Source organism: Physella acuta, unplaced genomic scaffold, assembly GCF_028476545.2.
Source record: "Physella acuta isolate Inbredline_101_S28 unplaced genomic scaffold, ASM2847654v3 ptg000720l, whole genome shotgun sequence".
NCBI classification, from domain to species: Eukaryota; Metazoa; Mollusca; class Gastropoda; family Physidae; genus Physella; species Physella acuta.
In genome coordinates, this window is record NW_026732238.1 from 118,560 (window position 1) to 190,648 (window position 72,089).

Sequence of the window (72,089 nt, forward strand, 5' to 3'; positions counted from 1 at the left end):
AAAAGACATAATTTATAAAAGATCAAAACGACAACCACTGAAATCTATCCTGAATAAACTCAGCATAAATGTACATAACAGGACAACTGTTATATATCTTGACATAATTAGCTACACAATTACATGAATACATGAATAGTTTTTAATGATTGCATGTTTATCACTACGCAAAAAAATTAACGTTTCGGTTATTCATTGCCATTTAAAAATACGGATATCAGATCGTTTATTTGTCATATACACACTACCACACAGACACACTCATATATATATATATATATATATATATATATATATATATATATATATATATATATATATATATATATATATATATATATATATATATATATATATATGTGTGTGTGTGATGTTGTTGTGTCAATTTCAAATATATTGGTAGTCGCTGCAAATCAGGACAAAGTGAAAACATTAAACAGGGATATGCTTTTATTAATTTTCTTGATAAAATTGAAGCGAGGAAATAACCCGTATCTTTTAATAAATGAAGATTGTTAACTGATAATTAATTTGTATTCCATTTAATATGCAAATATATATATATATATATGTATATGTATATATATATATATATATATATATATATATATATATATATATATATATATAATAAATTATCTCAGACAAAATATCTCACAGCAAACTTTTAATAGTGTATTGAATTATTTCAGTTGATCTGAACATTTTTTTGTTGACTGTCATATGGTTTTGTTTACTTTTTTCTACGCATAATAATTGTGAATGAAATGAATTTGTTAAACCTAACAAACAAATGTGAATGGGTCTTCAGGTTCATTAAGTAAAACTATGGTTTATATGCATCATCAACACAAAATAAAATTTACATTTCTATGCACATCGTTATGATCACACCTTTCCAATACTATGCGATCATGCATTGTGTGAACTCTTGCTCGAGATGTTCTAATTTGAGACATGTTCTTGGCTGAGACATACTTAATCAACATTTTCTAACAGTTTGCAAATCACGGTTGTGACATGCGTATATATTTGCGTTTGTATCCGTGTTTGTGTTTTGTTTACGTTTATATTTTCTTTTGTGTTTGCGTTTGCTTTTGTTTTTGTTTTTGCGTTTGTTTTGTGTTTTCGTTTGTGTTTGTGTTTGCTTTTGTTTCATTTAGCGTTATGTTTGCGTTTCTTTTTGTGTTTGTATTTTAAGTTTTGTTATTTGTGGTTAGTGTTATGTTTAAAGTGAGATTTGGGTTTAGGGTTTTCTTTTTCTTTTGTCAAACGTCCTTGCCGGGTAATACTGCTTAAAGGGGTAAGCTACCGTTTAAAAAAAAGGTTAATACTCTTTAGCAAACAATTGTTACTCTATAGAATTTCCACTAAACAAAATGGTGATGAAAATCTTGGTAACCATGACAACGGCTGCCATCTAGAACTAACCGTTCGTAGGATTTCCACCATTCATAAAATATTATATTTTATGCCCAATGAACAATGAATTCATAATCTTCTATCATATTTTGGAGTACTCAGCCAAAAATGTTAAGTGCTTATCTTTAAACAGATTTATAATAATTTTTTTTAAAATTTGGGTCCGTTAAAAACACCTGGTTTAATGCCCCAAAATTCCCCAAAATTCAGTTTTTTTGGCTGGAAGATGACAGGTAAGTAATCGACCTGATACTTAGTCAGGAAAAACAGTCCAGCTATAAAATAGAATTGCAATTAAAGAAAAAAAATGCTTGACGTTTAAAAATAGTAAAATTTAAGCTGTTGACGGCTTTATTTGCCAACCTAACTATAGAATATAATCATAACTGCGTTCCAGTACTTGTATTTCAGTTTCAAGTTTCGATTTCTGAAAAAAAATATGTATTTTCTCTCTAGTTAAATTATTCTGGCAGCAAAACTTCGATCCCCAAATCCCCGATACTTTTTCTAAAGCCACTTACAAAAGTAAACTTCGTCAGCCTCGAGTTGATATTATATTAGGTTACTTACCGGTGTATTTCCTTCTATCTTCTAAGGTCCGGCTCTTCATTTCACGCTTACTTTCAGCAGGCAGTTGACAAAACAATCGCAGCACGGTAAATAAGAAACTTCTTTCATTCATTCCAACTCAAAGCCATATTAAACTTAATATCAATATCTGTACTCCACCCCCACCCCCTTCCCCTTCCCTCATTTTTCGCCACACTAAACAAAAACCAGCCTCTCAACTACTCCTATCCAACGTTCAGTGTTTCTTCTAGGCATGCACCCGCTCCTCCCCGAAGAGAGTCTACCTACCCCCCCCCCCCACGAGCGAAATGGAATTTATGTAACAAATATGTACTTTTAACAGTCTCCGCCATCCGCTCCCCCCTCCCGGAAATTTAAGTCCCCCTCTCCCAGAAAATTTCAAGTGCCCCCAATCCGGAGAAAAAGTTTTGGAAGAAACACTGCCAATGTTCCCTCCTCAACGCTTCCTCACACGACTCATGAGCACGCTGCCAATGCTCTATTATAAGATTCACAATCAAAATAACATTGAAAATGACATCCACGTTGAAAATAATACTTATCACATCCATACCAAAGACGCTGATTCAACAAAAATATGTTTGCAATATACTTTATTATTTATATAATTATCATATTACTAAGCTTAATTTTCAGTTTGAATTTTTTTTTTAAATTAATTAATTAAAAAGCAACACATGCACAGTACAGATTACGTCTACACTAATTAGACTAGTCAATAAAATTTTAATTAATTAGTCAGTCCAGTCACATAACGTTTTAGAAGATCTTTTATTTAGATGACACGAAATGTTATATCGCTTTCCTCAGCAGGAAGCCAGAGAAAGTGTTGATCACGTGATGCTCTTCTCCGTACAGACTACCACAGTTGGAAGCTTCAACAAAGACCTCATCACCAGCCTCCAACAGCAACACTGCGGAGTTGGCTGATAAGAAAACAGATTTATGGAATCATTCTTTACATTCTAGATATTAACAAAAGACACACTTTCAAATTTGATTTCAAAAAAAAATTTTCCTATCAAATTTTGAAGCTTATTACCCAGTTATTGTTAAACACACCGTACTCAATCCATTGCCGAATATTTTGTGGAGGATTCGTTTTCGATTTGGGGTCGTCCATAACTAACGTAACGCTTTTTTAACGACTTTTACCTTCCCCTCTCCTCCGTCGCATATCGTCACAAAAGCCTGATCCCCCGCCCCTAAAATGATGTCGCACATCAGCCTACAACCCCCCCCCCACCCTCTCTAAATCGTAGTTGAATTTTTCCTAAATTATCGATATTTTTTCCAAAATCTTCTCTGAAATCTAAAAAAAGATTATTTTAATCCACGAGCTGACCCGCGACGTAGCATACGTCATCATTTAGTTGTTTTATTTTCTGCTTATCAGCAATGCATAATTTGTTTGTAAATTCAACACCACCCCCTCCTGCCTTCCCTCCCCCTCCACGTCCCTGTCCAGTGAAAGCAGCCAGTTACAGACAAAGAAAAGATCAATCAGAAATTGTTACCTCCCCTTCGTTTCAAATCGTTTAATACCAAATTATCTGCCCATAGTAGCCGTCACTAACCCGGCTCTACGATTGTAAACATTCTTCGTAAACCAGATTGGTGGGGTTGGGGGTGGTAGCGAAATGCCTGGAGAGTGGGGGAGTAACGGCGTGCGTCTACGTCTTGCCCTGCATGGTCCCCATGAAGAGAAATATATATATATATATAGATTCCTATTACAATTTAATAAAACAGTTTTCTAAAACGCGAAATAACGGCTAAAATTCGTTTTCTAACATTGCTTTTTTTTTTAATAATGCAGAAGTGTGACGTCACACCATCTGAACCCCCACCCCTCTCCCTCATCATACACCGTCACAAAATTACGGACCCGCCCTCCTCCCTTCGAGTGTGACGTCATTTATGGACGAACCCTTTTGAAAAAAACTGATGTCTACTTACCAGCGAGGGACAACTCTTGGTTTGTGTTGCTGTACAGGGACACAACTTTCGTTTTGTTTTTAACAAGAGACAAACTCAGTTCTTTCCCTTTATTAGCAGCGCCGTAGATTTGGAAGAAATATAACCCAGCCTGTATGAAAAAAAATTGCAGATTGTGAGGTGCATAACTGAAACGAGCATAACGAAGAATAAAAATGACAATCGTGCTAAAATTTTAGAAAAATTACGGACATACCGAAAACCGATTCACTAAAAAAAAAACGTAATAATTGACTATGGGGATTTTGATATCTTATATGTTGTTATATTTTTGTTTATTTGTGCGTTTTTGTGTAAGTGTGTGGGAATCAGTTAGCATTTTTTTTTACAAATCTTGTTTTCTTTCTTTCTTTATATTATGCTGTGTTAAAAAAAATATAAGCATAAATACAAATTTAAAAAAAATGTATTGTGTTTAAAATTAGTGTTTGGTTGTATTTCTCTTCTAATGAATACAAATGCGATTCGCATTGCATGGTCTGCATTATTGGCTGATTTTTAAATTAATGATTATGTCCTAGAAATCAAAAACTACTTCAATTTTCAAAATGCAACGTGCGAGTTAATTATGATAACTTGTATCTATTATGGGGTACAGCATGGCCTAGTGGTAGAGAGCTAGACCCGAAAGTCTCGAGTTAGAATCAGGGTTTAAGTCAGTAGGCCGCCACTAAGTCCACCCAACTATGATGGGTACCTAATTAACTTTAGGAAAAGCAAAGGCGGCTGGGCATAGTGCTGACAACACTATCCCTTCAAATGCTCATGTCCCTGAAACAGATGTACTCTACTTCATCTGTCCCCGTGTGTCTTGGGAACTGGCGGGAAAAGATGATGATGAGTGTATCATAATCATGTTAAATAGTTTTGTTAAAATTCATATTAATCACTTACTATGTTGCATCTAAAAACACCATTTGTGTTGTTATAGTTGTCTCCGATATTAGATACAACTTCATTATAAACAACGACATCTTTCAACAGAACATCCAATTGTTTTGATAACCCAACTGTAAACGCGACTTTTTCTGACTGTTCGAATTTGTCATTTGGTTTCTCTGCATTAACCACAGTCGGTCGAGGTGAATTCAAGTCTGGCAACATAAAAATGTATTCTATGAAGAAACGACATTGACACTTTGAATTACCAACACTGTCATAGCGTAGATAGATAGAATTAGACTAGACGAGTTGAGGTTACTAACGACGGTGCGAACTTGACGGTAGACGATTTGGTGCGAGAATATTGTGCGCGTGTTCAATAAAATATTTGTGGCGTGAGTGTGACGTGAGCATGACGCGACAATGTACCGATGACGTAAGGGAAGTTAGTTGAGGGTTAGATATAGTAGAAGACGGGCGTATTCTTTGATATTGTGCAAATGATCTATGAGTGTGTGTTAATAAAGTTCATGTTATTCCATTCAATAAAATATTTATGGCGTGAGTGTGACGTGAGCATGACGCGACATATACCGATGATGTAAGGACGCAGCAGTAGTTAGTTGGGGGTTAGCTATAGTAGATGACGGACGTATTTTGATATTGTGTAAACGATCTATAAGTGTGTGATAATAAAGTTAATGTTTTTTCATAAACGAAGTTGTTGACATTGTTAATTAGTGTCTGCGGAAAATAAGAGTGATTCCCGTCCTCCTTCACAAGTGTAGTAGTTGCAGTGATAATAGCAGAATATAGATACATAGACCAGAACGTATAGAGTTTATACTTATAAACCCCCCATCACACTACTCACCTTGAACTGTACAGTTAAATCTCTGACCACACGACATTAGGCCTACTTACCATAAACTGATCAGTTAAATCTCTGATCACAAGACAGTAGGTCTACTCACCATGTACTGGTCAGTTAAATCTCTGACCACAAGATAGTACCTACCATGTGCGGGGTCATCAGTTTGAGGACACGTGGTTTTGGTACATTCAGGTGGTGAAGATGACCAGGTGCCATCCTCCAGGCATGTCAGTTGGTCAGTGCCGGTCAGTATGTAGCCTGTGTTACATGTGTAGTTTACCGTAGCTTTGAAAATAAGCTCAACAGATCTGAAAGTATCACGTTTTAACCACATTGATCCTTCATTAACACATTTTGACTTCATTTAACAGTATAAAGTCAATATTTATTTTGCTCAATAAGGTGTTACTGGGATACTTATAAAAACACAAACAATTTTATAAACCAGAAAAAAAAATGGTAGACAGAGGTAAATAAAATGTAAAACAAAGAAAAACACAATATAACAACACATTAAATAGTACAAAAATGAACAAAATGTTAAAAAATTAAAATAGAATTTTACGAACAGATAAAATGTAAACAACGTACGAGGTAAATGACCCAAACAAAATGTCTTGTGGGGTCGGGCAGGAACGTGGGACACATTCAGGTGGATCTGGCACCCATTGACCTGATGCCATGCACGTAATTTCCTGCGCCCCTCTTAATTCAAAGCCCCGATCACAAGCGAACCTGGCTGTGCTCAGGTAGGTCATGGCTGTGTAAACTACCTGGCCGTTCAATACTGCTGTTAAATTTCCACAAACAACGGGACTGCACACTGGGTGCGTGTCACTCCACTGACCATTTTCTTGGCAGACTCTTCGCTCCGGGCCTGTGAGGGTGTAGCCCTGGTTACACTGGTACAGCACGTAATTCTTAAAAACGTACGTATCTCCGCTGATGATCCCATTAGGGATCTCTGCAGGGGCGCCACAGTCAACCTCTGTACACCTGAATCGCGTGCTGCTCCAATCTTTTGTCAACTCACATTTGATTTGAGCAGAAGGTACTGAAGACTTGAAGCCAGGTAAACAGGTGTAGTTAACAACAGCACCGTACGTTCTATCCGTGCCTACGCTGACAGCATTTGTTATGAGTGGAGGGTCTGGGCATGTGATGGATAAGCACACAGGCAGCACAGTATCCCAGTTGCCGGTAGGCAAGCAACTGATGCTTGATATACCAGCTCTGAACTCAAATCCTGTGTCACATTGGTATCTGAAAAACATGGCTGGGTTAGATAAACACCAAACAATAAAATAATTTTAAATACTTTTTTGAATTTTTTTTTGCTTAAACATTGCAGATAGTTTGTGACAAAAATTACAATTTTAGAGGCTTTTAAAACAAATGTAGAGATGTATGTGCATAACCCATCTATAGCTTTAACAAACTCCTAATATTATGTTTGGGATTAGGTCAGTAAAACACAGACACTATATGTTTAGGATTAGATAAAATAGCACACAGACACATTTTTTTTAAAGTTTGAATTTTTAAGAGAATAAACCATGTTTACATGTGACCATATGCTAACACTGCGTCTACAAAAATATTTAAATAGTGTGGAGATCTTCAAACCTGACACTATCCCCTATGTAATACTGTGTGTATGTTGTTAGTATTTCTCCATTCTCTATGGTAGGTGGGTTGCTGCATGTTATTTGGTCACAAGATGGAATACTTCTGTCCCAGGTCCCATCTTTCTGACAGACCACTGCGTTATGTCTGGTCTGTAGGTTATTGCCTGCAACACAATTTATAGGGATTATATCAGTGATCTAGTTGGTAGGGTATTGCCTTCAACACAATTTATAGAGATTATATCAGTGATCTAGTCGGTAGGGTATTGCCTGCAACACAATTTATAGAGATTATATCAGTGATCTAGTCGGTAGGGTATTGCCTGCAACACAATTTATAGGGATTATATCAGTGATCTAGTCGGTAGGGTATTGCCTGCAACACAATTTATAGGGATTATATCAGTGATCTAGTCGGTAGGGTATTGCCTGCAACACAATTTATAGGGATTATATCAGTGCTCTGGTCTGTAGGGTATTGCCTGCAATACAATTTATACGGATTACAACGGTAAGGCTTGAAACAATTTATAGCACAAATAGCCACAATCAAGTTATTAGTAAGACATCTTTAAAATAGAACAGCAGAAGATTTTAAAATATTTATATACTTTACTGGTATTCTAGAACACCCCCGTCGTATTCTAGAACACTACCATAAGATTAACTTCCAGAAGAATAAAAAGACAGAAAGACAAACAGCCAGCCCAGCTCTAGGCAAGAGAGTTCATTTATTTAGTTCTAATTACAAATGCTACTTACCAGGTTTGCAAGTGAAGCGAACGGTGGTTCCTTGTTTGACTTCCTCGTCTTGTACAGATGGTATTGTGTTCGCTGACACCTGCGGAAGTGTGCATGTCATCGCTGGAAAGAAAATACATGGTGCCTTTGTTTTTGTAGATCAGTTTTAAATCTATATCTAGTTAAATTTTTTAGATTAATTTAATCACAAAATGGAATAAAATTTAAAAAATCCCACAAAAACATAAACTGTAAATAATACAGCAACTTACGAACACATTTAGGCTTTTCTTCAAAATCCCATTCTTCAGATTCAGTGCACACAGAGGCATTTATGCCACTGAGCTTGTAGCCGTAGTTGCATTCAAACATTACTTTTTTGCCAACAGTGTAATCTCTGCCTTTAACAGTTCCAAATTTTATGTTGCCCGGTGAACCACAATTAATTACTGAAAGTACACAAGACAATTTTTAAAAAAATTCTAGATAAAATATATGACTGTATAGATTTATCACAGATTGACACATATCAGAAATACTTAATTTTCTTATTAATCAATCTATTATCACGAAATAACTTTTAAATTGTGTGAGTTAAAAGCGGCTATTGCTTAGAAAATTTACCTGAGCAGATTGGTGTAATCTGGTCATAGCGGCCCATTGAAAGACACTTTGGAGTTTCTGTGCGATCCAAGCTATATCCTCTGTTGCAGGCATACACAGCTATTGCGCCAGCCTTTGTGTCATTGAAGGTTACTTCTCCATGGAGTGGATTCACTGGAGTTGGGCATTCTGGAAAAAAGAAAATGAAAATATTCAGAGCAAAATGTTGAAAGGTTACATTAGAAACAACCCCCCCCCCCCCAAAAAAAAAACAAACAACAACAACAGCTAAGTGGTTGATAGGATAGTTTTTGTGTGTGCCTTTTACAGTAAAGAGTGCTCAATTAAACGTAATTTTCTTTTTATTTATATGTGAATTTCACCAACAATACATATAGAGTGTTAGACTGATTACAGCTATAAGCTTACGAAGGAAATATGTGTAGTGTGGAATTTTTATCACCTTACTTCTAACCCTTACCCTTAGAAAATGTGGAAGGGCTGAAGCTAAAGTGATCCTTTACAAAATGTGGATGGACTGATATTGGAGAGACCTTAAATTTAACCCTTACCTTTACAAAATGTGGATGGACTGATGCTGATGTCCCCTTTGAAAGCATCCTTCACAGAGGACCAAGCTAAAACATTGCCTTCAAACTTCTCACAGCTGTAGATGAGCTTGTGGACTTCTTGAAGGCTAAGTACTCCATCCCACACATTGAACTGTGTCAGAGAGCCAACAAAAGTCTCACTGGAGCTGAACTGCCCACCCATCACATCCTGCTCTTGTCCAATTATAAACGAACCATTGCCTGCAGAAAATAAGACTTTAGCTACATTTCTTTTTCAAACAATTCAAAGGTTAAGATAGTTGTTTAAATCCCCCCCCCCATATAAACCAAATTATAGTAGGCCCATATGTTACATAACGTGTTGACACATAATAGTGAATTTTATTTTAGGAAAACAAGGATAAGGAAATGAAAACAAAAATTTTTAGTAGATAATTTTCCTCAAATGGATAAATTGAGATCATCATTAAAACAGCGATAAAATTTCACAAAAATGTCTACAAACCTGGGATAGGTTTAGAGGGGGATAAGTCATAGGCCTGGTCTCTCAAAACTCCATCAACGTATAACAACCAGTCTCCCTTGTTGCTCGACCACATCAGTGCCACATGATGCCAGAGACCATCATTCAGCTTCAAGCCAATGGATACTGTTTCATCATTCACAAAGTGTTGTAAACTGAAAACAAAATTCTTTTAGAATTTAGAAAGTGCCAAAGGGAACATTTTCATCATTCACTAAAATTTGTAAAAACAAAATTCTTATAAAATATTTTTTTTTTAAAAATAAAGATATTTCCCTGGTTCAGTAATTTGTTACCAATATTTTTAAATATTGAGTCATGATTGATTATTTTCATCCTTACTTTGAATAGTCTGTGAGTGTCAAGGCATTAGGCACACCTTTTACAGCATAAGAAAATGGAGTTCCCTGGTTAAATTCATCCGTGGTTTGCATCCAAAATGCAACTGTTACATCAGTTAACGGCTTATCAATGACAAACTTGGCATAGTCGTTGATTGTGGGTGTAGCAAAGTCCATTTGGAAGTTGGTATCAAGTTCTAAATTATTTTAAACAACTTTAGTATTATTATCATGTGGGTATGTAAATCAATCTATTATAATTGTTTTTATTTGAAACATGGCTGTTGCGAAACATAAAGGCAAGCTCACGCTTACCATTCACTCGCACTCTAACCTTCACTCCCATTTCTACCCTTCACTCCTAGCTACCCTTCACTCCCACTCTAATCTTTCTCCACTCTACCTTTCACTCCCACTCTACCCTTCACTCCCACTCTGCCCTTCACTCTCACTCTGCCCTTCACTCCCACTCTGCCCTTCACTCTCACTCTACCCTTCACTCCCACTCTACCCTTCACTCCCACTCTACCCTTCACTCTCACTCTACCTTTCACTCCCACTCTACCCTTCACTCCCACTCTACCCTTCACTCCCACTCTGCCCTTCACTCTCACTCTACCCTTCACTCCCACTCTACCCTTCACTCCCACTCTACCCTTCACTCTCACTCTACCTTTCACTCCCACTCTACCCTTCACTCCCACTCTACCCTTCACTCCCACTCTGCCCTTCACTCTCACTCTACCCTTCACTCCCAATCTACCCTTCACTCCCACTCTACCCTTCACTCTCACTCTACCCTTCACTCCCACTCTACCCTTCACTCTCACTCTACCCTTCACTCCCACTCTACCCTTCACTCCCACTCTACCCTTTACTCCACTCTACCCTTCACTCCACTCTACCCTTCACTCCACTCTACCCTTTACTCCACTCTACCCTTCACTCCCACTCTACCCTTCACTCCACTCTACCCTTTACTCCCACTCTACCCTTCACTCCCACTCTACCCTTCACTCCACTCTACCCTTCACTCCCACTCTACCCTTTACTCCAACTCTACCCTTCACTCCAAGTCTTCCCATCACTCCAAGTCTACCCTTCACTCCACTCTACCCTTCACTCCCACTCTACCCTTTACTCCCACTCTACCCTTTACTCCCACTCTACCCTTCACTCTCACTCTACCTTTCACTTCAAGTCTACCCTTCACTCCAAGTCTACCCTTCACTTCAAGTCTACCCTTTACTCCCAATGAGGACCCTATCAGCACATGAAGAACATATTGTAATGCTCTTGCTGACATTAAATGTAACGTTTTTCTTCTCTTCTGTTTCTTGCTCTCACTTTGAGACGATCAAAAATGATTAAGAATAAGTCGTCTTATGTAAATCTTTATTTGACTCTTTCTTAACCGGGAGTTGTCTGTGTATCGCGCATCTAACAAGACTATAGGGCCGTCGTTTCTCCATCCCTTCTAAGGCTCAACTGCCAGTTAATACACCCCACCCGCGAGCGTCTCGGATGCCACCTTGCTCTCGGCACTAATTCTATCGCTTACCTGTGTAAATGTACCCTGGTTTTGTGCTAACATACCTCAAATAACTCAATATAAAAACTTAACGCGATCTCCTTAAATTCTATTAAACTTTTCATCTGAAACCAAAGACAATAGCCTTTACAAGGATACAAATTATAAAAAAGCAGCAATTAGTTGTTCTCAAATAATAATACTTCAAAAATGCTAATAATGTAAAAATATCATCAAATACACCTAATTAAAGTAGATTTCCATAATATTGGCTAGGTCCTAACTAAAAATAAGATATTCTAATTAAAGATCTAGCTTGGTCTAATATTTCTTCCCATTTTCATACTATATCAACAAATATTTATTAAGATATAGAATTTTTCTTCTTGTCCTATTAAGCACAGTTGATTCATACCTAACACATTCACTACAATATCAGAAGAGGTTAAGTACTCTACCAGCACATTAAGAACACATCTCAAGAGACAGAGGATCCTACCAGCACATGAAAAAACTTACTTATAGCTAGTGGGCAGGTCTTGGCATGTGGCGCCATTTCTACAGGGTGAAAGTGTGCATGAGTCTATATCCACCTCACAGCTTTCCCCAGCATAGTCTGCAGTACAGGCACACTTGAACCCTGTGGTTGTGCTGGTGCAGGTTCCACCATTCATGCAGGGGGTTCCAGAACAGTGGTCAATTCTAGTGCTGCAAGTTTTTCCTATGTTAAAAACAAAGTTGTAAAAAACAGTGGTCGATTTTAGTGCTGCAAGTTTTTCCTGTGTTAAAAACAAGGTTGTAAAAAACAGTGGTCAATTCTAGTGCTGCAAGTTTTTTTTTTAAACAAACTTGTAAATTATGTTGCGTATGTCAGAAAATCAAGATTAATTAAAACTTCGGATAAGCTAATATAGGCCTACACCAAGAAAAATGTGGAATTTAAAAAAAAAATTGAAGAGATTTTTAACTGGAGTAGGACAACTAGGGTGGGGGCAGCTGCAGGTGAATGAATTAATCCCATCAAGACAAAAACCATTGTTCTCACATGAATTACTATTACATTCATCTATGTAAACCTCACACTTTTTACCAGGATAAATTATCAATTCAAAAACATTACCTCTATACAAAACTATGAGATAAAAATTGCTATCATTAGAATTTTATGAAGACCTACCAGCAAATCCTTCATTACATAAGCATCTGTATGAGTCCTGATAAATTTCGCATGTCCCTCCATTACTACAAGGCTGGTCAGCGCAAAAGTTTATTTCATTTTCACAGTTTTTGCCTTGTTTTTTAAAATGGAAAAATGTAATATTCTTCAGTATCTTGGGACATGTGTCCACTAACCAGTCTGTCATTTGTTCTTGTTCATTGACCTGTCTTCCCACTGTTGACCACTGGCCTGTCCATCATAAGTTTTGTTCACTGACCTGTCCGTCATATTTTTTGTCCACTGGTCAGTCTTCCCTCAGTTGTCCACTGACTAGTCTGTCATTACTGTTGGTGTCAACTGATCAATATCACCACTGTTGTCCACTGACCAGTCTGTCACCACTGTTGTCCACTGACCAGTCTGTCACCACTGTTGTCCACTGACCAGTCTGTCACCACTGTTGTCCACTGACCAGTCTCTGAACCCAGTTGTCCACTGACCAGTCTGTCACCACTGTTGTGCACTGACCAGTCAGTCACCACTGTTGTCCACTGACCAGTCTGTCACCACTGTTGTCCACTGACCAGTCTGTCACCACTGTTGTCCACTGACCAGTCTGTCACCACTGTTGTCCACTGACCAGTCTGTCACCACTGTTGTCCACTGTCAAGTCTCACCCTTATTGTCCACTGATCAGTCTCACCACTGTTGTCCACTGACCAGTCTCTGAACCCAGTTGTCCACTGACCAGTCTGTCACCACTGTTGTCCACTGACCAGTCTGTCACCACTGTTGTCCACTGACCAGTCTCTGAACCCAGTTGTCCACTGACCAGTCTGTCACCACTGTTGTGCACTGACCAGTCAGTCACCACTGTTGTCCACTGACCATTCTGTCACCACTGTTGTCCACTGACCAGTCTGTCACCACTGTTGTCCACTGACCAGTCTGTCACCACTGTTGTCCACTGACCAGTCTGTCACCACTGTTGTCCACTGTCAAGTCTCACCCTTATTGTCCACTGATCAGTCTCACCACTGTTGTCCACTGACCAGTCTCTGAACCCAGTTGTCCACTGACCAGTCTCACCATTGTTGTCTACTGACCAGTCTGTCACCACTGTTGTCCACTGACCAGTCTCTGACCACTGTTGTCCACTGACCAGTCTGTCACCACTGTTGTCCACTGACCAGTCTGTCACCACTGTTGTCCACTGACCAGTCTCTGAACCCAGTTGGCCACTGACCAGTCTCACCTCTGTTGTCCACTGACCAGTCTCACCACTGTTGTCCACTGACCAATATGTCACCATTGTTGTCCACTGATTAGTCTGTCACCACAGTTGTCCACTGACCAGTGTATCACCACTGTTGTCTTCTGACCAGTCTGTCACCACTGTTGTCCACTGACCAGTCTGTCACCTCTGTAGCCACTGACCAATTAGTCACTAATGATTAAATTATACAACTGTACTACTTTAAAAAATCTGGAAATATTTGTTAATGTTAACTGTTTTTAAGTGATTACAATTTTGTTTAAGATGCAATGGAAATCGGATGGTAAATGTTTGTATGAAAAATAAAATGTATAAAAAATATAATGACATTGTAAAAACTGTAAAATAAATAGCTGTGAATAAATTTAACATATAAGCTTTATTAAGAATGTATTTAAATATCTTGTCAGCAGCATGAGTAAATACATCAGATGGATCAACTAGTGTTTCAAAGTGAGAAATGTACCAGCAAAGCCTCTAGGACAGACACACTTGTAAAGAAATCCTCTTGTGGGCTCGCAAGTACCCCCGTTTTCACATGGATCTGTCATACATAAGTTAAACGGCACATTGTTCTGACGTTGCTGTCTTCCTTTTTTAACTGGCTCATGGTTATAAGTTGACCAGTCATCTGCTTGAAGTTCAGAGGCTGTAGAATAAAAGATACCCTCATACAAAACGTAAAACTTGTGTGAGACCCAATGTCTCTTGTAATCACTTTAATCAGACTTTTGTATGAAGCAATTGTTAGGGGTGCTACAGAGAAAGGCAGTCAGACGACAGAGGCAGATTTTTTAAAGAATTCATAAATGTAAAATGTCTTAACAACAAAGGCCAGGCTACCCTTTTTCTAAATAACTTCATACTAGTACTATATAAATTCAGATGCGGTTTTTTTTTCGAAATCGGAAATAGCAAAAATCACTACTTCCGGTCAGCAGAAATTACTCAAAATTTGTCAGAAGGCAGACAATTAGATGTTTTACATACGTGTGAAATTTCTTTATCTACCTGAAACAGTACTCAAGTTATAGGATTTTGAAAAATTGAAAGTAGAAAAAGTTCCACTTCCGATTATCGGAACACGCTCAAAATTTGATACACATCTACTATTTTGATATTATATTTAAATATGAAACTACATCAACCTAGCTGTAACTGTACTCTAGTTATCGTGTTTACAAACATAGACACACACACACACATACACACTCAGACATACGGACAATATTGCAAAACTATGTTTTTTGCACGTTTACAAGACTTTCTCTTTTCTTGTTACATAGAAGAAAAAAACGTGCTTTTTTTCTGTTCCAAACTTCTATTCTATCACCCGATTCCACCGAAAATGCTAACCTGATTCATTTATGTTACATGATATTTTTTGGGAGCTGACTGTGACTTTTTATCACTTGCTTTTCTATAAAATTTTAATGTGTTGGCCTTTAAAATTTTGAATGTAATTTTTGAATACACACTGACTTTTTTAAAAAGTAAATCTAAAAGTCTATATTATTCATTGCTGGAATAGAATCCAACATTAAATATATTTTCCACAAGGCCAAAATCACCAGAGATGATAGAATTTTAAAATGTCAAAGAATGTAATGTAAAACTGTATTTTGAAATGTGAGTTTGAGTTTCTAAACATATTGTGAAATAAAATTTGAAATGTTTGTATTAAGATATTTTTTGTCTATTAAATTGTTCCTCCTTTATAATTCTTTTTTCCACACAAGTGTTTTAATTTCAAACAAAGTGGTAAATAGATCTTTAACAAACTTTTGTCGTCTCGCTGAATTGGTTTGAACAAATCTACTAAATATGTCCATAGAAATGTTCCCAGTCTAAGACGCTCAGTAGCGTAGGCACGGGGGGGGGGGAAGAGAGATTAGGGGGTTACAACCCCCCCCCCCCCATGGACCACTCTGTAAAAAAATATTTTACTGTCAAAATACCACTTTTACTCATTTAAACCTATTTCTGAATCAGTATATATATATATATATATATATATATATATATATATATATATATATATATGTATAGTTGTATATGTATGTTTAGAAAAGTCATCTAAAAACTGACGCTATGTTCACTATGAGTTGGTTATCCCCCCCCCCCCACCTCACCACAATTGTGTTGAGCGACATAAATGTCACACCTAGGTATACACTGGGTAGGATAATTCGCCTAAAGTGGCTAGACAGTGGTGATAGTGGTGAATGAAGTTGACCCCCCCCCCTCCCCAAACCACCGCAAACTGATCTGTTAAGTACATTTTGGAAAACGCGTAATTAGGTACCAAAGTACCATGCCGACATAATCATAGCTTTTGAAACTCTGTAAATATTGTTTTTGCAATTACCAGTAAAGAAGTGTTTGATCAAAACAGTGATCTAATCCACACCATATCATTATGTTCAAAAATGATCTTTATAGAACATAAAAAACTGTAGCTAATTCTTAAAAGAGTGATCGGAACTACAAGATCAATTGTTTACTTATTTTTCAGCTATTATTTAAAATGTTCCACCTCTGTAAGTAGTTTTTCTTATAAATAGAGAAGTTTGATTTTATACCAACTCTCATTTCAAAAACTTTCATTCTGCTGTAATATTTTAGCATTTATGATAACAATATATTTAATTTTGATTGTAGACAACATATATTTAAAAAAAAAAATAGTGTTAAGCTAGTTTGTTACATACTAAAGTAATTATTGATCTGTTTTAACATTTACAATTACATTTGTAAAATTATACATAGTTGTATTAATAGAGTGATTATTAAGAGAGTGATTATTTTCCCTAGTGCAGCATTCTGTATCCTTCTCAGCTGGGTAGCTTGCACCTGCGCCACCATGCAAGAAAGTTGTCTTTTTCCGTGTGAAATCCATATGTAGACCTTAATAGAAACTCCACATTGTTTGGTGACTAAATTGGAGGAGAGACTGAAGACTTTAATGCCATCCTTCACAAATGTTACTTGTTCGTGCTACACCATCGCCAATCGTGTGTATTTTATTCCAATTTTAAAAATTAATCCTTACCATATATGGACAAAGCGCTTGTAATCAAACGCAACACAAACACAACACAAACACAACACAAACACAACACAACACAAACACAACACAAACACAACACAAACACAACACAAACACAGCACAAACACAACACAAACACAACACAAACACAACACAAACACAACACAAACACAACACAAACACAACACAACACAACACAACACAACACAACACAACACAACACAAACACAACACAACACAACACAACACAAACACAACACAACACAACACAAATACAACACAAACACAACACAAACACAACACAAACACAACACAAACACAACACATACACAAACACAACACAAACACAACACAAACACAACACAAACACAACACAAACACAACACAAACACAACACAAACACAAAACAAACACAACGCAAACACAACGCAACACCAACACAACACAAACACAAACACAAAACAAACACAAACATAAACACAAACACAAACACAACACAACACAATACAACACAACATAATACAATACAATACAATACAACACAAACACAACACAAACACAACATAAAAACAACACAACCACAACACAAACACAACATAAACACAAACACAACATAAACACAACACAAACACAAGACATACACAACACAAACACAACACAAACACAACGCAAACACAACACAAAACAAACACAACACAAACACAAACACAAACACAAACACAAACACAAACATAAACATAAACACAACACAAACACAGCACAAACACAAACACAAACATAAACATAAACACAAACACAACACAAACACAACACAAACACAGCACAAACACAACACAAACACAACAAAAACACAAACACAACACAAACACAACACAAACACAAACACAACACAACACAAACACAACACAATTGCAACACAAACACAACACAAACATAACCCCACGATCCATCCACTATGACTCATCACCAATTATAGACGCAAGAGTTGGGTTTGCTGTGTGCGAATAAATATTGGTTTTAAAATAAATAATAATTGCATGAATGATGACGCAAATAAAGAAATGGACGTTTTTGGGTTTTGGATAGAAACTTGTTGCTGTGGATTTTCGGGTATGAGTTAGGGCTTGTCTTGATCTTCTTGGTGTATAGAAGTTCGACTTGTGTGGCTAGTTTGGGAGACTTAGATCGTCCAAGGATCTGACATTAACAGAAAAATTTTGAATGTGCACTAACAAAAAGTGTAATAATATAAGTGAATATACTCTAAATTAAATACAAGCATCTTGTCAAGTGATTTATACGTGTTGGTGTACCCTCACAAGCTTAACAGACACCATTCTCCATTTACCGCACCCCACCTCAACAGACACATATTCCACACAACACAGTCTGAGTAGACCAAACCCCACACCACCAAACTTAATACAAGTAGATGTTGTAAAAAGAGGCCCCTGGTCTATATATATTTACCTAGTGTACAGACAACTTGCAGGACAACAGCCAACAAGATACATACACGTACCTTCATTGTGTTAATCCACAACGTAATGATTCGAATATAACCTGATAAAATAATGAGTTTTTTTTTTGTTAAGTTGGACTTGAATAATCTTTAAAAACATCATTCAGAGATGTATACTAATAAAATATGTGTACATTTTATAATTTTATATTACAATTTAAAATTGAAATAACAAATAACGATTTTGTATGAATTCTAATCGAGAACTAGCAGTACACAATATATATATATATATATATATATATATATATATATATATATATATATATATATATATATATATATATATATATATATATATATATATATATATATATAAAGCTCATGGTTGCTAAATCGAAACTCCAAAATCAAACAACTGTTTTTTCTTGGTTTTACAAAGGCTAAAGAAGCAAATCCGAAAAGAAAAGCCGGCTGAAATCGGAGTCAACGGCCTATATGGCACTTAACAAGTTGACACGTAATACTTAACTGTGTTGGAGGGAATCCCTCCCAACATAAAAATTAAAAACAAAAAAAAGAATATGGAATGTCTCTACCTGTTGGGTGATGTAGTGCAAGAACAATAACTGATGAGGCGGTTTTGCCGAGGAGGTCAAGCTCTGCGTTTCCTAGAAGTCGACTGGGCATGTATCAATAGGATTTTGCAACAAATATCTCTCGCTCACAGCCGCTCATTAAAAAAAAGGAACAGGATTTAACAATTGCCGCAGTTATTTTTTTTTTCACATCCCGGTCATATCAACCATTGGATGAATTAACGACTGTTCCACAGTTAGACGTGGCGGTTTACTCATATGCTAAATACGAACGCGTGTTTAGATGAAATTACACGTATATCGTCCAATGTCTGAAGTGTCCCAAAAATAACTCAGCTCTACGTGGTAAAGTGGGTGGGGTGAGGCGAGTGACTGAAATAACTATTACACTTAATGTATTGTGTTAAACAAAAGTACGGGACAATAGCTCGTTAGAAGACAGAAATGATGGAGTTTGCAATGGTCTTGTCGGCAATTGTTTAGCCGATAAACAAAAAAGGCAAAGGTTAACGAGCTCAATAAAGATCACCGGACTTTTCTTTTTTGGTCAATTTAAGGGTAGGCCTAACATATAACTTACCAAATATGTGATCAAGAAACGACGTTACGCTGATGTTTTTACCATTTTTTAACCCACGTTTGCTATAACCACACTATTGTCACACACAAAAAACAGGCAACCCCCACCCCTCAACAAAATGACGTCAAACTTCAGCCACTCCTCTGTTATCTTAAAATTTCAGCAGCCGTTAATACATAAAAATCCCAGCAAATCCAGATCAAGATCCCTGTTTAATAATACGAAATGGTCTCAGATTTAGTTTGAGAAATTTCCTTTTGTTATCTCAAACTCTGATTTTACAACTGAATTACTCTTTTCCGTTTCCCTGGCCAGATATCATCTCGGAAGTCTGATGCCCCCCCCCCCCCTCACCCTTCCCCCAGCGTAATTTAAAAAACGAATCCTACAATGAACGATAGGTTAACTTTTTTAACAAAGATTAAGCATCCAAAAAACCTATATGATACACATGATATATATATATATATATATATATATATATATATATATATATATATATATATATATATATATATATATATATATATATATATATATATATATATATATATATATATATATCAGTCGACATCACTACTCTTGTTTACCATGTAGGTTAATTGCTCTAAGACAGATAGTATCTCCATGACTTGTGAGTACCTCCAAACGTGGTAGACAATTATTGAAAATGGCGTTTACTTAAATATTCTAATTAGATCAACACGCAAAACTAGGCCAGTTTCTACGTCCAAGCCCAGAAAGCGAAAATTGACCATGAGTGACCACATCCATGTGTAAGACTGTATGGTAAAAACAGAAATGTAGCAGTTCATTTTATAAACACGAGCTGACCCGCGATTAGCATACGCCGCTATTTAGTTTAATTCCAATTTTTACAAGCTTTTATTTAACTCACTTCCTCGTATGTCGTCATTCTGTTTATCTAGATCGAAACGGCCGAGCCCATCGTGATTGCAGGCACTTATAACTGACGGTTCGTAATTGGTACGTGGGTCAAGACATGAAGACAATGCATCATGGCATTCAATTTGACTTAATTGGTAACCTGATTAATTTTTTTATGAATCAAATAAAAATTTGAATAAATTAGTAGGGGGTCATTCATAAATGACGTCAAACTCGTAGGGGGGAGGGGGGTGGTCAGTAATTTTGTGACGGAGTGTGATTAGGGGGAGTTCAGATGGTGCGACATCACACTTTTGCATTATAAAAAGGCAATGTTAGAAAACGAATTTTAGGCGTTATTTCGCGTCTTAGAAAACTGTTTTAATAAATTGTAATAGGAATTGATTAAAATACTCTACTTTGACAGAGTTCAGACACTATTGATGTTTAAAAATTCAACTGCAATTTTCGATGGAGGTTGGAGGCTGAGGTGTGACGTCATTTTAGGGGGGGGGGGGGGGTCTGGCTTTTTGCGACGACGTGTGACGGAGGGAAGGGGCAGGTAAAAAACGTCACAAAAAGCGTGACGTCATTTATGTATGACCCCTAGGCAGTCCTAACCAACTGCTCATCACGCGTCATCACGTTCAATAGCGCGCCATCACGTTCAATAGCTGCGAAATGGTTTTTAGTCATGAAACTATTGTAAATAAAAAGATGTAAAGTACTAAAAATAATTTCATAAAAAACGTTTTAATAACAAGCTTTTATGTAATAATACACTAAAAAGGAGAAAATACTATTTAAATAACTATAAAGAAAAGCGTGGGTCTCTTCCTAAATATTAGTTAAGGCATCCAATAGATACTAAAGTGAACCACGCTTTTCTTAATATTTATTTAAATAGTAGTCTATAATTTATTTTCTCCTTTTTAGTGCATTACCAGACTACCCGTTATCTAGTTAGATAACTGTGTGTTTCGAGGGTAATCCAAAAAATGACATCACTTTTGTCACTTATCTTCACAAAATAACCAGACCCCACATTCAAGAAGAGGTGAATTGAAAAAAAAAATTAACATTGACATGATATATCTAGAACCTGTGCCACCCGCATGGAAGCCAATTACACTATCACCTTAGCTATCTAGGGTCGTGACGTCATAACACTAAAACATACATTAAAAAATTCAATATTCTAAATTAAAAAAAAAAACTAAGAGATTTGAAAATGTATATGTGATTCTGACATCGGATAAATGTTTTAGCAATGATTTTAAACTAAATGGTAGATAGTGTGTAGCTTGACGATTTAACGAGTTAGTGTATTCTTTAACTCTATATCTTTTGCGAATTAAACCAGATCTAGGCGATATATTGTGTTGATGTCTCCAACACTCACCTGGAATAGCGGAGGGGGGGGGAGGGGTAACGAGGCTGTTATTTCAGATGTAACAACCAGGATGTATATTAATGATCATTGCACGAATGCACACACTTAAGCACATAACTTAAAGTATTCAGAAGTTTTTTTTTTTTTTTTTTTTTTTTTTTTTTTTTTTTTTAAATTTTGAATACAGACTTTTTGTTTTGGCAAGACCAAAATGGCACGTAAGCGTATTTCTGATTTGGTATAGTGGAAGAGCAAAAGCTTGTAGTTTGTTACGGGGTTGTGGTTTGTTACAAAAAGTAATGTTAAAACGAACTTTTTTTTCGCATTTTCGATACCTGTTTAAAAATATTGTAATAGAAATAATGAAAATACTTTATCTTGACAAACTTCAGTCAAGAGTTTAGAAAAAAGTCGATGTTTTAAGAAATATTCAACTGCCATTTGTAATTGTAACATTTGAAGTATATAATTATATATAACAATTTGAAATTATAGCATTTCACAGAAAAATATACCACTGATAAATTTCACACTTTCTATCCCTTCCGTCCCTTCGTCACACACCATTACCTAGCTAGAACACTTCAGAGTCTGACGTCATATACCAACATCTACTTAACCAGCTCGAATCCGAGTCTAAATGAGTATGGGTATATAACTCATTTAATGGAAAGTAAAGGCTGCTCGGCAAAGTGCTGACCACAAATTCCCGTCATCAAAAACATGAACTTTACTTTATTTGTCCAATGGGTTGCTAGATCGGTAGTGAATGGGTATAGAGGAATAAATGGGCGTGAATGTTGTTTATACTTTGCACCCTGTCCAGTTTCTCTCTGTTCAATCCTCGTTCTGTGAGTTGGGACAACAGGTTTGTTCCTGCTTTCTGTAAGGGCAGCTGTGGGAGAACGTGTGTGATTGCCACAGTTTAATCCAGTTTTCTCACAAGGATAGAGGTTATTTATGTACTGTTACATAGCCACTGTTTGTGTACTAGCGTATGTGTTTATATTTACAATATCCCGCGTTTTGTGGATTGTGTATATAGTATTAAACTATATTTGCATTAATGAGCCTTTTGTTTCATTAAGTCGTGGTTTTAACCGTTTTCTGTTGCTTGTCTTATATGTTGCGCTACACAGTGGATCACCCGTAAAGGTGTGTCCGTGAGTTCACAGAAGTCTGAAGAGGATTATTTTGCTTCATCTTATTTTGCTTTATATTTAAATGCGTTTTTACAAACGTAAAATATTCAAAATAATAACTGTTTCGCTATATTAATTTTACTAATTGTTTGTATTTTCTTATATAATTTCACAATATAGTTGTACGATACGCTATACTTTGACTAGAATTATTTCGGCTTGTCTTTATGGAATCTGCTTCAGTTAAAAACTAAAAAAGTTAAGCCGTGCATAAGTTGATGTACCATTTCAAACCTCAGCGTGGTCAACACAAGAACCTGGAATTTGAACTCCGGAACTCGGCTCTGCCTTCCCGTGGGCAGAATTTAGTGCTATTATAAAGAAGCACATCTCACAGTGTTGGTACCAGTCATAGAAACAGGCCAATATTGATTACAATACATTTTTAAAAATGTGTATTATTTTTATCGTTAATAAATTATACATGTTTAAAAATATAAGTATTATTTATTTAATGTGTTAAAATTTTAGAAAATATAAACAAGCTATTTACTGTCAAACTTAACATTGCTAAATAATAATCTCTAAAAATATAGAGGGAATTTTAAATTTTGTTAAAATTTTTAAAATATATACCAGGTATTCATTGTCAAACTTAACATTCCAAAATAATAATCAATAAAGAAAATTGTGATTAACAAATTAATGTTATTAGTTTACAAAAATTAAAATACTGTTTGTTGAATGAGATGAGAGTAGGTAGTTGCCTCATATTTTAACATTTAAATTACATGATTGTATTTGTTTTTTTTTAATCACAAGGGCTAGGTTGTAATATAAAAAACCACCCTGTTAGTCCAGAATTTCTGTATACAGGCCTTCTTCGTTGTCGTTGTCTTGAACAGCGTTTTGTTCTGGAAGAGAAAGATGTTTACCATTCTTATACAATAAAACGAGATAAAAATACATATCCGTATTCAGACATGATATAATACCGGTAGTATGACCATACACTTGTAATCAGAGTTGGTTTCAGGTAGCCCCCGTCCCACCCCACCCAAACTCTCCCCCCCCCCTCCCGACGCCTTCATGGCCGCCGCCACCCAAGACGAAATAGAAACAATATATACTTTATGTGGAAAATAAATACATTACCCAGTGTCCTCCACCCTTGAAATTTTAGAACGCTTTCCTCGGCGAGAAAGTTTCAAAGAAAAACAGGCTATGATCTAAAGACATTTTTAGAAACAAACATCCATACCTCATTGGTTTTTACCAAAAGTTTAAGTCTCACCATGCATGCCCTGATATCCATGTCCCATTGACCATGGCCCAATAACCATGATCCATTTATAATAACTCAACATCAAGACTCACGTATATCACTGACCATATGTTACTGACTATGTGTTACTGACCTTAAGTCACTGGTAACATGCTACTGACCCTTTTCTAGAGACCTAGTAATCATCACTCAATATATATGTTTTTAAGACCATTCATTTCTTAACAAAAAATATATTTACGATATCTATTAAGTGCTTCTTTTACAATCACCTTGATTGATTACAACATTTGCATACGCATGGGCACTCTTAGTGAACTTCACCAGATTGAAACCCCCGTCCTCTGTCCGTGTCACGTTGTCATAAGCAGCGTTTGCACCTGGAAGAGAAATTTACAATTATATTTGCCATGCAACAAGGATTAATTTCTCTAATGCAACGCTAGAATTTAATTTACTTTAGCATTACTACGTAACCTACCTTAATGTCCTTAGTTAAATACTTATTGCACTTTATTTGTTATCTAACGACCAAGTCTTAGACTCAGTATTTATGTGTCAATGGTTATGAGCAAGAGATCGTGACTGAACATACATGTCCGAATATTCTTGCCACAAATGACTTTGTCTCAATGGCCAAGACACACTGACCATTATCTATTGACCATGGCCCAGCGACCGTGACCAATTTATAGTGACTAAATATCCATAACTCACTGATCCAGTTATGATAACTTAATAGAAGTGGTTTAATGACCATGATCAAAGTCCATAACTGAAAACCAAATCTAAATCTTAATTAATTCATTAGTGTTTCTTTTCTAAGATACATTTTATATAATTTTTTAAGGATCTTTTGTCGTGTTCTATATCTATATATATAATTCTCTTCTGTGAGCCGCAAGAAAACAAGCTGTAAACGCGATCCCTACCTCCCCACCCCTACATGATCTTAGTGAGCTGTGTTCACTCTAAATGTTTACAAGCAGAGCCAACGATTTTAAACGTAGGGGGGGGGGGGTGGAAGGGGGGGGGGTTATGGTCCTTAACGAGCTACTTATGGTATTTTTTTAAAGAAATATTTTCAGTGGCAGCGTTGGTACTGTTGAATTCACAAATTATGAATTACTGAAAAGTAGAAAATAAAACAACTAAATAGCGGCGTATGTTATGCCGCGGGCCGGCTCGTTCTATATAAGCCTTAAACTAAAATACATTTTTAAAAAGGCGAAAATTTTACGTGTTTGGTTCACGATGCCATGGGTGTTTCCAGATTCAATTAGATTCCTAGTGGGTGATCGTGTTTTGGAACGCAACTTAACCACAACCACAACCACAAATACCGACACGAAAAAAGCTACCACAACAGTCACAATCAAAATGACAATCCATTCATCAAGTGAATTTATCTCTTCTGAAACACAAACACATCACTGAATTAATATGAATTTCATGTATAAATGCAAATTTTTTCTATTAAACGGAATATTTATTTTCATTAAGCTTTCCTAAGCTGTTACTTTATAATACTAAGGTGAAAACATAATTTATGTAAACCGTTGAATCTAGCACTGTAAAGCAAATCTGGAGGCGACCATGCAGTTTTCCACGACGTCGGTCTTTTGGATTGATCCATCCGATGTAAATAATTATAAGAACCAAGAAGAAGAAGAAACAGTACTACAATTAAAGCTTAAGTTCTATAGACAGTCCAAGTAGCATCTCTTCAATTCTATCGCCCCCCCACGAAATGGAATTTATATAGAAAACATATAATTTTGCCAGTGTCCGCCCGACCTCAACCACCCAAAAACGTTGCCGCCCCCTCCCCCTCCCTTCCCCCCCCCCCCCCCGAAAATATCAAGTGCCCCACGAAGGAAAAGTCTGGAAGAAACACTGAGTTCAATGTAGTACAGTATAGTTAAGTACAGTAAATTGTAGAAGAAATATGTGCTTTTTGACCTAAGTATAATACGTCATAATAACATGTAAAAAACTAAATTCATAAATTATGTAGAAAAGACATCATTTATAAAAGATCAAAAAGACAACCACTGTTATGTTAACAGTCTTAAACACAATGACCTCTAGTTCAAGCACGTCAAGTTTCTCACCCGATGAATTGCCGAAATCGTTGTTAAGCTTTGACTCATTTCTCTCTGTTGTAATGCTAGGTGTTGCCGTAGCTGTCGGATATGTTGTTAGGTTAGTTTCAGGAGCTGCATTTGTCGCTGCAAATCAATACAAAGTAAAAACGTTTAATCGGCAATGCTATTACTCTTTTTTACTTTTTTGTTACAAAGCATAGAGGAACTATTGTAATTGTGTGTGCATGTATTCAATTATTGGTTTATGGTAATTAACATTGACAAATTAAAAACAAAATGTGTATGCTGTTTAAAATGTATTGAGTGAATTAATGAAATAAATTTAAAAGACATGTATAAATGCATACCATGAATTTCCATACAAATGAAAGAGAAAGATTGCGCACAATCGTCATCATTTAGTGTTCCATCATTAAAAATTTCAAGGCAATCTTCATTTCCATTCGTGTTGTTGGGTTCAGTATAACCCCACATTGATGTTAGATTAGCCTTTGTACCATCTGTCCACACCCATTCACCTTCTTGTAATTGGTCATTACCTCCAAGCCACACTTATGGAAGAAATAATGCAGATATCACAAACCTTTGATAATTTAAAAACTTGTTGCTACCTTTCTATTTAAATAAGTCATCATAAACTAAACTGGTTCGTTGAACATTTGCATGCTTTGACAGTTAAGACACTACTTCCTAATTTAATTAACATGTTTGATAATTAGTTGCGTTAACAAATAGCAAGAAACAAGGGATTAACTTTGAGAACAGACATATGCAGGAACTATAGAATACTTGAATGTTACGCATAGATTGAATATACTGAGTACAAATAAAGAGCCAAGCTTACAAGTTACATCCTTTAGCGATATTGTTTGGGAGCCAATGTGTCGTTGGTTTCCTAATTCCTGGAGCGAATAGGTTGTAACACTTTTGTCGTGTTATGTTAGTCGTGTTACTTTTGTTCTTAGCTGTCTTTGTTTGTTAAATACATTTTTAAAAATATGTGCATACCTCTTGTATAAAATGGTCTGAAAGAATTGAAGTATCTCAACACAGAGGGTGAGGAGACTTTGGCCAGCATCCTCTTTCCATTGAAATTTGAGCAGTATTTCTTCAAATACAAATTACAGGTTCAATTTTTAAGTAATATATTTCTGCTCTAATATTTTTTATAAGAAAGATTTAACAAAGGATATCTGAAGTATTTAAAATTGACTATGTAATTAACATACCATAGCGTGTTAACTGTAGCTACACTATAATATATGATAAAATTACTTTCGCTTCAGTCCAATTCTTTGGTGTTGTGAATAGCTCATAACAGTTGTTGTCAAACGCCGTAGCTGTTTTGCTGATACACTCTGTTGAAGATTTAGAACAAAATACAATTTTTAAAAAAAAACAGTGTTGGAAATTTAGAAAAAAAATTATTAATTTTTTTTTGTTTTTTGAGTAGCTGCTATATTAACGAAGCTAATTTTAAAAGTTAAATCTCGTTTTTTTTGTCTTTACATTAGCAATTTTATACAATTCCATGCTTTTTACCCAAAGTGTCTTTGGAAACGTTCCCAGTATTTGAAACATTTCCCTCTGTAGTAAAACTAAGTGTTGCCGTGGTTGTTCTGGATGTTGGATACATAGTTGTGTCAGTTTCAATATTTGTGGTTGTCTCTGCAAATCAGATGTAAGTTACAACGTTTTAAAAGCAATTCTTTGCTTGTTTTTTGGAATACATCAAAGAGAGAACATACACTGGGTTTAAATTTGAACGCTGTACATAAGGAATCGGTTGGTGTTTTTTGTGTAAACTTGTGTTTTAGCCGTGACGTTTAAACCGTGTTGTTTTACTCTTATAACTAAACATAACTTAAGCTAAAAACTTAACATTGCAATGTTACGTCACGTTTATAACAGACTAACACTCACTATATTATTAAATACAAATTTCTAAAGTCAAAGACGTAATCCTCTTCATCCCATCACAAAGAATGAAATATATTTTTAATGTTTTAGAATACTTAATGACAGATTTTACCCGGGTTTGTTTGAATGAAAACAAACAAGATATTTGAATGCTAGGATTTAAATTAAACATGTGCAAAACAAAGCCTAACATTCCTTATTTTATACAAAAGTGTATAAGGTAAAAATACATTTTTCTTAGGATTTAAATTCTATAACCAGTTGTAACGCAGGTTGTTGTTTAATAAACTGCAGATTCAATTATTACTTGTTTGGCTATTAACAAGTACAAAAATGAAAATAAAACGTGTATACTATTTAAATTTCGAAGATTTAAAAAAAAAAAAAAATGAAATTTTAAAGAAATTTATAAATACTTACCATGAACTTCCATACAAATAAAAGATAAAGGTTGTGCACAATCGTTATCATTTAAGGTCCCGTCTCTAAACATTTCAAGGCAGTGTTCATTTCCAAATTCGTTGTTGGGTTTGCCTTTATTCCACATTGTTGTTAGATTAGCCTTTGTGCCATCTGTCCACAGCCATTCACCTTCTTTTAATATGTCACTAGCTCCAAGCCACACTTATGGAAGAAAACAATCTACATTTCGCACACGTTGATATGTTTAAAAACGATTTGCAACAAAGTCCGTTTCTGTTTAAACTACGGCATGATAAAATTGTTCGTCATATCAAATATGTGCATGACATAGCAATTATGACACTATTTACAAATATTATAATAATTTCTTACATGCATTTAACACTATAACAAGAAACTTTCGAAATACATGACGATCAGACAAAAGCTATATACAGCAATTTCAGATTACATTGAGGTTACGCATATATTCAATATAATGAGTAGCCCTACGACCTACAGGTCAAGCTTGCGTGTTATATTTGTTTAAACTTGGATTCTTAACTGTCTTGAGCAACTGAGTCGTTACATTTTTCCCACTTTCTTTAACTTGCTTTCTCTTTTTGTCTTTCCAATCAAATCTTGCGATCGAAATTTCTGGCACTTCCCAGTTAGCTAGCGCGCTGAAATTTTCAGGGAAGCTTTCTTTTGGATGACCATAGAATATTCAATTGTTATTATTATTAAATTGATCAATGGAAACATTTTATTGAGCATTTTAGACCGCTATATAATCTATATATATAATTCTCCTCTGCGAGTCATTAGAAGAAAAAAAAACGAGCGACGCGTAGCTCGCCTCTCTCTTGCCGCGCGCAGTGAAACGAACGATCCCACGTCGCGACAGGCTTAGGGGCAGATAATTTAGTTTGAACCGACTTTAAACTTACAGGAGGTAACTATTACCACTGGTGGCCAGTTTGGGGGAGACGATATGGTCGAGTGGTTGGGCACACGATTGCTATCCCACTCGACACGGGTTCAAATCTATGTGTTCTAGTCAGTAACCAGCCCTCGTCCTAACCGCTTTCAACTAACCTCTGACAATCATTCACTTGCGATTGAGACCGAAGAAGAAAGGGTCTCTCGTTTTTTACGAGTTGTCTTTTTACGAGTTGTCTTCGTTTACCCAAAAAAAAGTGAAAAGATAAAATCGATAGCAAGATTTCAATGCAAACAAACAGACAAAGACTAAAAAGTAGAAAATAATAATCATTAAAAAAGTTTAAAAAAAACCCACGTTTTCTGATTGAACTAAAAAGTAGAAAATAAATACTATACATCACAATAATGCAAGCGATCACTCTACTATAAGCGATCAAAAACGTGGGGCGCCGTGATTTTCTTACAGTTTCTAATACTGTTGACTCTCTACAAGCTCCCTAATAAAAGTCAATAGTATTATCTAATCAATAGTAATATAACTTTTACTTCGGCGCCCCACGTTTTTCATCGCTTATAGTAGAGTGATCGCTTGCATTATTGTGATGTATAGTATTTATTTTCTACTTTTTAGTTCAATCAGAAAACGTGGGTTTTTTTAAACTTTTTTAATGATTATTATTGTCGGGTTCTGTTAGTCAAGTTATTTATTTGTGTTTGCTGTCTATGATCGTTTCGTACTTTATGTTCTTTATTGCATACCTCGTTCATAACTTGGTATGATTGAAATGAAGTATCTTATAACAGAAGGCGATGAAACTTTGGCCAGGATCCTCGTTCCATTGAAATTAGAGCAGTATCTCTTCAAATACAAATAATTAAAGATCCAATATCTTAATAAATAATATTTTATGCTCTAATAATTATTGTAAGAAAGGTAACTAAGTAAATCTGAAGTATGCAAACAGTGATTATGGAATTAATATTTCATTGCGTCTTGACTGAAGTTACACATATAATAAATATTGAAATTACATTTGCTTCAGTCCAACTAATTTGGTTTGTGAAAAGCTCATAGCAGTTTTCGTCATACATCGTAGCCTTTTTGCTGATACATTCTGTTGAAGATTTAGAATAAAATGCAATAAAAAAGATTTCTATTGTTATGTGAGAAGTCTTTATATTAAATACAAACAAATTATTTTTAGTTTAATTTCGATTTTATTCAGTTTATTTTTAGATGGCCAAATTAATGTAGGCCTACATTTTTTTTCAATTACATACTCCTTACCAAACGAGTCGCTGGAAACATTCTTAAGCTTTGACTCATTTCTCGCTGTAGTAAAGCTAAGTGTTGCCGTCGATGTCGGATATGTTGTTGGAGAAGTTTTGGGTGTGGCAGTTGTGTCTGCGAATCAAGACAAAGTAAAATCGTTTAACCGGCATTGCTTTTATTCATTTTTTGATTACATCAAAGAGAGGAATTGTGGTTTAGTTAGAATTTGTAAGCGGAAAATTTAAAAGTTAGTTGAAAACTATTATTAAAATGAAACAGCTAAAAACTAAGCGTTACGTTTGTACTTTTTTTTAAAATTAAAAATCGTTTTTTTTTTAAAATCTAATAAAGATTAAAATGTTTAGTAAACCTTACACTATAGTCAATATTCATTTTATTAACGACCATTTCTGGAGAAATAGAGGGGTTACAATGTTATGTCACGTTTGCAATAGACTACCATTCCTTAGTATATTAAATACAAATTTCGCAAGCCAGCAAAGTAATTCCCTTCATTTCATCACACATCGAAATTTATTTTTAATATTTTGAAATACTTAATGACACCGAAGTGTGTTCTACCATAATTTTTCAGTGAGTGATTAATGTACACTCAATGTTTGCATGCGGTAGTGTAGGTAAACCCGTGTCCCGATATTTATGATCCAAGCGCAGGCATTGTTTACATTTAAATAACTCACTTTTAGAAAAGACGGTCACGCGTCTAAGAACATATGATTGGTAACGCGTTGGTGAATTCCTTCTAATACATTTCGTCAAACTTTCTTCTTGTCTCGTGTGTGTATTAGCGGTGACGGCACTGCTTTGTTACGACCATATAATTAAACAAAACTAAATCTAACTAGGCCTACTTCATCATATTTTGTTATTATAATTTCAGATTTTTGAAAAACTCTCAAAACTTTATAATTTTAAATCAATCTCTCTTAAAGCTCATTCCAATACAATTTCGTCATCAATTGCTAACTCAAAACACGTGCATTGTTTTGTTCCAAACTTCTATTCTTTTACCCGATTCCACTGAAAATGCTAACCTGACCCATTTTTGTTATATGATATTTTTGGGAGCTCCCTATGACTTTTTATCACTTGCATTTCTATAAAAATTTTAATGTGTTGGCCTTGACAATTTTGAATGTAATTTTTTTACAAACCGACGTTTTAAAATAAATCTAAAAGTTTGTATCATTCATTACTGGAATAGAATCCAACATTAAATATATTTTCCATAAGGCCAAAAGATAGATAGATGATAGACATTTACAATGTCAAAGAATTTATTGTAAAACTGTATTTTGAAATGTAAGTTTATTTGAGTTTCTACATCTATTGCGAAATAGACTACCATTCCTTAGTATATCAAATACAAGTTTCTCTGTCTTTAACAAACTTTTTGTAATCTCGCTGAATTGGTTTAAGCAAATTTACTGAATGTGTCCATAGAAATGTTAAAAGTCTTAGACACAATGATCTCTAGTTCAAGCACGTCATGCTTCTCACCCAATGAATTTTCGACATCGTTGTTAAGCTTTGACTCATTTCTCTCTGTTGTAATGCTATGTGTTGCCTTGGTTGGCGGATATGTTGTTAGATAAGTTTCAGGAGCTGCATTTGTCGCTGCAAATCAATACAAAGTAAAAACATTTAACCGGCAATGCATTTACTCCTATTTACTTTTTCGTTACAAAGTATAGAGGAACTATTGTAAATGTGTGTGCATGTAAAGAATTATTTGTTTGGCGATTAACATTGACTAATTAAAATTAAATGTGTATGCTGTTTAAAATGTATTGATTGAATTAATGACAGGAAACTTAATACTCCTTACCTAACGAGTCGCTTGAAACATTCTTAAGTTTTGACTCATTTCTCGCTGTAGTAAAGCTAAGTGTTGCCGTCGATGACGAATATGTTGTTGGAGAAGTTGTAGGTGTCGCAGTTGTCTCTGCGAATCAAGACAAGGTAAAATCGTTTAACCGGCATTGCTTTTATTCCTTTTTTGAATACATCAAAGAAATGAAATATGGTTTAGTTAGAATTTGTAAGCGAAAAATTTAAAAGTTAGTTGCAATCTATTATTAAAATGAAACAGTTGAAAACTAAGTGTTACGTTTGTCCTTTTTTTGTTGTTAAAAACGTTTTTTTTTAAATCTAATAAACATTAAATTGCTTAGACTACACTATAGTCAATATTCATGTTTACAACGATCATTTCTGAAGAAATAGAGTTTGATGATACTACTCAAACCTATGTGCGTGGCTAAATTTATCTGACCAATCTATTAAATGAAGTTTTTGTTTACACAAGAATACATGTTTGAATAAAATAATAATCGCTCGGATTTAATTATCCTTGGAAGGTGATGGTGATTTATGTGTTGTCTGTCCTCTACCTTGAAAAAATGTATTATGACACATCCTAAGATATTCTCTTGTTGTAATAATGAAATTTCCAATTTCAAAATAAAGCTTGTATACTATTACAAATTCGATAAATACTTACCATGAAGTTCCATACAAATAAAAGAGAAAGATTTAGCACAATCGTCATCATTGAGCATTCCGAAGTCATAAAGTTCAAGGCAGTCTTCATTTCCCTCCTGATCGTTGGGTTCGTCTACATGCCACAATGATGTTAGATTAGCTTTGGTACCATCTGTCCACATCCATTCACCTTCTTGTAATTGATCATTACCACCAAGCCACACTTTTGAATGAAAAGATTATATATACATACATATATATATATATATATATATATATATATATATATATATATATATATATATATATGTATATATAGGATATATATATATATACACACACACATATATATATATATATATATATATATATATATATATTATACATGTTAGTTGTCGTTTGTATTCTATTTTCGTTTTTTCTTGTGCGTTTCTTCTGCGATATTTTGTGTACGTTGTTGTCTGGATACTCTAGTTGATCATGATCGCTCTCCTTACTGGACATAGTCTATTTTAACTTTTACTTACCTCGTATATTACTTGGTCTGAGAGAAAATAGAAATTTCAACACAGAGAGTGAAAACACTTTGGCTAGGCTCCTTTTGCCAATAAAATTTGAACAGTATTTCTTGAAATAAAAAATAAAGATAAATATTAAAGTAACAATGTTATATTTATATTTTAACAATTATTAATTTTTTAGAGAAAATTTCGTAAGTGTAAAAAAAAAAAAAAAAAAAAAAAAAAAAAAAAGTGAAGACCTTAGTGCTAAAAGTACTTAAGTCACAAAAACAACATTTTGAGAAAAATGAGTTCAAAGATTAAAATTTACTATGAAACATTACGTTTTTATATTATTTGTTTGTTTGGAGGAGCAACTTAAATAAATTCTTCAGTATCACTATTTGTTTATAAGATAAAGTTAAACTAGAGGAATAACGATCAATGCTTGGTTTGATTTTCACAAAAATGTGACTTAAGTACTTTTAGCACTGGGCTCTTCAAGTTCTTAAACACTGAAATTACCTTAGCTTCAGTCCAATTCTTTGGAGTTGTGAATAGTTCATAACAGTTGCTGTCAAACGCCTTAGCCGTTTTGCTGATACACTCTGTTAGAGATTTAGAATGAAATACATTTAAAAAGTACATGCTGCTGGAAATTTTGAATTAAATACAATAAAAAAACCACAGTATTTGAAACATTTCTCTCTGTAGTAAAACTAAGTGTTGCCGTGGTTGTTCTGGATGTTGGATACTTAGTTGTGTCAGTTTCAATATTTGTGTTTGTCTCTGCAAATCAGATGTAAGTTACAACGTTTGAAAAGCAATGCTTTGCTTGTTTTTGGATAACATTAAAGAGAGAAAATACACAGGGTTTAAATTTGAACGCTATACATAAGGGCCTTTCGGTGTTTATGTGTGTAATTATGTTTTAGCCATGATGTTTAATCCTTGTAGCCTTCTTCTGATCCTCTTGCTAAACATAACTTAACCCTTTATTTACGGAATTAGGTTATGAATGAAATTTTTTAAATTCTTAAACAATGTGTTATCATATTGCTTTTGGCACATTTAATGCATATGTCGAAGAAAATTTCGTTTAAATAATTTTTAATGGCCCAAACAGATACTGGTACTTATAAGTACCGTCAGGAATGTAGGACATTTTTTCGAAAAAATTTTTTTTACAAAACAGGAATAAAGGATACAATTTATTAACTAATAACATGGCTATCATTATAACAATCATTTTTTTTGCAATTTTCACACATAAATACAGCACAAAAGTATATTTAGAGTACGATTTTTACTGGATTTTGTATCAGATCACATCTTAGACTACAAACACAGCAAAAGATGCCGGCATGTCATGCTCCCTCATTCTTGTCTGTGGTCTTTCTGGTGTAGCAACGGTTGCCGGACTGAACATGCTTTTGCTGGAAGCTTCCAATAGCTATTACAATTAGCCGCATAAACAAACAAAAGCCTAGTCATTCAGTACACAACAACTAGGATTACTAGTATAATTGTAGCCTACTAGAAGTGAGCTCAATGTGTTTAGGATAGTCGTAGTGGCCTACTGTTCTCTGTTTATTGATTAAAATTTACCATATAGATCTATACTATATACAGAAGTATGGACTATTACAAGTCTACAGGTATACATTACGTAAATGCTAGTTATTGTAGTCAAGACAGTTTATTGCAGTAAATATAACAGTAATAACAAATTAAATCTTACTGCTAGAACTAGGTTTGGTATACAAATGAAGTATACTAAACCTAGTGAACGAGGCTGCAACTGCTACCAATATTCTTGCTATTCTTTTACTACTAAAACTCAACATGTAATTACAATATTTCTTAGGTAAAACATATGCTAACCTTCTTATAAATGTGTAAATATCATGTTATGGGTACATTTCGATAATTAATTATCAAAATAAAATTTTGTCACTCCAAATCGAAAATCTGCCATTTCCTAGAAATCCTAAAAAAATGTCCTTGTGCCCTGACGGTACTAATAAGTCCACTTGTAAACATTGATCTAATACAAAGACAATGTGATGAAAATTGTATAACTAGAAGTTAAACGCGTTTGCCTGACTATTGGAGGTGTCAATAAAATATATGTGGGGATGAAAACTTTAAAAATAAGGTAATTAAAAACAAAGGGAAATCAGGAACGTGTGTGAGAACTGTACAGAACAATTGTGAACTACTACTGAAACCGTAAGACATTGAAAATGGCGCCACACCAGAAATTTTCAAAAAACATCGATCTCTACAACTACCGGCGACTCAGGGGAGAATTAATACTATTAACTACATCAGGGGTCTCCAAACTAGGGCCCGCGGGCCGGATGCGGCCCGCGAGGTCTTCTCATCCGGCCCGCGGAGATCTTTTTGTCAACGAAAAAAAAAAATGTTTGTTGGAGGTGGCTGAGGAAAAATTCAAAACGAATTGAAAATGTAGCATTGCCAGCCGTGTTGCAGACATTGATGAAAACTTTGTGAATCAAATAGCGAAAAATTGAAGCAAGTTTCGCCATTTTTCAATTGCAACTAATGAGTCGCTGGACAGCTGACCCACCTCTCAACTGTTCGTGTTCATTAGAGAGGTGGATGAAGACAAGAATATAACACAAGAGCTGGCTTCCCTACATAACATGTATGGCACTGTTACCGGAGAGGATATATTCAATGAGTTAAAAAAATTCGTTGATTATAACTTGGCCTGGACTAACTTCTGTTACCTGACTGTTGATGGAGGAAAGTACAAGAGTAGCACAAAGAAAGGCTTGGTTGGACAAGTGAATGAGAAAAACATTCTACAACCAATGTCCCGGCACTTCATTGTTCACCAGCAAGCTTTGTGTGCTAAATATGTGGACATTAGCAGTGTAATGAATCCTGTGTTGAAGATGGTGAATTTAATAAGTTCACATGGGCTCATCCATAGATAGTTCAGAGACATGTTGAAAGATACAAACACAGGATCGCAAGAATTACCATAATTCACAGCAGTAAGATGGATAAGTTGTGTGAAAGTTATATATAAATTTAATATCGTTGGGAGGGGAAGACGGTAGACGTTCTTCGGGGGGGGGGGGGGGGGGCGGGGGCTCTGCCACCCCGAAGAGATGACTGGAAGACACTCTGGCCCCCGAACTAATATTTAATAGTTAATGCGGCCCTCGGGCTGAAAAGTTTGGAGACCCCTGAACTACATCAATAATTTTTAAAATTCGTAATTGATTAAAAATAATACAGGCACTTAATTAAAGTGGTACTTATAAGTAACGTCAGTAGATAAAGGGTTAAGATAAAAACTTAACATTACTATGTTGTGTCATGTTTGCAATAGACTACCATTTCTTAGTATTTTACATAAAAATTTCTCAAGCCAGAATCGTAATTCCCTTCATTCCATCACAAATAACGACATTTTAAAAAATATTTTGAAATACTTAATGACAGAAAATACCCTGGGTTTGTTTGAATAAAAAAGCAATATATTTAAATGGTAGGATTAAATTAAGCTTTTAAAAACTAAACGTAATGTTTGTTGTTTTGTACAAAACGTTTTTTTTTGTTTTTTTTTTTTTTGTTTCTTTCAAGTTTGCAAAGATTAATATTGTCCTTTAGGTCCTTTTTAGCTGCTTTTGAAAGTACGAAATTAAGAATAGCTAAGCTACTTACCCAAAGGGCATATCTACAACTTGTTTAATAACATCATCATAGTGGAGAGACCCCGGGCGCCAAACAGTATAGGATACTGTTGAGGCGCTGGAATACACCACTTATTTTATTAAGTTATCGATGATAGTAGCCCTCCGTATCCCTATGGCATTGCGTTCATTAAATCAAGTATATGTGCCGTAGTGCTCACGTGAGAAATTTGGGCGACGACTGGCGCGTCAATGCAGTTTGGCCATTGAATAAAGCAATAACCCTGACCCCTTGTGCAGGACTTTCAATCAACTGACCCCAGGTGCGAAGAAAGCCGCTGGGAAACTCTGGGTGACAAACTGAACCGCCTTACTGCCAAGGAGCCGCCCCCCGAACGAAATAAAGACAACATTAATCGCAGAAAACTTTACAGGAGTCAGAGTTTTTTTCTGACTTTTCTTTGAGAGGGAGACACTGCTCCTCGTGTGTGGGGTTGTGAAGGAAATTTCACAGTTAGTTGAAGAATGTCTGAAGTATTCTAAACTACTTTCCAATGTTTCATGACGATTGGTTCAGTTTTGTATTAATGGATAAAGGACAGGCAGAGAGACAAACAAAAATCTTTTAGTAGCGGCATATTAATAAAGATAATAAAATCAACAACAAAAAATTGTTATTAAGATTAAAATTAGTAGAAAAGAATTGGCAATTCATGATGTACTTAGCTTGTTGTGAAAACACTGTCCACGGCTGTTATTTCAAAAGGGTTCAATTGTAATGATGGATGGATGGAATGTCGGTGAGAGAAAGAGAGGGGGAGGTAAAGGTTTGTGGGGGCAAGGTAGAAAATTTCCCAGCCATTTAAGTCGATGTTCACATTTATTTATATTCTTATTCTCTTAACGGATATCCCGACAATTCAACAACGCCTGTAATTAATACCGATGAGCCCTATAAAACTCCCTATCCGACACTGAATGCCGTTATTTCTACAGAAAAGGAAGATGAAATCGTACTGACAGCAAAAGTTAAGTTATATAAACAGTTCAATGTAGTACAGTTTAGCTAAGTGAAGTAAATTGTAGAAAAAATATAAGCTTTATCTTTACATAAATGTAATACGTCATATGTAAAACTAAGTACATACATTATAAAGCAAACATCTCTTTTATAAAGATAAATAAACCGGGAGTGATCTCCCCTAAACTTTCTCGAATATTCTAATATAACACTACGGGGGATGGCAACTCGGGATATAGACTTCTAGACATGATTTTTAATCCATTTTAATTGCTCAAAATTTTTAAAATAGAATATAATCTCGTAGAAAAAAGAAATGCACACAAAGTGAACGCTAAATAAAGATGTGCATAATAGTGCGCAATATTATTAGTACTTTATAAATTTACATGAGTTTTTTGAGAAATCGGAAATAGCGTAAATAAGTACTTCCGGTCAACAGAAATTACTCAAAATTTGACAGAAGGTAGAGAATTAGATCTTTTACTTACATATCAAATTTCATTTATCTATCTGAAATAGTACTCAAGTTATAGGCTTTTGAAAAATTCAAAGTAGAAAAAGTACCACTTCCGGTTATCGGAAATCGCTCAAAAGTTGATACGGATCTACGATTTTGATAAAATACTTTTATATGAAATTTCATCAACCTAGCTGTAACGGTACTCAAGTTATCGTGTTTACACACGGACACACACACACACACACAGACAGACACACAGACATACGGACAAGATTGCAAAATTATGTTTTTCCGTATCAGTGAGATGTAAAACGTCGAGATTTGCAAAAATCTCGATTTTTTGTTTTGCACGATTACAAGACTTTCTCTATACTTCGTATATACGAGAAAATGAAAAGACAACCCCTGAAATCTATTCTGAATCATCTCTGCATAAATGTACAGAACAGGACAACTGAAAAAAACGCTATTTTAATGCCTCATACATCTTGACATAATTAGATATACTTTACAGAAATAGTTTTAAACGATTACAAATTTATCACTACGCCAAAAACTAGCGTTTCGGTAATAATTCATTGTCATTGAAAAATACGGATATGAGATAGTTGTAGTTGTTAGCAATATTATATGTATTTTTACTTCAGACTCGGGCATGTTTCAAAAGGACTTCTAAAAGAGTATAAACCTTGTACTGGACTCGTTTCCAACATTAGATGTAAATTTCACTAGCTTCATTGATGGTCCAAAATGTGGACTTCAAACAAACTTCAAGATAATGTCATAATAATTTTTGTAAAACTCGACATTAAAATGTGAGAACTTGATATCGTAAAATGATAATAGTATAATGTGCATAAAAGGTGTGTGAGTCGTATTTTTTTTCTAATTTACATTTTTCTAGACAAGTAGTTTAAAGACTCTAGATGAGTAGTTCTTTATAGTTTTGGAGGTTTCATATGCAATCTCATCGAACACTTCTTATATCGTCCACATTGAGAAAATCCAATCGTGAATCAGGTGTGCGTCTTGACCTTCACCGAACCTCTGAGACTGATTCACAGAACCCCTGAGCCTCAATGGAACGAATGGTAAGAACCACTGCTCTAGATCATAGTCGTTTCTTTATCGATTGCAGTAAAACTGTGTACCCACATTTTAAAAAATGCGACTTGAGTGAAAATTGGACTCACGACAATCTCTCTCATCCGAATCGTCACGGCAGTCATCACTACCGTCGCACTTCAAACTGACGGGAATACATCTGGTGTTGTTGCATTGAAACTCATCCACGTTGCATGTCCCACCTAAAATGGAAGGATGTATGTTGAGGTTATTGAATAAATGACCACTATTTAATCAAATAAAGTGTAATCAGTGTAAAATATTATTTTCTTATTTAGTGTTTTCCGCAAAAATAAAAAGAAAAGGATTAAGTATAACCTAAAAAGACTTACGACAGTATCGCTCATCTGAATGGTCACCACAGTCATTATCACCGTCACATCTATAACTCGCGTAAATACATCCGTTGTTTTCGCATTGAAACTTATCCACGCCACATGTCCTTCCTAAATTGGAATGATTTATATTAAGGTTATTAATTAAATGAACACTATTTTAAGCAGATACATGTTAATATCCAAGTGTAACCTGATTAAGTTTTTAGTTTCACGTTTGGTGTGAAACCAAAAATAAATTATTATAGAACCCCTAGGCTGCTAACCCAAAATTCGAACACTGGTGAACTCTACTTCACTTGCCACATAGACCGTCAGGTTTGGAAAGGGAACTTTACACCCTCCATCACTACACAACACACGGAATAGATGAAATCCCATACCACTCTCCGTACATAATAAACCATTACTTACCCACCCCCGTCATACACGAGAAACACCATTCAAACAAAACCCAACACTAACCCCGCACAATATCCCGGACCAAATCACCCAACAGCCCCATAATTTTAACTACACTCCGAACAAAACCAAACACCACTACCCCACAATACACACACAATTGTTCATCACCCACCATAGACGCTATTATAAGTTGAGTTTGCTATGTGCGAATAAATATTGGTGTGAATCAGATAATAAATGCATGGAATAATGACGCAAATGAAGAAAGTGACGTTTTGGGTAGAGTTAGTGCTTGTCTTGATCTACTTGGTGTACAGAAGTTTGACTTGTGTTGCTAGTTTGGGAAATTCAGATCGTCTAAGGATTGTAAGAATCTGACGTCAAACCCCAAACCACCACACTTAAATTTAAGTAGATGTAGCTAGAAGAGACACATTGTTATAGATATTTACCGTGTGTGCATACTATTTGCAGGACGACAGCCAACGAGATACATATATGTAACGTCATTGGGTTGATCAACAATATACTGATTCAAATAAAACCTGATAAAATAAAGAGTTGTTTGTTAAGCTGGGCTTAAGTAATCTTTAAAAAAATATTACACACTTATTTTACACTAATACAATATTTGTATATTTTATAATGTCATATTACAATTTAAAATTGAAATAACGACTATTTAGAATCGAAAACTAACAATAGTCTACATAATTTAGGTTATTGTCTGATTAAACCCTTATTTTTATCTATGTATTCAATAATAGCATATATATATATATATATATATATATATATATATATATATATATATATAACGTATATATAAATTATATAAACGGCACTCGTCTGGTGTGCATATATTATATAGATTATTCACTCGTAAATTACATTTTTTATTACTTCCAATATTCAATGTGCAGTGCATAGTGCTGTATAGCGTGTAACAATTTATATTTTTATTTTTGGTCTTAAAGTATTTTAGATTTATGATCTTAAATATAGAAAGCCGGATCAAATTGAGAAAATAGTTTAATAAATTGTAGAAATTGATAGAATATGAGATTAATATTGTAATTGGAATCAGTTATTGGTGGGCGTGGTAGAGTCGGTAAAATTCATGGTTGTTAAGCTGAAAAGTAGCTCCAGAATCAAACAACTGCTGCCTTGTAGTTTAAGTAAGACAGAGACTATGGAAACAAAGCAGGCTGAAATTGGAATCAACGGCTTATATGACATTTAGCAACTTGCCAAGTAATACTTAACTGTTTTGAAGGGAATCCTTTCCAACGTAAAAGTTAGGAACAAAGAAGAATACGGAATGAATATCTATACCTGTTAGGTGATGTAATGACAAAAAGATGTCTCTGTTACATTTCAACCGCACTGCGAGCTGTTGCGGCGTTTTTTTTATCAAGGATGTCAAGGTCTATGTTTCCTAGAAGTCAAACGTGCAAGTATTAATAGGACTTAGAAACACTTAATTCTCGCTCATAGCCCCTCGTTAAAAAAAAGAAACAGGATTTAAATTTAACGAGAGATGCGATTATTTCATCTTTATTTTCACATCTCGGTAATTGCGTCAAGTGGATTAACTAAAGACTGTTCCGATATGAGAATATACTGAAGTGACGGTTTTTCTTATGCTAATTACGATCGCGTGTTAAGACACGAAATTATATGTATATATTTCAATCAACTTTTTTTGCCGATGAACTAAAAAGTAGGGTTTAACGCGCTTGATAAAACGCAGCAAATGTGTGAGCAACAAACGTCGTTGCGCTGTTTTCACAATTATTTTTTAAACCCACACCAACTATATCCACACAATATCAAACCTCCCCCCTCACCAAAATGCAGTCAAACAACCACACAATGTTACAAAAATAAAAGCCAACCCCCCCCCCCCTCACCGAATTGTTGTCAAACTTCAGCTGCTTCCCCGTTATGTTAAAATTTAAAAAGACATTAATACAGGAAATTTTAGCAAATACAGATGCGGAGCGGGCAGGGGTTGAGGGGGGGGGGGGGGAGGAGGGGAGAATGCGGACCACACCAAGTGACACCATTTACGGGGGTGACACCAAGGCAAAAACAGCAATATATATATATATATATATATATATATATATATATATATATATATATATATATATATATATATATATATATATATATATATATATATATATATATATATATATATTCTATATAATAGTTTCGCTGTCTTTGTATGTATCTATCTGTCTGTGTATCTATCTGACAAGAACACTATAGAGAAAACACAAGCAAATTAAAAACATGCACAGTAAGACGGAAACGAAATATGATGCACGTTTAGCATATAGTAGAAAATAGTATCAAGCCGGAGAGTGCACACAGTAATATGACTGCATTGATTCTCGAGTAAACATTGAATAAAAAGGCAATTTTGTCTAACCTAAGTTCGGGTAGGGGCGAGGCCCCACCCTCGAGAATCAACGTCTAAGCCCCCCCCCCCCCCCAACTCAAATGAAATTTCTTCATCGATACTCTATAATAAAATTACCGCCTAATTAATGTGTCTATGCTAAAAAGTGGTTTGCTTGCAGTTTCTTTCATGCAATTCTTCGGGTAGTGGCTAAGCGCGACACCAGTGTTTCCTTTAGACTTTTTCCTCCCCTGAGGGGGGAACTTTTTCTAATCTAAAAAGTGTTTAGCGTGCACACTTTTTTCATGCATCTCTTCCCTGCCCAGGCTTTTCCTTTAGTTTGTATGATCTACAAATGCAACCATGTTTCTTTCAGACTTTTTCTTCCCCGGAGAGGGGTGGGGGTACTTGAAATTTTCGGGGACGGGGGTAGAATTTTCTGGGAGGGGGCGGACACTGAAAAAAGTATATAATTATATTTCGTTTAATGGGACGGTAGACATGTTTTGGGGTGTGTGTGTGGGGGGGGGGGGTAATATATATACATATAAATTTGGCAGGCTCCTGTCTTGGGGCAATAGAACACGATGGCCAATGCCGGTTGGCCACAAATGCCATTAACTGACATCGACTGACCGGATAAAATCCATCATAAGAACCTCTTTATAACTTCTGAGGGCGTAGACCGACCCTCGGGGGTAGAAAAAATATATATATACATATATATCCAAATTTTCCCAATATAAATATTTTTAATTTTGTAAAAAACGATGACTGTTTTCAAAACCATTTTAAAGTACTTTGGCTCTGTACATCTGGCTTATTTTTGTTTCTATACACCTGTATAAATGCATCGGCCTTATTGATAAACTATCAGTCAGCCTCTGCTGGCAGGACGAAGGCTAAAAAGTTACTGCGAGTTAAAAATTCTCCTTATGTGTGATACACATCGAAAAATATTTCCCCACTTAGGAACACTTTAAAAACTTTTAAGGTTATACATCCGGCAAAGAAAGTCAGAAAATAATTTGCTGCCCTCGGGAAAACCCCCGAACAATGTTTGAACTGACCATATTCCATTTTTCCTTTTATAAACATTGTACGGTTATTGTAAAAAAATATAAAATCATAACTCTTGAGAACGTAGGAATACCCTAAACAATAAGCTTTATCTTCTAGAAAACTTTGGAAGGTCTTTAAAAGTCAGGGGCGGATTGAGCTTGAGCGGGGCCCCGTCTGAATTTTTTTAGGGGCCCCTGTATATATATATATATATATATATATATATATATATATATATATATATATATATATATATATATGAATGCGCACTAAGGGCGTTGTTGCCTAGAAGTATTTAATTATGCTAATCGAATCAGCCTGCATAAAATAATACACACGTGACTGTAGACTTTCCAACTTGATGTAGTGTATTGGTCACATAAACATCCGCACTGTCGAGCAAGGCCTTTCTCTTACCTGTTGTGAGTCGGAAGAAAGGCAAGCATTGGTCAAAAGAGAGATTCTCAGAGTTGCCTATTTTTATACACTAGCTATACCTTAAAATGTGTGTAGTGAACGATTAAAGGAGGATGAATGGTGGTGAATGTTGTTTGTGCTTGGTACCCTATCCCGTTCGTCCTTGTTCGGTTCTCGTGCTGTGAGTTGTACCAGTCCGGTTTGTTTCCAGTTTATGAAAGTGTATATAAGGTGTTCTTACTGCGATGTTGTTCAAGCAAGTCAGGAAAGAGCTTCAAATAGTGCATGTCACGTCCAGTGCTTTCCATCTGGAAAGTCTGGGAAAGCTTGAGCGAATGCACGCGACCCTTAAGGGCATGTTGAGAACTTGTCTGGAGCACAACAAGGATTGGGATGATGCTGTTACCTTTATGATGTTCGCTCTGCTTGACGCCCTTCAAGAATCCCTAGGATTTACCCCTTTTGATTTGGTGTTTGGCCACACAATCCGAGACCCACTGAAGTTACTCAAGGATCGGTGGAAGATGTCAACGCCCAAAACCGGCAATCTATTGAAATATGTGTCAGACCTGAGGTCCCGACTCAAGAGTGATGGGAATCGTCCAAGGAGTTCCTGACGTCGCATCAGCAAAGTATGAAAGAACACTACGACCAGAAGGCCAAGCGACGCACCATTGTACCGGGTCAAGAAGTGTTGGTCCTTTTCCCCAACACAGGACTCAATCTAACAAGCAGGTACAGAGGACCTTACACCATGAAGTCAAAAGTAGGCTAACTTAACTACGTCCTTTTTGTTTTGACTGTTTTTTTGTAACCCGCAGGGGCGTAGCGAGGGGGGGGGGGGTGGCGGAGGGTGCAGACCGCACCGGGTGACACCATTTAGGGGGGTGACACCATTTAGGGGGGTGACACCAAAGCAAAACATAGCAAAATATAGAGAAAAACTTGAGGGGGGTGTGCAAATCGAAAGTTTGAGGGGGTTGGGTGCAAATCGAAAACTTGAGGAGGGGGGTTGCAAATCGAAAGTTTGTCGGGAGGGGGGGTGCAAATAAAAAATTTGACACGGGGGGGGGGTGCAAATCGAAAACTTGAAAGTTTGTCCCCGGGAAGGGTCGCTACGCCTCTGGGGGGTGACACCATTAAGTGCCGCACCGGGTGACACCCGACCTCACTACGCCACTGGTAACCCGTTTGCGGTTATTTATTTTATGTGTTGCGCTACGCATCGGATAACCCGTAAGGCATGGCTGTGTGTTCATGTGGGCTGACAAACTACCCCCTCCTCCTCCCTAGCGTTAATAACCCTAACAACCCTAATCATATTATGATTTGCTTTAAAAAAAAGTAACAACCCCTTTAAACATTTCAGTCTAAGGGCAAGTGAAGTAGAGTTCACCTGTTTATGTGATCTGTTTGGTTAGCGCAGAGCTAGATGCACTTGTTTTGTTTTCATTAAGATTAATAACTTTTCTAAAAAATAATTTATTCTTTTCTTAAAACCAATATTTTAAACATAAATCGACATTTTCATTTAGATCTCTGCGACCCAAATTGATTGGTTGATTTTGATTGCAAAGTGCTATTAGGATTTTTCAAAAGTGCGTGTCATTTAAATCCTAGATATTTCATGCATGTTAAGGGGGAAGGCTCCGGGAAAAAAAACTTTTTTAATACTCGTTAGAAAACAGCTATTTGTTTACAGCTTTATTAAGATACATCCACACAAGCATTTCCACTAAAAAACCATTCGTGGAAAATTCTTGGTAACTATGACAACGGCGGCCATCTTGAAAAATTAACCCCTTCGTAGTTTTTCAACAATTCATAAAATACTATATTTTAAGCCCAATAAACAATGAATTCTTAACCTTCTTCCATAAATTAGGGCACTCAGCTTAAAACTAATTTTTATGAATTTTCAAATTGTGGGTCCATTAAAAACAGTAGTTTTAATGCCCCAAAATTTCCAAAAAAGGGGATTTGCTACGTTTTTACTATTTTTTTACAATTTAAGATCGAAAGCCTTTTGAATACTATTACCATGTTTGCACATGAAAGTAAGTATTAAACAGCAAAAAAAAAGGGTTGAAAACAATTTTGGTTGTCATGGAAACCCCAAAACACCTCCACCATTTTGAATTTTTCTGCACTTTTAAAAATGCTAAGGCTTTTTTTTATTTTTGCACGTTTAGCAATCAAATTTAAACTGCTTATATTTCAATATATTTTAAAACTTTTGTCACGACAACTTTTTGAAATAGCTACTAGTAAAAATTTTACAATATCTAAAAAATCGTATCCTTTTTAGTATCCAAAATTTTTAAAATTTGCATATTAATTACCAAATACGTTTTTTTCTATGAAAGCCACCCCTATTCCCTCGTGACAAAAGTTTTATTTTGGCATGAACAACAACTACTGAAAATATGGTTGGTATTGTTTAATAAATAAAAAATTAGTAGGCTTTTTAGTGTTAAAAACCTGCGAACTGAGAAAAACAGCAAAAGGTAACGAAAAGAAGGTCCCGAAAATACCATATCTGCGAAAACTGCAAAGCGGATTGTAAGCTGAGGGTGTTTCCGAGATTATTGAAATTAGGATTATGAAACATATAAGAAGTCTAGCTTTCCAATGATGTCAAATATAATATGATGAAGGATATAAAATATTTGCTAGAGTGCTTAATAGAACGGGAAAAATTATTTTTTTAATTAATAGGGTCATAAAAATTGTAATTTAATTTAAAATTTAAATTTAAACAAATAATTATTTTTTTCTCTCATTAAAGTTATTAAATTCTTAATACAAAAATAGACAAATTATCCAAAAGTGTAAGAAACCCATCATGACAAAAAAAAACAAGAAATTATGTGTTTTTTTGCTTAGCATATCCATTAATTGTTTTGAACGGACACAAAATTTGAAAATTCATAATAAATGTTTTTGAAGATATGCACTTAAAATTTTTAGCTTTTTAAGATTTTTAAAATCTTCAAAATATGTCAATCGATAGAATTATACTTAAATTTTAAAAACTAAAGTCGTAGTGGAACTTTTATTACACTCATTTTCATATTTTTGTATTGAATATAAGTTGCAGAAAATTATTTTAGAATTATTTTATTATTTCATATATTTAAAAAAAACTCAAGACCCCCTGAAATTCAAACGGATTGCCAGGGAAAGTAAATAATGAAAATCACAGCATTTGTTTTCAATTATAAAATACACCAGAGTGGTAAATGGAGTATTATTTAGCTGATTTTACTCCAACTCATGAATGCTTCTGATATATTAAAATAAAATCACATTTTAAAAAAATGTTGTCAGGTATATGCTATATATTAAACGCTTTCCATTATACCATCAATGGAATAAGAGCTTCGGTTAAAGAACCAACAAGTCGTGATTGATAGTAACAAGACAGTTACACCATCGCAACTCATCATGTGCTAAACAAATTCCAAAAGCTAAGTATTGATTGGGCTCATAAAACAACAGCAAAACAAATTAAAGAATATCCATAAATTGCGAATGGCCTTTATTGTAGCTCTCATCAAAATTGTCTTTTTATATTTTTCCATGCACAGGATTTTTGTATTTCATTTTTTTATTATTTGATGTGAACATATGTTTGTTTCTCTGTTTAATTATGAGAACGTGGAGTATTAAAATAATTCTAGTATAGTTGTTTAAACAAAAAATAGATTATCTTGTGGATTTTATCAAATATTACCAATCAAATACATCCGGAGTATTTCCGTAGTCATTATACATGTGCTCCACTTATCTTTCATTTAAGAGTTTTATCTCCTAGATGAGTTGCTGTCCCTAGCTAGCGAAATCTGTCAGGGTTCGAACTTGGGACTTTTAGGGTTAGCCCGACCACTTCAGGTTCAACTAATGTAGTTAAACACACTCACCCTCAATACACATGCGATCTTATATGATCAAAATTTGCTAGATCAAGCTAATATTTTGTCCACGTAAAATACATCAAAATTGATTGTTTTTAAACAGTTTTTACCCTTCGACATACAGAAGGCTTGTATAGCTACATTAAAAATGTTTAGTTAGTGAACACACTTTTGAAATCACGAATTTTAGAGTAAATTACTCAATTAAGAATGCAGAAGAAGAAGAAGAAAGTAAAAGTTTCTTTATTGAACTTAACCCATCTTAACTATAAGTTTAGGGACGTGTTATTGACTAGTACCATATAATTGGGAAAGTAATTACCTTCTTTCACGAAAGACAAATACGTGGATTAGATGGTTACAAGCTGGTGTATTTGTTTCAAATATACAAAACCAGCTACAAACACAATATAAAAGTTAGGAAGTATGTCTACAACATTTCATTTATTTAAATTTATGGGGATATGCTAAAAAAATTTACTAAACTCCTGATTTTTTTTTTTTTAATATGTTGCTTGTACTTTTGTTTACTTTTTTCGTTTTTCGTATTAAGTAAAATAATAACTTTAATGAGAAACATATAATATAATGTGTTAAAAATATTAATTTTATGAACCCGTTAATTATTTTTTTTTCAATCTTAGAAGCTGTATAACGAAACTTTTAATATCTGTATACTAATTTTTTGTGGATAAAACAATGCCCACCGTATTTTCAGTCATTGCTCTTTTGTCACGAGAGAACTTCGATAGCTTTTATAGAAAAAAAGGTTTGATAGTAAATTATATGCAAATTAAAAAACTGTTTCGTACTCAAAAGGGTGCCATTTTTGAAACCTTGTAGAATAAGATTAAAATTCTGTTATAATTCATTTTAAAAAAATCGATTTAAAAATATGTCCAGCGATAATTTTATAGTAACATTTTAAAAGCTTTAAGTTGTTTTGTATTGAATATAGGCCGTGGAAAAGCCGTTTATAATTTATAATTATTTTATCAATTCAAACATTTATAAAAACCACCCTTAACATTTACTTGAAGTCAACCGGAATGGCCAGGGAGAGTAAAACAATGAAAGTCATGATAAAATACGGAATAGCGGTCTATGTCGTAGAGCGTAGTATTTTATTTGTATACATAATATAACATCCCCTATCACTATAATACTCTTACTCTACTAATACAAATAAAAAAATTAAATAAATGTTTGCTAACTTACTATTACATTACTAGTAACTATTGTTTGACTATTTCCAGCCTTAATAAAACCGGAGTAATTTTACACTTATTACACAACTGTTATGAAAGATTCAGCTTTGGTTAAAAAGAACTATGCTTTCTGGCAACAAACATTTGGAACCAGCTGTTCAAGCACGTTCCGACCAGTAGGCTCTAGCTCTATCAAAAAGTTGTCGGGACAAAAGTATTTATATATATATACTGAAATATACGCCTTGTAAATTTGATTGCTATAAGCACATACATAAAAAAGCTATAGCGTTTTTTAAAGTACCAACATATTCATTATGGTGGACAGTTTTCTGGTTACAATGACAACCGAGTTGGTTTTAAACTTTTTTTGTGCTGATTAATACTCACTTTCATATGCTAAACATGGTAAAAGCATTCAAAAAGTTTAAGGTTTTAATAATAGAAAAAAAGGGCTGATCCTAAAAAAAAAAAAAAAAACTAAAATGAGATAGAAAAAGTGGATGGCAAAAAAAAGTACACGTAGTGAACACCCCCGCCACCTACTTCATCCTTCCGTTATCAATTTCTGATAAGTATCTTATTTAAGACAAATCCTTATCACAGGAAGCAAAATGGAGATAAGATCTGGTAAATAGATAGCAGTGCTCAACTTTTACTTACTCATCCTTCAGCCTATTATGGAGGGGGGGGGGGGTGACATTCCTTTTGTTCAAAATAACATTTAGTTTTTCCTAAGCATGAACAATGCACTCTTGTTGACACACGCATAACACCCACGTACAAAAACACACAGAAAAAAACAGACACAAAAGAAAACACACAAAAACTTTAACACACTAAACATATATTTAACAGAAACAACACACAGTCCACCTAAACACCCACAATTAAACGTGAGTGACGAGGATCAGAATGCTTTAAACAAGGGTTCGAACACGAGTTTTTTTTTGGTTTAGCAACCATTAGCTTTACCGCCTCGCCCACGCCGATCCCATATTAACATGTCACAAGACCTCGCAATGCCGGGGGGGGGGGGGGAAGGGGGGCAAGCCATTTAGGGGCCCAATTCCGACCAAAATTTAATACATTTTGTTTTCATAAATAATGTTTTCCGTGCTACTTGATGGTAATTTTGTAAAAAAACGGTCTATTATATTAGTGATTGATCTACATTAACTAACACACACTGTTGCGTAGAGAGAAATATTTTTTTTTAAATCAACATAAGCTGTAGTGTGAAAGATAGGCAAACGTTCACACTACTTCCATGGCCCTTATTCAATAGTCTAAAAGGGGTGACCATTTAAATCCTTTTTAATAGTATTGTACTAAGTGTATTAAAAAGCTATTGCCTCTTTTAATTATTATTCAAATAAAACATACTATAGTAAGGTAAAGCTATAAAAAGGTATTTAGTAAAACTAAAATAATAAATACAAAAAATCATAAAAATAAACAGAACGCTAGAAACCACTCCACAAATCAAGCTTACGTGTTTATATACTTTAATCGACTCTGATAATTAAAAATTGTCTTCATAATATTCAACTAACTTGAAATGCTACACAAACATTTTAAAACACGATCATTTCTGACCCGATATGAGTTTGGACATATTTTTGTCTGGTTTGTTGTCTCAGGAAGGTTATTAATTGAAATATGAGTTAATTTAAAGTTTAATGTAGCAATCAACCATATATATATATATATATATATATATATATATATATATATATATATATATATATGTATATATGTATATATATATATATATGGGGGGCTAAAAATTATTTTTGCGGGGGAGCCTTTCTTTTTTAGTTCCGCCACTGTCCCATGACTACTTATATAATGAGACTATTTTTAAAAGAAATCAAAAACAAGTATCGTAGAAATACCAACACTGTGTCAGTGAGACATCTGATCCAAAGCCGGATGTAAAATACAAACCGGACAGAACAAAAACTACGAACAAGTGGAGGGAAGCCACGAATGTTGACATAAGTGGCGTACACAAAACAGGGTGACAATGTAAATTTGCTCTGTTGAATATTATTACCCCTGGATTTGAGACTTTTAGCATTAGGGTCTGTATCAAATAAGACTTAAGCCCCTTTTCTGCACGTGCCACCCCACGTCGAAGCTAACATAGCTACCCTTTTGTAGTACAGTTTGTGTATCTTGTATCTTTTTCAAAAGCTGTAATTGTAAAAATAGTCTTTCAACGTATATCAAACACGTCTTCTCAATACTGAGAACAAAATAGTCATGATTCGAAGGTAGTTGTGGTTGGGGGCTAGGGTAAGGTTCAGCGTTCTTCCTGCATGTGGGGTAATAATTTTTGTGTGTAATCTTGAGTAAGGTCCAAGGAGGAGGGAAGAGTAATTTTACGGAGGGGGGGGGGATATAATATCCTAAACCCAGATTTAAACGTATGTTGATGTCATTTGTGGGCATTTACTTTATAGAAACTGGTTTAAAATATCGCAATTTGAGTTTGATGCACATAGACATAAAGCACGAGGACGGCATTACATACACTATAGCCTCGACAGGTTCGTACCATCACTCAACACACATCCTGGTAAGCCGGAAATAATTCATACATTCAACTGTATATTATTATAAAATACAAGTGTATCGCGCACAATTATTCCTGGTTGTGTTATAGGAGAGGTACAACAACATTGTAATTTTGTATTCAGCTTTTTATATAATACAAAAATTATAGTAGGGATTATATTAATTTTCTAGAGACATATTTAAATTATTTTTTAAAATGTGTGTATATTTTTACGGTGAAGAGATTAAATTAGTGACTTCCTTCATTGATTATAAATTATTTATTTAAATGGTTTAATTTTAAGTAATTTAAAAAAAAAGTATTTTTAATTTAATTAAAATTCATTTTTGCCCAAGTGTTACACTCATTTAAAATGCTTAAATCTTCTTTTATAATCGGTGGAACTGTTTTTATGTTAAAGCTTCAATAATTTAACCTGTAGGCCTACATTCTAATTTTTATTTCAGCATCATTTTCTTTTGACAAAGTTCGTGTGATCTACCATAATATACAAGTGTGTCAAGTATTCAGATTCTTACTCAGACTGTTATGCTGTTCATCAATATTTTCACATTATCCTTGCTTGGTTTTGTCTCACAAGTGTTCTGCACTGAAGGTAATTGTTCTTGAGAATTTTGCTTACATAAAACGTAACCAATTTATATTAAGCTAGTACACTTTTAGTTTTATAGCAACAATTTTAAAGTAAAAAGAAATATATATATTCTCAAATTCTGAGGACGGAAAAATTTGCAATAAAATAAATTAAAGATGTATACATTACATTTTGTAATTAAATTATTACAATTATCATATAATTACACAATTGAGTGATTAACTAATTTACTTTAATTAAAAAAGCAAATTCTATTATTAATCATGAAATGCGTCACCTCTATTTTAACAACGTCGCATGAAGACCTTTATTTCAGTTGGTCGAGAATTTTTTCCTCTGCCGCAGACCAAGTTATAAAGTCGAAACTGTTTATCCTACCTTATTGTGTTATTTCCAATGTGAAAGATGTCTGGTTCTGATGCACTGCAACTCTTAAAACTATTCAAACGTTAAGAATTTTCAACTACGATATTTCCCATGTGTCGATGTAAAATTGTTCCCATTTCCAACAGTTTGTTCTTGTGATTACATCCAGAAAGTGATCCCCCAAGCGTGCAAATTGTTCGTCAAACCACTTTTGAATTATGAATTTTGCCATTTTCTCTCTTACCGGCCTGTTGGAATTGCTTTCCCTTCCACTAAATGTTGTTCTCGGTGCGAACAGGAATACGGTGGAAATTATCAGACTAACCGTTCGGCTCTAGTCCGTTCAGTTCAGATTCCTTACTATTTGCCCACGAAGAAATATCATAGTAACAATAAACAAAAATAACTCAAATTGTCATGCTCTTCGGAAAAACCAGAAATTCTTCAAGGAGACTTTTGTCCTGATAGTCTGTGTGGGTCGTGCGCAATTCATTTAAATAATTTTCCAAATGATAAATAAATCATTGCACTTAGCTATGTCGCTAATTCGTTACCACAATGTTACTATCTAAATACTACACAAATCCTTGTTAAAATAAATTGATATTTGAATCGCACATGCCAGAATATTATTATTTTGTTTGTACAATTTCAGCCAAACACGCTAGGCTGATGGTGTTGACTAGTCAAGACCTCCGTAGTTATGACCTAGATCTAGATACTTTAGAATACAAAACACTTCTGAACACAGCTTTTGGTGGAGCTGTTGTTCTTGGCTTTGACTACAGAGATAGCTCTATCTATTGGACTGATGCTCTATCTCAGAACATTTTTATGTGAGTTAGACTTTAATGCAATATATATTTTGTCAAAGTTTTACAATTGTACCTATGGCTCTAGCTAATGAAAATATTGATAGCATTTTAAAACATATTTTGTCTGGCTCGGTCTTTTACTATTTTGTTGTTAATTCAACACAAACTGTAAAACATATTACAGGACTAATCTTCACACTGGAAAATATAAAAAAAACCATATATTGAAGCTGGTATCGCTGTTGACTGGGTGCATCGTTATCTTTATTACTATGACACTGGATACAACAAGATCGAAGTATCGCGCCTAGATGGCAGCCATCGTAAGACACTCATCAGTGATGATCTGGATGAATCAAGGGCATTGTATGTAGTCCCTGAAAATGTGTACGTTCAGTGGCGGAACTAGAAAAAATGGGCCACCCCGCAAAAAATTGTTTTTGGGCCCCCCATATATGTATATATATATATATATATATATATATATATATATATATATATATATATATATATATATATATATATATAATCTGTATCTAAACAGAGTAATTTAGTCTACTTCATTGCAATATATAACCATTCTGAGAGAACAAACTAGACACATTTATATCTATTCTGTCTACTTTCATTTTTAACTGGTCAAAAATATATAAAGACGTAAGCTTAATTCGTGAATGGTTTCTCGCGTTATGTTTATTTTTTTCATTTTTGGCTATTATAATATCAATTTTGAAAACATTGATTTTTATATCTATACCATTGTTTAGTACGTCTTATTTAAATAACAATTCAGAGAATCAATTGCTTTTTACTATACATAGTACAAAACTATGTAAATGAGATTCGTGGGCATCCCTATTTTAAAGAAGGGCAGTAAGTCATGGAAGTTGTGTGAATGTTTGCCTACCTTTCAGACTATAGCCCTTGGAGATTTTAAAATATTTTTCTACGCAACAATCTCTGCTATTGTAGACGTTTTTTTTTTTTTTTTTTTTTTTTTTTTTTTTTTTTTTTTTTTTACAAAACCACTTTAAGTTGCATGGAAAACATAATTTTTGAAAAAAAAAATTCATTGTTTTTTGGTCGGAAATGCCCCCCCCCCCCGCACTGCGGGGTCTGGCGGTATGGTAGTTCCGCCCCTGTGTACGTTCGATAATAATTTGTTTAAGAATACTGTAGTATGATATTGTCTAAAAATCAATTTGTTTCTCAACAATAAAATCTTATTAATTTTGTCTTCTAGTTGGATCTACTGGACAGACTTGGGCGAAACAACTAAGACTGAATGGACAATAGAGGAAGGCTATTGAAACTCAACATGTTGTATGGCCAAATGGACTCACGATTGGTGTGTACTTAAGAATGTATGTGTAGATCTATGTTAAGGCGAAATAAACTTTTTTTTAGATTTAAGATTCTAATTTATTTTATAGAGCCAAATATGAAACTCACTTTTTAAAAATTTAGCCTTTTTATCTTTTTTTTACAAGCTTAAACCTTAACAAATAATTCAGCATTAGCAACTAACCAAGTGAAAATGATAATATATTAAATTTTAGATTACGTTCATTGACTATATTACATTTTTAATTAAATGTTTTCTTAGTATTTATGTGTTTTGTTTAATTTCTTTACGTTTTGTAAATACGTTTCTCTGTGTGTATGCAATTTGAAAAAAATGCCAAATAGTTTTATTATTTTGAAACATTTTTGTTTATTATTTATTAATACATTATGACTATAAGAAAATAATCATAATAAGAAAATGAATCATGGGAAAATGACAAGTTATGGAAGGAGTTTTTCGATTTAAAATAGGTGGTGCCAGCAAAGTGCTGACCAGACCTTACCTTCATCAAGAAACATATGAACTCTACGTTATCGGTCCAATGGATAGCTAGGTCTGTAGTGAATGAGTATAGAGGAATGAATGGGCGTGAATGTTGTTTATACTTTGCACCCTGTCCCGTTTTTCTCTGCTCAATCCTCGTGTTGTGAGTTGGGACAACAGGTTTGTACCTGTTTTCTGTACGGGCAGCTGTGTGAGAACGTGTGTAATTGCCTAAATTTTAGTCCAGTTCTCCCATAATGCTACAGGTTAGTTCTGTACTATTAGATAGCCATTGGATTTTATTGTGTGTACTAGCGTATGTGTTTATATTTACAATAGCCTGCGTTGTGTGGATTGTGTATATAGAATAAACTATATTTGCAGTAATGAACATTTTGTTTCAGTAAGTCGTGTTTTTAACCGTTTTTTTGTTGTTTGTCGTATATGTTGCGCTACACAGTGGATCACCCGTAAAGGCGTGTCCGTGTGTTCAGTCTAATGAGCAGGGGCCCACAGCCGCCCATTATCATTTTTTTAAGTAAAAATTAATCTTTATTCTATAGACACCATCCCACACTCTTGTATATTCTTTTTCCTACAATTAAACACACACTGTTGTCAGCAAAATTCTTTTGAAAAAACATAAATTGCGCGAGAGGCCGCTAGATATTAAGATGGCTTTTTGAGACCATCCCAAATTTGGTACTGATGGATAAAAGCACATCAGTGCTTTGTTGTCCCTTTTAAGTTCCTTTTCAGACTTCCCCTCCGCTCTTAGCCTTACAAAAAGTGAATAGATAGCGCCTCAACAACAAAGCTGGCTCGAATCGGTGGTAGTGTTGACAAACTAGCGCTCCAACAACTAAAATCCAAGAAATAAAGTGCCGACATTGTTTACATTTAATAACCACTGTTCTAAAAAACAAGGCAAACGTCTCAAATAAATACACGAATGATATCGTGTTATATATATATATATATATATATATATATATATATATATATATATATATATATATATATATATATATTAGTTTCGTCACTGGCACCTTGATAGTGGTTTTGTAAATAAAAAACAGATAACAGATATAATACAGTAGTGATATTATATAGTAGCTTAGACATGCTGTTGCGTAAAAAATCTTTTTTAAAATATACACATGAGCTGTAGTGTGAAAGATAGGCAAACGTTCAAACCACTTCCATAAATTATTTCCCTTTTACAAATAGCCAAATAGGGGTGCTGATAAGCTCCTTTTAATAGATTTGTAATAATCAAATAAAACAGCAATTACTTAATCTTAATCATTATTTTTTTTTAAATAAGTACTAAAGAATGGTATAGTATAATAATGAAATGTAGTTAAAACTAATAATATAAATACAAAAAAACATAAAAATAAACATAACACGAGACACCATTCTTATACAAAGCTTCATGATTTATATACTTTTGACCGATTTAATTATTAGAAGTATTAAGACAAACATAAATGAAAACAGAGATTTTCAAAACAGACCAATGCACTCAAACGCATGGCATGTTGTTGTGATTAGATTTAATTGATTTTTTTTTAAAACCCGATCAGGCCAGAAAAGAGTATCTTATGTTCGTTTTGTGTGTTTATATATATATATATATATATATATATATATATATATATATATATATATATATATATATATATATATATATATATATATATATATATATATATATATATATATATATATATATATATACATATATGGGGGGGGGGGGCAAACAATTTTTTTGCGGGGGTGGCCCATTTTTTCTAGTTCCACCACTGCTAAAGAGGATTATTTTGCTTCATCTTATTTTGCTTTATATTTAAATGCGTTTTTACAAACGCAAAATATTCAAAATAATAACTGTTTCGCTATATTAATTTTACTAATTGTTTGTATTTTCTTCTATAATTTCACAATATAGTTGTACGATACGCTATACTTTGGCTAGAATTGTTTCGGCTTGTCTTTATGGAATCTGCTTCAGCTAAAAACTAAAAAAGCCGTGCCTAAGTTGAAGCAAAGTACCATTTCAGCGTGATCAACACAAGATCCTGGAATTTGAACTGCCTTCCCATAGGCAAAAGTTAGTGCTATTATAAAAAAGCACACCTCACTGTGTTGGTATCAGTCGTAGGAACAGGCCAATATTGATTACAATACATTTTTAAAAATGTGTATTATTTGTATCGTTAGTAAATTATACATTTTAAAAACTATAGACATTATTTATTTGATATGTTAAAATTTCAGAAAATATAAACAAGTTATTTACTATCACACTTAAGATAGCTGAATAATTATCACTAAAAATATAGAGGGAATTTTTAAAGCGTGTTAAATATTTTTTTTAATATATACCAGGTATTCATTGTCAAACTTAACATTCCAAAATAATAATCAGTAAAGAAAATTGTACTTAAAAAATTAATGTTAACAAATATGTTGAAGATAATGAGGTTTTAAAAAATCTATGTACTTCTCTTTAGTTTTTAAAAATTAGAATAATTTTTGTTGAGTGCGATGAGAGTAGGTAGTTACCTCATGTTTTAACATTTAAATTACATGATTGTATTTGATTTTTAAACACAAGTGCGAGGTTTTAATATAAAAAAAACCACTCTGTTAGTCCAGAATTTCTGTGTACAGGCCTTCGTCGTTGTCGTTGTCGTAAACAGCGTTTTGTTCTGGAAGAGAACGATGAATACCATTCATATAATAAAACAAGATAACAATACATATCCGTAGGTAGACATGATATAATACCGGTAGTATGACCATAAACTTGTAATCAGAGTTTCAGGTAGCCCCCCCCCACACCCAACGCCTCCACCCAACCAAAACTCCCCCCCCCCCCCCCCACACCCAACGCCTCCACCCAAACAAAACTCCCCCCCCCCCCCCACGCCTTCATCTCCATCTAGATAAATTTATTGTATATTTAAATAAAATGGACAGTTGAAAATTGATATTATTGTTGGTACGTAATAAAAATAGCCAACGGACGTATCGTTAAAGCTATAGCTTACAGAAAATTAGCTATATAATGCGTTATACTTTTGAATGGACAACAAAATCTTGTATGGAAGTCGCAATTATTGTTATAAAAGTTAAATAAACCCTGTTACGTCACTATAAACTCGTTATTCTGAAATTTTGTGATGATTAGTGACAGACGTGATATCATTTATGGATGACCTCCGAAACCCACAGTTATCTAATGATAACGGGTAAGTCTAGTATCTACTAAGTTTTACTATTACAATCACCTTGTTGAATTACAACATCTTCATACTCATAGACACTTTCAGTGAACTCCGCCAGATTGACATCCCCGGCCTTTGTCCCAATCATGTTGTGATCAACGGCGTTTGCATCTGGAATAGAACTTTACAATTATATTTGCCATACAAAGGATTAATTTCCCTAAAGCAACGCTAGAATTTTATCTACTTTAGCATTACTACGTAACCTGGCTAAATGTCCTTAGTTAAATATTCATTACACTTTATTTGTGATCCAACGACCAAATCTAAGACTCAGTATTTATATCAATATTCTTGCCCCAAATGACCTTGATCGATGGCCAAGACACACTAACCATTATCTATTGACCTTGGCCCAGCGACCGTGACCAATGGAAAGTGACTAAATATCTATAACTCACTGATCCAGTTATGATAAATTTATAGAAATGGTTTAATGACCATGATCAAAGTCCATGACAGAAAACCAAATCTAAATCTTAATTAATTCATTAGTGTTTCTTTTCTAAGATACATCTATCTATGAATATAATTCTCTTCTGGGAGACGCTAGAAAACAAGCTGTAAGCGCGCTCCATACCACCCCACCCCTAGATGGTCTGATGAGCTGTGGTTCACGCTAAATGTTCACATTCGTGGAGCTGGGTTTAGTGACGGCTATTAGGGGCATATAATTTAGTTTGAAATCATTTTAAACGTAGGGGGGAGGGGGTAACGAAGTGGAGTTTACTTTAACGTGGAGGTGTGTGATGGTGGTAGGAGGGGTTATCGAATTCACAAATTAGGAATTACTGAAAAGTACAAAAAAAAACCACAACTAAATAGCGGCGTATGAAATGCCGCGGGTCGGCTCGTATATATAATTCTCTTCTGGGAGCCGTTAGAAAACAAGCCGCAAGCGCCTCCTTGCAGTCCCCTCTCTTTCTCTCTATCACTATCACTACCACCCCCACCCCACCCCCACATTGTCTGGTGAGCTGTGGTCACGCTGTTTACAATTTACAATCATGGAGACGGGTTTGGTGACGGCTATTAGGGGCAGATAATTTAGTTTGAAACGATTTTAAACTTAGAGGAGGTAACTAAGAGGAGGCTGCTTTCACGTGGGGGGGGGGGGAGAGGGGGTTTAGTGTTTTTAAGCAAATATTTTCAGTGGCAGCATTGGTACTGTCGAATTCACAAATTATAAATTACTGAAAAGTAGAAAAAAAAACAACTAAATAGCGGCGTATGATACGCAGCGGGTCGGCTCGTTTTATATAATTTAGTAAGGATCTTTTGTCGTGTTCCGTATTCTATATAAGCCCTGAATTAAAATACAACATTTTTAAAAAGATTGAACATTTTACGTGTTTGGTTCTCTTTGTCATGGCAGTTTCCAGATTCTACTTGACTCCTAGTGGGTGATCGTGTTTTGCAACGCAACTTAAACACAAGCACAACTGCCAGCACTAAAATCGCTACCCCAACACAAATACCAATCCCAATGCCAATCCCTTCAGCTAGTCCAAGTGATTGTATATTTTCTGAAACACAAACACAACACTGAATTAATATGAATATAAACAATTGCAGGAATGAATGCAAGCAAAGATTTTCTATTAAACAAAATATTTATTTTCATTAGGCTTCTCTGAGATGTTGATATATAATACTAACGTAAAAACATGATTTGTGTAAACAGTTCAATCTAGCGCTGTAAAGCAAATCTGTAGGCGACCGTGTATTTCTCTACGACTTCGGTCTTTTTGTTTGATTCATCCGATGTAAATAATTATAAGAACCAAGAAGATGAAGAAATAGTACTTCAATTAAAATTTAAGTTACGTAAACTGTAGAAAAAATATATTCTTTTTTACCTAAGTATAATACTAAGTAAAAAAGTAAGTTAATAAATTATGTAGAACAGACATTATTTATAAAAGATCAAAACGACAACCACTGAAATCTATCCTGAATAAACTCAGCATAAATGTACATAACAGGACAAGTGTTATATATCTTGACATAATTAGCTACACATTTACATGAATACATGAATAGTATTTAATGATTGCATGTTTATCACTACGCCAAAAAAAAATAACGTTTCGGTTATTCATTGCCATTTTAAAAAATACGGATATCAGATCGTTTATTTGTCAACAAAACCACAGATGTTGTTGTGTCAATATCATATATATTGGTAGTCGCTGCAAATCAAGAAAAAGTGAAAACATTTGACAAGGATATGCATTTATTAAGTTTGTTGAATAAATGGAAGCGAGGAAATACCACCTTTCTTTTTAAAAATAAAGATTGTTAACTGATAATTAATTTGTATTCGATTTAATATGTTATATATATATATATATATATATATATATATATATATATATATATATATATATATATATAGCCTACATGTATATATATATAATATATATAGCGTTGTATCAGTCTGTTTGTGTGGTTGAGTGTATACGTGTGTTTTTCTTTGTTTCGTGTGGTTATTAACGGTGACGGCACTGCCTAGTTATGACAATATAATTTAACAAAACTAAATCTAACTTGGCCTACTACATCATATTTTGTTATTACAATTTCACATTTTTGAAAAACTCTCAAAACTTTATAATTTTCAATCAATCTCTCTTACAGCTCATTCCAATACAATTTCGTCATCAAGTGCTTACTCAACACACGTGCATTGTTTTGTTCCAAACTTCTATTCTATTACCCGATTCCACTGAAAATGCTAACCTGACCCATTTTTGTTATATGAGATTTTCGGGAGCTCACTATGACTTTTTATCACTTGCTTTTCTATAAAATTTTAATGTGTTGGCCATGAAAATTAATGTGTTGGTCTTGTAATTTTTGTTTACCCACCGACGTTTTAAAAGTAAATCTAAAAGTCTCTATCATTCATTACTGGAATTGAATCCAACATTAGATATATTTTTCTATAAGGCCAAAAGCACCAGAGATGATAGACATTTAAAATGTCAATGAATTTATTGTAAAACTGTATTTTGAAATGTGAGTTTATTTGAGTTTCTACATCTATTGTGAAAAAGTCTACCATTCCTTAGCATATTAAATACAAGTTTCTCTGTCTTTAACAAACTTTTTGTAATCTCGCTGAATTGGTTTGAACAAATTAACTAAATGTGTCCATAGAAATGTTAACAGTCTTAGACACAATGACCTCTAGTTCAAGCACGTCAAGTTTCTCACCCAATGAATTGCCGGAATCGTTGTTAAGCTTCGACTCATTTCTCTCTGTTGTAATGCTAGGTGTTGCCGTAGCTGTCGGATATGTTGTTAGATAAGTTTCAGGAGCTGCATTTGTCGCTGCAAATCAATACAAAGTAAAAACGTTTAACCGGCAATTCTATTACTCTAATTTACTTTTTCGTTACAAAGCATAGAGGAATTATTGTAACGAGCCTACCCGCGGCATATCATACGCCGCTATTTAGTTGTTGTTTTTTCTACTTTTCAGTAATTCATAATTTGTGAATTCGACATTACCAACGCTGCCTCTGAAAATATTTCTTTAAAACACTATACGTATCTCGTTAAGGACGATAACCCCCCCCCCCCCCACCCTCCTCCCCCCTCCGTTACAGTAAACTCCACTTAGTTACCCCCCCCCCCCCTACGTTTAAAATCGTTTCAAACTAAATTACACACCGAATTTTTAAAATATATCTAAAAATTTCTATCATTCATTACTGGAATAGAATCCAACATTAAATATATTTCCCATAAGGCCAAACGCACCAGAGATGATAGAAATTTTAAAATGTAAAAGAATTTATTGTAAAACTGTATTTGGAAAAGTGAGTTTATTTGAGTTTCTACATCTATTGTGAAATAGACTACCATTCCTTAATATATTAAATTCAAGTTTCTCTGTCTTTAACAAACTTTTTGTTATCTCGCTGAATTAAAAATAGAAATGTTAACAGTCTTAGACACAATTGCCTTTAGTTCACGCACGTCATGCTTCTCACCCAATGAATTACCGAAATCGTTGTTAAGCTTAGACCCATCTCTCTTTGTAGTAATGCTAGGTTTTGCCTTTGTTGTCGGATGTGTTGTTAGATAAGTTTCAGGAGCTGCATTTGTCGCTGCAAATCAATACAAAGTAAAAACGTTTAACCGGCAATGCATTTACGCCTATTTACATTTTCGTTACAAAGCATAGAGGAACTATTGTAATTGTGTGTGCATGTAAACAATTATTTGTTTGGCGATTAACATTGACAAATTAAAAATAAAATGTGTATGCTGTTTAAAATATATTGATTTAATTAATGAAAGAAATTTAAAATAAATTAACAACTGCTTACCACGAACTTCCATACAAATGAAAGAAAAAAGGTGTGCACAATCGGCATCATTTAGTGTTCCATCTTCCCAAATTGCAAGGCAGTCTTCATTTCCTTTCATGTTGTTAGGTTCACTATAACCCCACATTGATGTTAGATTAACCTTTGTACCATCTGTCCACACCCATTCACCTTCTTTTAATATGTCACTAGCTCCTAGCCACACTTATGGAAGAAATAGATGCACATATCACAAAACATTGATAATTTAAAAACTTGTTGCTACCGTTCTATTTAAATAAGTCATCATAAAATGGACCGGTTGATTGAACATTTGCGTGCTATGACAATTATGACACAATTTACTCATTTAATTAATATGTTTGTTAAAAAATAGCAAGAAACAAGGGATTAACTTCGAGAACAGACATATGCAGTGACTTTAGAATACTTGAATGTTATGCATAGATTTGATATACTGAGTACAAATTAAAGGCCAAGCTTACAAGTTAATTTTTTTAGCGATATTGTTTGTGAGCCAATGTGTCGTTGGTTTCCTAATTTCTGGAGCCAGTTGGTTGTAACACTTTTGTCGTGTTATGTTAGTCGTGTTACTTCTGTTCTTAGCTGTCTATGTTAGTTTAATAAATTTTTAAAAATATATGCATACCTCGTGTATAACTTGGTCTTAAAGAATTGAAGTATCTCAACACAGAGGGTGAGGAGACTTTGGCCAGCATCCTCTTTCCATTGAAATTAGAGCAGTATCTCTTCAAATACAAATTACAGATTCAATGTTTTAGTATTTATTTTATGCTCTAATATGTTTCGTAAGAAAGCTAACTAAGGATATCTGAAGTATTAAAAATTGACTATGTAATTTACATCTCATAGCGTGTTAACTGTAGCTACAATATACTATAAGCTAAAATTACTTTCGCTTCAGTCCAAATCTTTGGTGTTGTGAATAGCTCATAGCAATTGTTGTCAAACGCCGTAGCGGTTTTGCTTATACACTCTGTTAGAGATTTAGAATAAAATACATTTTAAAAGTACATGCTGCTGGAAATTTTGAATTAAACACAATAAAAAAAACACAGTATTTGAATCATTTCTCTCTGTAGTAAATCTAAGTGTTGCCGTGGTTGTTCTGGATGTTGGATACTTAGTTGTGTCAGTTTCAATATTTGTGTTTGTCTCTGCAATTCAGATGTAAGTTATAACGTTTGAAAAGCAATGCTTTGCTTGTTTTTGAAATACATTAAAGAGAGAACATACACTGGGTTTAAATTTGAACGCTATACATAAGGGCCTCTTAGTGTTTATGTGTAGAAATATGTTTTAGCCATAACGTTTAATCCTTGTAACCTTCTTCTAATCGTCTTGCTAAACATAAGATAAAAACTTAAAAGTACAATGTTATGTCACGTTTACAATAGACTACCATTCCTTAGTACAGGGGTTCCCAACCCTGTGCCCGCGGGCGCCATGACGCCCGCTGAACTATTCGTATGTGCCCGCCTCTCACTACTCGACAGAGACATAATTTTTTTCATAAACATTATTTTAAAATGATTTATTTTTATTCATTTGTTACAGTTTTAATTATTTTTTTTGACTGCCTAGGGTTATTAAATATGTTCGATACCCACTTTGTCTAGCGTCGAGCCAGACTGCACTATTTACGCTAGCCTGGAACGGCCAGTGCCATTTGCACATCAAACCTTATACACGCAGAAAACCCGAAGTGAACGAATGGAACGAACGTCTCGAACTGATCCGATAAACGCCGAAGATTTTCGCAGTTTAAACATATTGAGCCAATAGTTTCCTTCTGTATCAATCCTTTTACTTGCCAAATAAATGTTATGTAAATATAGCCGCATATATTGCAGATTTTGCTCAAGGTAAGACAGAAGAACTAGAGTTAGAAATTTTGGACCTTAAGAATGATATTTTGCTCAAACCCTTAATGTCAGAAGACTTTTGGAATACAGTGGATAGAGAAAAGTTCCCATTGTTGAAAAAAGCGGCATATAAAATTGAATCATTTATCGGTTCGACGTATTTATGCGAATCATTGTTTTCAAACATGAACTTAATTAACTTAATAAAATCAAGATATAGATCTCGACTCACCGATGAGCATCTTTGTGATTGTCTGCTAACAGGATTATCGTCATACGCTCCTAATTATGAAGCTCTGGCCAATGAAATGCAATGCCAAAGATCACATTGACTTTATTATATTTTTTAATTAAATGTTTCTTTGTATTTATGTGTTTTGTTTACTTTTTTACTTTTTTGTAAATACATTTCTCTGTGTGTATGCAATTTGAAAAAAATGCCAAATAATTTTATTATTTTGATATATTTTTGTTTATTATTTATTAATACATTATGACTATAAGAAAATAAAATAAATTATGGGAAAATGACACGTTATGGAAGGAGTTTGTCGATTTTAAATAGGTGGTGCCCGCCACCCTACCGATTTTTTAGAATGTGCTCTAGAGTAAAAAAAGGTTGGGAACCCCTGCCTTAGTATATTAAATACAAATTTCTCAAGCAAGCAATGTAATTCCCTTCATTCCATCACAAAGAACGAAATATATTTTTAATATTTTGAAATACTTAATGACAAAACACCACGGGTTTGTTTGAATTAAAAAAGCAATATATTTAAATGGCAGGATTAAAATTAAGCTGTTAAAAACTAAACGTAATGTGTGTCATTTTGTACAGAAAGGTGTGTGAGGTAAAAATACATTATTCTCAGAATTTAAATTCTATAACCATTTGTACCGCAAATTTGTTGTTTTTTTCTGTTTGTTTGTTTGTTTGTTTGGTTCTCCAATCAAATCTTGCGATCGAAATTTCGGGCACTTCCCAGTTAGCTAGCGCGCTGAAATTTTCAGGGAAGCTTTGTTTCCGATGACAATAGAATACTCAATTGTTATTATTACTAAATTGATCCATGGACACATTTTATTGATCATTTTACACCCCTATATATTTGTACAAAAAAACGTGGGAAAAAGGGACATAGCCCAATAATTGTAATTTGATGAAAACAAGGTTCGGTACTCTCCCTCTTTTGGCTTACTGAGTAGTGGTCACGCGGTGTTTGTGTACAAACCTATGCAAATTGGAAAAGGCACGTGTTTTTTACGAGTTGTCTTCGTTTACCCAAAAAAAATTGAATGCGAGAAGATAAAATCGATAGCAAGATTTGAATGCAAACAAACAGACAAAGACTAAAAAGTAGAAAATAATTATCATTTAAAAAGTTTTTAAAAACCCACGTTTTCTGATTGAACTAAAAAGTAGAAAATTAATACTATACATCACAATAATGCAAGCGATCACTCTACTATAAGCGATGAAAAACGTGGGGCGCCGTGATTTTCTTACAGTTTCTAATACTGTTGACTCTCTACAAGCTCCCTAATAAAAGTCAATAGTATTATCTAATCTTATATTAACAATGACCGATAAAAAACTTTTACTTCGGCGCCCCACGTTTTTGTGATGTTTAAATTTATATTATTAAGAAGTTATATACTTTTAACAGTGTCCGCACCGCCGAATAAAGTCTACCGCCCCCCCCCCCCCCCCGAAATGTTCAAGTGCCCCACGGAGAGAAATTCTGGAAGAAACGCTGATTGTCATCCAAGATCTCCCGCTGTGCCATATTTCAGATCAATTGGACATTGGGGAAGTGGGTCTAATTTATATTTCAAAATTTGGGGAGCCTCACACATACAAAGCACACGCTAAATAAAAGCCTTTAAAAAAGCATGTAAAACAAATTGAGAAAATCACTCACGCAATAGCTTCCGTTGGCCTATTTAATAAAATAACTTGAAATATCTAAGTGTAATCAGTGGAAAATTGTATTTTCTGATTTAGGGTTTTCCGCAAAAATAAAAATAAAAGTATTAATTGTAGCATAAAAAATTCATTAAAAAAAACGTTTTAATAACAAGCTTTTATGTAATAATACACTAATAAGTAAAAAATAAATTATACACTACTATTTAAATAACTATAAAGAAAAGCGTTGGTCTCTTCCTAAATATCAGTAAAGGTATCCAATAGATACTAAAGTGACCCACGCTTTTCCTTATAGTAATTTTAATAGTAATTTAAAATGAACCGTAACAGAGGAAGTGAGTGTAATAAAAGCTTGTAAAAAGACAGTCTCGCTCATCTGAATGGTCACCACAGTCATCATCACCGTCGCACCTCAAACTGACGGAAATACATATGGTGTTGTCGCATTAAAACTGAAACCCATCCACGTCACATGCCAATCCTAAATTGGAAGGTGTGTTTCCGCAAACAACTAAAAATAATTTATTATATAATCTTTAGGCTGCTAACCTTAAATTCTGGAATTTGAGCGTGTGTGTGTGTATGTGTGAGAACGCGATAATTTTAGTACCGTTACAGCCTGGTTGATTAAATTTCATATATAAGTATTATATCAAATTTTTAGTTCTGTATACATTTTTCAGCCATTTCCGATAAACGGAAGTGGGACTTATTTTACTTTTGGTTTTTTAAAAGCCTATATAACTTGAGTAGAATTTTACACAAAAGTAAAAAATCTAATTCTCTGTATTATTTTTTTTTAATTTAGAGTAATTTCCGTCTCCCGGAAGTAGTACTTTACGCTATTTCCGACATCTCAAAAAACGCATATGTATTAATAAAGTACTAATATTCCGCATTATTATACACACATTTTTTTGGTATTCACTTGGCGCACAATTCTTTTTTTTACGAGATTCTATCTATATATTACTAAAACTCAAGTTTGTTTACATGTTTGAATATTTATTTGTTTGTCCGATTGACTACTGTAGAAAATCTGCGCTGTTTGTAGAGCTGTAAAATAGTAATTAGGTAGAAAACAATGCCTTTACTTTGAATGAATAGTGACGTCACATGTTTTGTATACTTTTTAGTACAATAACATGGCGGCTTCCGTCATAGACTTTGTGGCCCATTCAAACGTTTAACGCGTTCTAAAGCTAATTTTCTTTCGGATATGACTTTAACAATACGTCCGTTTGCTGTTTTTATTACGTTCCAACACTATTATCAACTATTTACAGTTCTTTTTATTTTATTATACAATACATTTCTCTAGGTTTACAGAAATATGTAAAGATTCTTACGCCGCATAGAAGTAAAATATATAAGTTACTAGCGTACTCGCTACCCGCGCGTTGCCGCGGGGATAGAAGAAAGTTTGACGAAATATATTAGAAGGATTTCCCCAACGCGTTACCAATCCTATATTCTTAGATCTGCGACCTTGTTTTCTAAAAATTAGTTATTTAAATGTAAACAATGCCTGCGCATGGATCATAAATATCAGGACACGGGTTTACCTACACTACAGCATGAAAACCTTGAGTGTACATTAATCACTCACCGAAATAATATGGTAGAACACACTTCGGTGACCGCCCATGTTTCAGAGACGTAGAGGCCCGCTCTCAGGAGACCCCCCCCCCCCGATTACACTACCGCATAGGCGCGGCGTACGACCCCTGGTTCCTTAAAATAGCATCCTGTTAACAATGATGCATATTGCGTCATTCACTAAAGTGACACAAATAAACAGGATTTTTTTCTTTAACACGTAAAAAAATTATTTGACGTGTTTTAAACATAAGTGTGACTGATGCAATATGTTAGCGTTACTAATGGTCTATTCTTAGATGCTCGATCTCAATTTCTGTTTGGATTATCTAAAAATAGATGCTAACTGCATCATTCACAAAGTGACAAAACTGTTTGGATTTTTTTACGGACCTCAGCATATGAAAAGATTATGTTGTTAGACCCATGCTCAGACGAAGTCAGTTTTTTTGAAAGACAAAAACGTCTGAGGTGTGACGCCTTTTTGAATGTCTGGTTATTTTGTGATGATAAGTGACAGACGTGATGTCATTGATGAATGACCCCCGAAACCCACAGTTATCTAATGATAACGGGTAGACTAGTTGTATTTTAAAACATTTTAGTAATTATTTTCAAATAATGTCTATGTCCCAAGTCGCCATCCCCCAAGTATTATATAAGAATATTCTAGATAGTTTTAGGGGAGAAAACTCACGCTTTAATTAACTTGTGGTTGTTAGTTCGTTTTAAATGCGACACAAAACTTGCCTATATAAACTTGATTTTTTTTTATTTACACATATCCACTGAAGGAATAAAATAGTAGATCACTGAATGTAAATATTCTATACTGGAGCACACCAACCTTTAATCACACAGTTATCTCATGTAAAGACGACTTACACTCATCTCACGTGACACACTAAACACGTTATTCACACATTGCATGTACCCTCGCAGTCGCTAGCTACAGTAAATCAGCAAAATACAAAATAAATCTCAAACAAAAAAATTAAAAAATTACGGAAAAATGTTTTAATCATTTTCAAAAATCACATCCAAAAAATCAATTTACTTTGGTGTAACCTTATATAAGCTATGATTAAAAATAAAAGCCAGGGCGCTAAAAGATGAAAATTAAACGTAGGTTTATTATTTTGTTTTAGAACTTCAACCAATTAATGAATTCCAAATGAACGGAAATTACTTTAAATAAGTGAGTGGCCAAACGTTTAAGTTTAGTCAATCCAGCATTGAGCTTTAGAATTAACGAGCCGACCCGCGGCGTATCATATGCCGCTATTTAGTTGTTTTATGTTCTACTTTTCAGTAATTCATAATATGTGAACTCGACAGTACCAATGCTGCCACTGAAATTTTTTGCTTTAAAACACTATCAGTAGGTCGTTAAGGACGATAACCCCCCCCCCTCCTTTTCCCCAACCCCCAACCCCTACCCTACACCCCCTCCCTGTGTAACCAGCCTCCTCTTAGTTACTTCCACTTAGTTTAAAATAGCTTCAAACCAAAGTATCTGCCCCTAATAGCCGTCACTAAACTCGGCTCTACGATTGTAAACATTTTGCGTTAAACACACCTGACCAGACCATGTGGGGGTGGGGGTTGTAGGCATATGCTTACAGCTTGGTGTTTTCTATGGTCTCCATGAAGAGAATTATATATATAGATACACCAAAATTTGAAAAAAATAAATTTGAAGTTTCTTTTTAAAACGATAAAAAAAAAATTATTTTTTAAAAAATATATGAGATTTATGTTGCACTTTATAGTCATTCGTTAAAAAACAAGTTATTGCGCCGAGTAGCTTGTTTTCTTAAAAATTAAGTTAACCTGCCACTAGTTTGTGCTTAGTCGACGAAATCAGGCAAATGCGAACTGAATAGAGTTCGACGGCTCTCTGATAAAGCGATCGTTAATATATTTTTTTTTATCTTGTGGTCTCAATTTTTAATAATATAATTAGTAGTTTTTTAATTACATTTTATTCTTTCTAATTAGATAAAAAAAATTGATATTCTTGCATTGTCATCCAACATCTACCGCTGTACCTGTTTTCATCTCAATCGGTCATTGGGAAAAGGGTCTGATTAATATTTCAAAATTTTCGGAGCCGCACATACAAAGCAAGCTAAATAAAAGCCTTTTAAAGAATGAAAAACATTTTGATAAATAACTCACGAAGTCGCTTCCGTTGGCCAGGCATTCTAGTATCACACAAAGCTCACTCCAAGCATAGTACTCTAAAAGTACTGCCTATTACAATTATAAGAAAGAAACTCAATATTAAATTTAAAAATCTGCAAATAGAGAAATAATTAGACTTACGACAGTATCGCTCATCTGAATGGTCACCACAGTCATTATCACCGTCACATCTATAACTCGCGGAAATACATCCGTTGTTTTCGCATTGAAACTTATCCACGCCACATGTCCTTCCTAAATTGGAATGATTTATATTAAGGTTATTAATTAAATGAACACTATTTTAAGCAGATACATGTTAATATCCAAGTGTAACCTGATTAAGTTTTTAGTTTCACATTTGGTGTGAAACCAAAAATAAATTATTATAGAATCGCTAGGCTGCTACCCCAAAAGCCTCGAATTCGAGCCCT

General features: G+C 34.4%; 4 protein-coding genes across 4 annotated transcripts; all 4 read right to left on the minus strand.

Moving 5' to 3' along the window:
• Nucleotides 1-2,695: 2,695 nt before the first annotated feature.
• On the minus strand, nt 2,696-19,342 carry LOC131949931 (sushi, von Willebrand factor type A, EGF and pentraxin domain-containing protein 1). The gene is made up of 18 exons (XM_059311891.1): nt 19,252-19,342; nt 18,661-18,753; nt 14,608-14,790; nt 12,884-12,997; nt 12,226-12,427; nt 11,364-11,521; nt 10,177-10,372; nt 9,817-9,989; nt 9,312-9,551; nt 8,761-8,928; nt 8,409-8,585; nt 8,158-8,259; nt 7,394-7,559; nt 6,359-7,030; nt 5,912-6,075; nt 4,906-5,105; nt 3,973-4,102; nt 2,696-2,939 (listed from the first exon to the last, which is right to left on the minus strand). The coding sequence occupies exons 1-18, from the start codon at nt 19,340-19,342 to the stop codon at nt 2,806-2,808; spliced, it is 3,363 nt and encodes a 1,120-aa protein (XP_059167874.1). The 3' UTR covers nt 2,696-2,805.
• Nucleotides 19,343-24,106: 4,764 nt separating this feature from the next.
• Nucleotides 24,107-29,114, minus strand: LOC131949932 (uncharacterized). Its single transcript, XM_059311892.1, has 9 exons — nt 28,988-29,114; nt 28,190-28,315; nt 27,923-28,005; nt 27,656-27,755; nt 26,995-27,198; nt 26,654-26,770; nt 25,780-25,953; nt 24,812-24,919; nt 24,107-24,168 (listed from the first exon to the last, which is right to left on the minus strand). Exons 1-9 carry the CDS (start codon nt 29,112-29,114, stop codon nt 24,107-24,109), a joined length of 1,101 nt encoding a protein of 366 aa, XP_059167875.1.
• A 3,508-nt stretch (nt 29,115-32,622) lies between these two features.
• LOC131949933 (uncharacterized) lies at nt 32,623-33,910 on the minus strand. Its single transcript, XM_059311894.1, has 3 exons — nt 33,712-33,910; nt 33,037-33,153; nt 32,623-32,825 (listed from the first exon to the last, which is right to left on the minus strand). The coding sequence occupies exons 1-3, from the start codon at nt 33,872-33,874 to the stop codon at nt 32,623-32,625; spliced, it is 483 nt and encodes a 160-aa protein (XP_059167877.1). The 5' UTR covers nt 33,875-33,910.
• Nucleotides 33,911-59,072: 25,162 nt separating this feature from the next.
• LOC131949934 (uncharacterized) lies at nt 59,073-64,153 on the minus strand. The gene is made up of 4 exons (XM_059311895.1): nt 64,054-64,153; nt 61,063-61,239; nt 59,717-59,824; nt 59,073-59,134 (listed from the first exon to the last, which is right to left on the minus strand). The coding sequence occupies exons 1-4, from the start codon at nt 64,151-64,153 to the stop codon at nt 59,073-59,075; spliced, it is 447 nt and encodes a 148-aa protein (XP_059167878.1).
• Between the last annotated feature and the right edge of the window lie 7,936 nt (nt 64,154-72,089).

Excerpts from the sequence above, each read along its gene's own strand:
- LOC131949933 (XM_059311894.1), bottom strand. The coding sequence starts at position 33,874 with ATGTGGACAGATGGTACCAAAGCTAATCTAACATCATTGTGGCATGTA. Across the intron at positions 33,154-33,711 it reads TATTTGTATGGAACTTCATG|AGACAACTGCGACACCTACA; the intron begins GTAAGTATTTAT and ends CTTGATTCGCAG. Across the intron at positions 32,826-33,036 it reads TGTTTCAAGCGACTCGTTAG|CGACAAATGCAGCTCCTGAA; the intron begins GTAAGGAGTATT and ends ATTGATTTGCAG.
- LOC131949931 (XM_059311891.1), bottom strand. The coding sequence starts at position 19,342 with ATGCCCAGTCGACTTCTAGGAAACGCAGAGCTTGACCTCCTCGGCAAA. Across the intron at positions 11,522-12,225 it reads GACCTGCCCACTAGCTATAA|TGAGAGCAAGAAACAGAAGA; the intron begins GTAAGTTTTTTC and ends ATCGTCTCAAAG. Across the intron at positions 2,940-3,972 it reads CCAAGAGTTGTCCCTCGCTG|CCAACTCCGCAGTGTTGCTG; the intron begins GTAAGTAGACAT and ends TTTTCTTATCAG.
- LOC131949932 (XM_059311892.1), bottom strand. The coding sequence starts at position 29,114 with ATGTGGAATAAAGGCAAACCCAACAACGAATTTGGAAATGAACACTGC. Across the intron at positions 28,316-28,987 it reads TATTTGTATGGAAGTTCATG|AGACAACCACAAATATTGAA; the intron begins GTAAGTATTTAT and ends TCTGATTTGCAG. Across the intron at positions 27,199-27,655 it reads CAGACCATTTTATACAAGAG|TGTGGCTTGGAGGTAATGAC; the intron begins GTATGCACATAT and ends TTCTTCCATAAG.
- LOC131949934 (XM_059311895.1), bottom strand. The coding sequence starts at position 64,153 with ATGAAAGGAAATGAAGACTGCCTTGCAATTTGGGAAGATGGAACACTA. Across the intron at positions 61,240-64,053 it reads CATTTGTATGGAAGTTCGTG|AAAATATACAATCACTTGGA; the intron begins GTAAGCAGTTGT and ends TTTGTGTTTCAG. Across the intron at positions 59,135-59,716 it reads AGATGTTGTAATTCAACAAG|AACAAAACGCTGTTTACGAC; the intron begins GTGATTGTAATA and ends GTTCTCTTCCAG.